A 72,089-nucleotide genomic window follows, 5' to 3' on the forward strand; every position below is an offset into this window, starting at 1 on the left:
GCCAAATTCAAGAGCTTTTAAGCTAAAGAGAAAATTCTACCAGAAGCCAAAAAGAGACAATTCAGATACCAAGGAGCACCAAACAGGATCACACAAGACCTGGCAGCTTCCACAATAAAGGACCATAAGGATTGGAACATAACATTCAGAAAGGCAAGAGAATTGGGTCTTCAACCAAGGATCACCTATCCTAGTTTTGATAACTGACTAAATACTTCCAGGGGGTATTATGGGCATTAAACAAAATAGAAGATTTCCAAGTAATTGTAAAGAAAAGACCTGAACTAAGTGGAAAGTTTGATAGACAAACACAAAAACCAAGAGAAACATGAAAAGGTAAATAATAAAGAAAGGGGAAAGGGGAAAAATGTTTTTTTATTCAAACTTTCTTCTTTAAGGGCTACAATTAGATCAAATTATATCTATTAATATATGGGGAAAACATTATTTTTAACTCTCAAAAATTATATTCACTATTATAGTAATTAGAAGAATCATCCACAGGAAGAAATTAGGGAAATAAGTGCTATAAGATGATATACAAAAAAAGAAAAAGGGAGGGAGGAATCGAAGATGGCACCAAAAAATACTTGAAGAAATAAAATAAATAGGACAATCTTTATCACACAAAGATACACATCGGAAGGGGAGGGGAAGAATACTCTCATAAGAAGGAGAGGAAGAAAGTGCTAAGAGGTAATACTTAAACCTTACTCTCAGTGAAATCAATTCTCAGAGGGAAGAGCATCTAGACCAATTGGGGTCCTGAATTCTCTCTTATCATACAGGGAAAGTGAGAAGGGAAAACTAAGGAAGTTAGGGGGGAGGGAGTAAAAACAGGGATGGAAAGGGAACTTAATAGATTAAAAAAAAACAAGAAGGGAACAAAAAGGGAGGGGCCAGAAAGAGAAGCATATCAAGGGAGGGGATTGGGGGATTGATTAGAAGTACACCACTGGTTTAAAAGGATATAGCAAAAGAAGAAAGGACAGAACTAAGAGAGGATATCAAAATGCTGAGGAATACACAAGTGACAATAATAACTTTGAATGTGAATGTGATGAACTCACCCATTAAATGAAAACAAATAGGAGAGTGGATTAGAATCTAGAATCCTATCATATGTTGCCTACAAGAAACACACCTGAGGCGGGTAGATACTCTCAAGGTTAGAATTAAAGGTTGGAGCAAAACCTATTGGACCTCAACTGATAGAAAGAAGGCAGGAGTTGCAATCATGATATCTGACAAAGCAAAAGTAAAAATCGACCTGATTAAAAGTGATAGAGAATGTTACTACATCCTGATAAAAGGGAGTATATACAATGAGGAAATATTAGTAATCAACATGTATGCACCAAAGGGTATAGCATCCAAATTTCTAAAGGAGAAACTAGTAGAATTGAAGAAGGAAATACATAGTAAAACTATACTAGCAGGAAACCTGAAATTACCGCTATCAAATTTAGATGAATCAAATCAAATAAGAAAGAGGTAAAAGAAGTGTATGAAATCTTAGAAAAATAAGAATTAATAGATATATGGAGAAAAATAAATAGGGACAAAAAGGAATAAACCTTCTTTTCAGAAGCACATGGTAAATTCACAAAGACTGACCATGTACTAGGTCATAAAAACATGGCAAATAAATACAGAAAAGAAATAATAACAAAAAAAAAACCTTTTCAACTCATAACAGAGTAAAAATAATGATCAGTAACAGGACATGGAGAGGAAAATCAACAATTAATTGGAAATTAAATAATATGATGCCCCAAAATCGGTTAGTTAAAGAACAAATCATAGAAACAATTAATAATTTCATTGAAGAAAATGACAATAATGAGACATCCTTTCAAAATCTATGGGATGCAGCCAAAGTAGTACTCAGAGGAAAATTTATATCCTTAAGTTCATATATTAACAAATTAGGGAGGGCAATGGTCAATGAATTGAATATGAAAATCAAAAATCTTGAAAGCAAACAAATTAAAAATTCCCAGAAGAAAACTAAGTTAGAGATCCTAAAAATTAAGGGAGAAATTAATAAAATCAAAAGTGAAAGAACTATTAAACTAATAAATAAGACCAGAAGGTGGTACTTTGAATAAACAAACAAAAATACAAAGTTCTGGTCAATCTAATTTAAAAAAGGAAAGAAGAAAACCAAATTGACAGTATCCAAGGTGAAAAAGGAAACCTCACCTCTAATGAAGAGGAAATTAAGGTAATCATTAAAAATATTATGCCCAATTATATGGCAACAAATATGGCAATCTAGGTGATATGGATGAATATTTACAAAAATATAAATTGCCTAGACTAACAAAAGAAGAAATAGAATTCTTAAATAACCCCATATTAGAAAAATAAATTGAGCAAGCCATCAAAGAAATCCCTAAGAAAAAATGCCCAGGACCTGACAGATTCACAAGTGAATTCTATCAAACATTCATAGAACAGCTAATCCCAAAACTATTTGACATAATAAGCAAAGAGGGAGTTCTATCAAATTCCTTTCATGACACAAATATGATACTGATTCCAAAACCAGGCAAGTCAAAAAAAGAGAAAGAAAACTATAGACCAATCTATTTAATGAACATAGATGCAAAAATCTTAAATAGGATACTAGCAAAAAGACTCCAGCAAGTCATCACAAGGGTTACTCGCTATAATCAGGTGGGATTTATACCAGGGATGCAGGGCTGGTTCAATATTAGGAAAACCATCCACATAATTGTCCATAACAACAAGCAAATCAACAAAAATCACATGATTATCTCAATAGATGCAGACAAAGTGTTTGAAAAAATACAACACTCATTCCTATTCAAAACACCAGAAAGTATAAGAACAGAAGGGTCTTTTCTATAAATAATAAACAGTATTTATCTAACACCATCAGCCCACATCATCTGCAATTGGGATGAACTAGATACATTTCCAGTAACATCAGGAGTGAAACAAAGATACCCGTTATCACCGCTATTATATAACATTGTACTAGAAACACTAGCAGTAGCGATTAGAGAAGAAAAAGAAATTGAAGGTATCAAAATTGGCAATGAGGAGACCAAGCTATCACTCTTTGCAGATGATGTGATGGTCTACTTAAAGAATCCTAGAGAATCAACCAAAAGGCTAGTCGAAAAAATCAACAATTTTAGCAAAGTTGTAGGATACAAAATAAACTCACATAAGTCAACAGCATTTCTATATATCTTGTGAATTTTAAAAGTCTCCATCTTGGTCTAGCACCAAAAAAAAATTGTGCACACCCACACTGCACGGGCATGTGCTAGTCAATGACAAATCAGAAATAACTAACTGCCCACCTGGGCTGTCCTAAGCCAAGCTAGAGCCAACCATTGGATTTTGTGAGACACAGGAAGTGAGGTAGGGAACAGCCTCTGGAATTCACGCACTTCCTGTGTAGAGAGCTAGACGAGGGAGTTGGTGTTAGGAGCTTGGAGGGAGAGGACGCCCGCAGACAGCTTTCCTTCAGATTGGTCACGTGAGTTAAGGACTGATTCTTTCCACCTGGGCCCTTTGGGCCTAAAACTCTCTCTGCCTTGGTCAGAGGTTGAGTAGCCCTTTCCCTTTTCTCTTCTCTCCTTCTCTCCCTCTCCTTTCCCTACTCCCAGTGTGATTAAACCTCCATAAACTCCATTCTGACTTGAGTGTTTCATTTTTAGGAATTTCATAAGTAAATTCCTTGGCGGCCATTGTTCAATATTACCTAAATCTTGTAGCCACATTCTTAACCATTACAATATTATAACCTCTCCCAGAAACCCACAATTTCTACCATTACAATCTCCAACACATCTCAGCAGCATAAATTAAAAAGAGAAATTCCATTTAAAATCACCCTAGACAATATAAAATATTTAGGAATCTATCTGCCAAGACAAACACAGGAACCATATGAACACAACTACAAAACACACTCCACACAATTAAAACTAGATCTAAACAATTGGAAAATCATTGATTGCTCATTGGTGGGATGAGCTAACATAATAAAAATGACCATCCTATCCAAACTTACTTATTTATTTAGTGCCATACCAATCAAACTACCAAAAAATTTTTTTACTGAATTAGAAAAAAACCATAACAAAGTTCATTTGGAAGAACAAAAGATCAAGTATATCCAGGGAAATAATTAAAAAATTGTGTAGGATGGTGGCTTTGCAGTACCAGATCTCAAACTACACTATAAAGCAGTGGTCATCAAAGTAATATGGTTCTGGCTAAGTGACAGAAAGGAGGATCAGTGGAATAGACTTGGGGTAAGTGACCTCAGCAAGACAGTCTATGACAAGGCCAAAGACCCCAGCTTTTCAGACAAAAATACACTATTTGAAAAAAAATACTGCTGGGAAAATTGGAAGACAGTGTGGGAGAGATTAGGTTTGGATGAACATCCCACACCCTACACCAAGATAAACTCGGAATGGGTGAATGACTTGAACATAAAGAAGGTAACTATTAGCAAATTTGGTGAACACAGAATTGTATACAGTCACACCTATGGGAAAGGAAAGATTTTAAAAACAAGCAAGACTTAGAAAAATTCACATAATATAAACAATTTTGATTACATCAAATTAAAAAGGTTTTATACAAACAAAAACAATGTAACCAAAATTAGAAGGGAAGCAACAAATTGGAGGAAAGTCATAACAAAAACCTCTGACAAAGGTCTAATTACTCAAATTTATAAAGAGCTAAATTAATTGTACAAAAAAATCAAGCAATTCCCCAATTGATAAATGGACAAGGGACAAGAGTAGGCAATTTTAAGATAAAGAAATCAAAACTATCAATAAACACATGAAAAAATGTTCTAAATCTCTTATAATCAGAGAAAAGCAAATCAAAACAACTCTGAGGTATCAAAACTGTCAGTCTTGTTTCCTTTCCACACTTGGCAGATTGACTAATGTGATATCAAAGGAAAGTAATAAATGTTGGAGGCGATGTGGTAAAATTGAGACATTAATGAATTGCTGGTGGAATTGTGCACTGATCCAACCATTCTAAATGGCAATTTGGAACTCTGCCCAAAGGGCATTAAAAGACTATCTGCCCCTTGATCCAACCATAGCACTGCTGGGTTTGTCCCCCAAAGAGATAATAAGGAAAAAGACATGTACAGAAATATTCATAGCTGCGCTCTTTGTGGTGGCAAAAAATTGGAAAATGCGGAGATGCCCTTCAATTGGGGAATGGCTGAACAAATTGTGTTATGTTGGTGATGGAATACTATTTTGCTCAAAGGAATGATAAAGTGGAGGAATTCCATGGGGACTGGAACAACCTCCAGGAATTGATGCAGAGTGAGAGGAGCAGAACCAGGAAAACATTACACACAGAGTCTGATACACTGTGGTACAATCAAATGTAATGTACTTCTCCATTAGTGGCAATGCAATGTCCCTGAACAATCTGCAGGGATCTATGAGAAAGAACACTATCCACATTCAGAGGAAAACTGGGAGTAAAAACACAGAAGGAAAACAACTGCTTGATTACATGGGTCGAGGGGATATGACTGGGGATATAGACCCTAAATGAACATCCTAGTGCAAACATCAACAACATGGAAATAGGTTCTATTCCCAGTGGAATTGCACGTAGGCTACCAGATTGGAGGGGTGAGGGGAGGGAAGAATAGAATATGACTTTTGTAACCAAGGAATAATGTTTGAAATTGCCCAAATAATTTTTTTTTAATTTGCTATTTTATTGTCACTGTTTTAAAATATATTAAAATAAATTTGTTGATATTTGTTTTATTTCTTCTTTAGAATCACCTATTCATGTTCCTTTGTGTATTTCTTAGGGAATGTCATATGTGTTGTTTTTTTTTAAGAATTTGAGTTTGAATTCTGTCCTTCCCTTACCTCTTCCACATCAGCTGAGAATTTAGGCAATATTATATCCATATACATCTGAAGTCACACACAAAATTTTTTTCTTTATTGTCCATGTTTCAATAGAAAGTGAAAAATCACACTTTGATGTGAAATTAGAGTTTATTAATTCTCTTTCTGGAGGTGGAGAGAGTTTTCATTCTAATCTTTTGGCATTGTCCTCGATCATAGTAATGATTACAGTAATTGTCCTTTATATTTATTATTATGCTATTGTTGCTAATGTGTACAATGTTCTCTTATTCTTGCTCACCTCACTTTGAATCAAGTTGTAAATATTCATGCTATTTTTATATTTTATCATTTATTTGCATTTATTTTATATTTATCATTGAATATCTTGCATATCAGAAAATAAAAACTCACTACAAATATTTTACACATTTTATTGTTTCCCTTCTATTTTTAATTATTTTGTTCAAAAATTATGTCAATTGTACATCATGCAAGTTTCCCATTATATCCCCATGTGATCATTTCTCATCCACCCCAACTCCTACTATTTTTGGGAAAGAATGCTTTCCAGTAAGGATAGGTACAAAGTTATAAACCTCTTTGTTATAAACAAAAAAAAAATGTTTATATGCTATTTTATACTTAGGACCTAAATTGTTTGAAGATTATTTTGTCACGTGATGTGAGAAGTCCATCTAAACCTACATCTTTCAGGCTTTTTTCTGATGTTTTTAGAAAACTGCTACAATACTGAAAATTTATATCAACCTTTGGAGTATTTGAATTTGTCAGTTCATGCTTTTACCATTAATTTGCTTCTACATATTTTATTAACTAATCAGTTCTACTTACCAACTTCTCTAGTTTTTACTCAAAAACAATCATTTTCATGATAATTGCTATGACATATAATTGGATATTGTTAATTCTAGGCTCTTTGAACTTTTTTCCCCACTATTTCCTGGAGATTTTTAATTGTTTATCACTTGAAATGAATTTCATAATTACATTTTATAGATTTGAGAAGTAGGTTTTTGGCATTTTTATTGTTATGTTATCGAGTAAGTAAATTAATTTATATAAGATTGTCATTTATTATGTTTTTATATCCAAACAATGAGGAATTAATCTCTCCATTTATTTAAGAATACATTTATTCTGTTTAATAATGTTTTGAAATTACATATACATAATTCTTGGATGTATTGGTAGGTTACCAAATATTTCATGTCTTATGTAATCAACTGAAATTATATATAATGTATATTATATAGATAAACACATATATGTATAATTTACATATAAATATTCAAAATAATTAAAAATGCATGAATATGTTATTGCTAAATTAATATTACATTATGTCATTGAATTATTTACACATAAATAAGTATATATTTGCATCTCATGTTTGTTTTTATATGTGTATGCATGTATATATATAGTTAATATGCAGAAAATTTGATGATTTATAAAGGTTTCTTTACATCCTGTTAATTTGGTAACTTAAATGTATTCATTGAGTTAAAATTCTAGGCTTAATTAAAGCAAACAATTCAGTCACACATAAATGTTACAATTTTATTTCTTCCTGAATTTTGTTTTTTTCTGATTTATTTCTTTAATTTCATTGCAATAGTTAGAATTTAAATAACTATAATAATAATAAAGGTCATGATGGCTCTCCTTGCTTTAACTGGGCTTCTATTGGAAAGACATCTAATGCTAATCTGACATATATAAGGCTATCTCAGTTTTAGAGCAGTAGTGTTAATTATATTATGTATTGTTACATATATTCTTATACTTTTCAATATTTTTAACAAAAAGGGGTTTTGCATTTTGTCAAAAGTATTTTCCACATTAATTTACATAATGTTCATTATTTAATTGTTACTAGAACCTATTATTATATAAATAATGTTGAACCAATATAACACTCCCAGCATCATTCTGCTTTATTCATAGTTTATTATCTTTTTAATGTGTTACTTTTTGTTTAAATTTTATTAAATATTATTTCATACATATTCATGAAGGGAATTTGTCTATTATTTCACATTTTAATTTTGTCTCCTCATGGTCTATCTATGAATATTTTGATAGATTTTATACCCAAATTAGTGTTTCTGTTATTCCCTCTTAGAGCCAATTCTGATTAGAGTAAGGTTCAAAAACTGCACCTCATTTCCCCATCTTCTCCTTCACAATAAGTGCCCTTTTGTACATCTTTTGTTTGAGATCATTTATCTCATTCTATACCTCTTTCCTCTTCTCCCAATGTCCTCCTATTTCACCGGCCTTAATTTCTTTTATATCATCCCATAATATTCATTTCACATGCTTCCCCTCTGTTTATGCATATTACTTCCAACTGTCCTAATAATGATGCTCTTAGGAGTTGCAAATAATATCTTTCATGTAGGAACATAAAAAAGTTTAACCTTATTGAATCCCTTATAATTTACCTTTCCTTTTAACAATATTTACATTTTGTTTGAGTCCTGTGTTTGATAGTCAAATTTGCTATTCAGGTATGGTCCTTTTATTAGAAATGCTTGAAAGTTCTTTGTTTCATGGAATGACTATTTTTCCTCAGAAAGGTTGACTCAGTTTTGTTGGGTAGATGATTATTTTTGTTTTAGTTATAGTTCTTTTGCCTTCTGGAATATCATATTCCAAGTCCTCTGACTAATGTAGAAGATGCCAAGTCTTATGTTATTCTAAATGTGGTTGGTTTTTGTTTGTTTGTTTTGTTTTGTTTTTCCTTTCTGTCTACTTGCAATATTTTCTTTTTGACCTCTGAGCTCAGGAATTTGGCTATAACATTCCTGAGAATTTTCATTTGGAGATCTCTCTCAGGAAGTGATCATAGGATTATTCCAATTCCTATTTACTTTCAAATTCTAAAACAAAATAAAATATATATCTTTAATAATTTCTTGAAAAAATAGATATGTAGGCCCTTTTTTGATCATGGTTTTCATATAATCTAATAAATATTTAATTACCTCTCTTGGATCTATTGTTGGGGTCCATTATTTTCCAATGAGACATTTCATATTTTCTTCTATATTTTTCATTCTATGTATTTTGTTTTATTGTTTCTTGAAGTTTCCACTTTGCCTATCTCTAATTTTTCAAAAATTTTTTCTTCATTAATCTTTTGTACTTGCTTTGTTCATTTGTCAATTATGCTTTTTAAGATCTTTTTTTCAGTGAAATTTTATTCATTTTTTTCTATATGGACAATTCTATCTTTTTAAGAAGTTCTTCTCTTTGGTTAATTTTTTGTATAATTTTCCCATTTTTCCAATTCTACCTTTTAAAGAGTTATCTTCAATGGATATTTGTGCCTTTTCCATTATATGATCTATTCTGTTTCTAAGGTGTTATCTTCTTCTGCATTTTTATTCCTCAATTCCTTTGTTGTTGATTTTTTTAATGATTTCTTGCATCATTCTCAGGCCCTTTTTTTCCCCAATTTTCTTCTACCTCTATTTAAAAAAATATTTAAATTATTTTTAACTCATGTAGGTGTACTTTTTAAGTCTTAAACCGATTCATATTTTTCTATGGAGGCTTAGATATAACAGTTTGACTTTGCTGTTTGCTTTCTAAGTTTGTTTTGAAGTTAACTGTAAACATAATAACCATAATAACTTTTTTTATGGTCAGACACTATTTGTTGTTCTTTTTCTCAGTTTCCTACCTCTTTTTTTTTCTTTTAACTTATGTAGCTATTTTTCAAGTCACTTGGGTACTCCCTGAGACATGTCTGGTCTGAACTCTGATAATCTACCACTTTATATGCCTTTGCTGATGCTATTTTGGGACTGACTAATGTTCATCATGGGATCCTTTCCCCTTTGCCTTTATTTTTCTGGCTTTATTGTTGTGTAATCCTATGCAGGATGGAGACACTATATTTTTCATATCATCATTATTCATTCTGTGGCATTTTGTTGATTTTAACTGAAGTATATGTGGTAGAGAAAGGAACATCTATGACCTTTCTTGTCACCATGTTACCTCAAAAACTTGGGTGTCAAGCCCAGAGTTAAAATGCATTGTCTAAGTCTTTAGAATTAATTCATAAAGGCAAAAGTTTAACTTATCATTTAATTCCAAATCTAGTGCTTTGCCCACTATGAAGATTATAATTGTAATGCTTCTTCTCTAAACCATTAAGGCTTTTTATAGTATTTTTCTCTCTGCTCTTCATACTTTAACCTGAATCATAAAAGATTAGAAAGAAATATGAGAAGAAATAAACCTGCAAAGAGAAAAAGGGAAAAAGAAAAATGAGAGGGATTGTGAGAAATATCACCAAGAAAAAATTGTGACCAACTCAGACTCATCTACCTGAATAGAAGTTTAAAATATTTATTTAAAAATTATTTCTACAGTATTTTATGAAAGTATAATTATTAATAATGATGTAATAAGTAATTTTCTTTTATATGATATCAGATTCATTTATCCTTTGTTCAGTATGCTACATTTTCCTTCCCTTAAATATATAATATACTACTCACTAGAAATAGCCTTTATAGCAGTAAGAAGATGGAAGACAGCCAATTCTATTGGACAGCCAAGAGTTGTCAATATAACAATTCTTGCCGAAAGAGGCGTTTTGCTTTAAAGCTAAAATTGAAAAGTAGATCTGACATTTGTGATAAAGTCACCTTTGACATGGTCCTCATTTTCCCATTATGTACTATAATATTGAACCTTAGACCTATAGCTAAACTGATGATTGCAATGTGAATACACAAACTTTTCTTGGTAACACTTTTTTTTTAAAACAAGGATGCCGAGAAAATGAAGCCAAGGGGCAACTGGCTCAGTGGCAAAATCCCAGTGGTACTGCTGGCTAGGAGACTTGAACTAAGATAAAATATTCTGGCTGAGCAGTGGGACCAAATTAGATAGAATTCAGCTGAGGGACAAAGGATTCATTTATGAGAGGCTCAGGCATTAACTACTTTTCCCCTCCTCTCCTGGCAATTTCTTAAATGGGAAAAGACTAGAGGAAGTTATGTAAAAGAAGGTACACAGCTCCATTTCAAAAATGAATATTTATAAAGGACATTCTGTGTGAAAACAACTGTTGCAAACTTAGGCGACACTCTGTGTGTGTTTATGTACATGCATGCTCATGCAAGTGAATATGTCTTTATTATCATAATTCCTGATTTTTAATGTATAAGAAAGGGATGATAGCAGAGAAGGGAAGTGGGTGAATAAAGGTGATTTTGAGCTGCCATATCTGCATACATTAAAAAAGTCTTATTTGCTAAAGACTTAGTCCTGCAGCCCCCCTTACCCCAAACTTAAAGCTATATTGCAATGGTGCCATCCATCCTACTCAACAATGGCTATACTGAAGCTCAAACATAGAAAGATATTCAGGGCTTGTTTTTGAGGCTGTACACTTCCAGTTCTGCTGAGACTTTATTGGCAAAGCTGGGCCTCAGAGTGAAGTCATGCTCTAGAAACCCATGTTTTCATGTAATCAGTTCCATGTGGTATATGGTCCTTTTCCCTCTGTATTGTGGAACTCTGTCTCCTTGGTCCATACATTAAATAGGCAATTGGCTTGCAAAATTGAGTCTTCTTTTTTTTTTCTTAGCCAAGGTAAATCGCCTTATTTCTCCATATATTTGCTTATAGATATATACATATATATGTTTTTGTTTATGTTTGTATAAATATATGGAAAGAGGGAGGAAGACAAAGAGAAATAGAGAGAAGAGAGAGAGAGAAAGAGAAAAGAAAGAGAGAAGAGAGAGGGGGGACAGGGTGAGAGAAAGAAAAGGAGAGAAAAGGGGGGAAGGCCAATTGGTCTTTAAAAAATTTGACCTTAACTATGCTGGTAAACTTTTGTCTGAGAATCTAAGTTTTCAGCCCTAAGAGTAAATAACAGTGTCTTCCTTTTTAGAGGCCATGTAATTTCTCTTCAGATTGATAATTAGCTATAATTCTACCTAGGGCAAATTGAGTTGAGGTAGGATAGAGATAGCAAGAGCCATTCAAGCCATTCAAGAAATCCCTATCCTAAACTGATATAATAACTATAAATTATAGAGTAAATAACTGTAGATACATTTTCTCATTTGATTCTCATAACAATCTTGTGAAATAGGGAGTGGGCGGGTAAATAATTGGCCCACTGTACATTATTTGGCATCATACAACAACACTTTATATCATGATTTTCCAAAGGAATCATTAGTATCCTATGAATATGGAAGTTTCTGTGAGAAGGAACCATAGCTCATCAGCATGAAATGCACCAATATGGGGAAGAAAGACCTCCTCTAGCTGGTGGCACCCTAGGCAAAGCCCTGCTCATCCTGTGGTAGCTATAGATCAAGCTCTCTGTCATGTTAGATAAAATTCTAGTTTCTAAAACATATTTACAAGCCACCACAGAAGAAATTTTAGACTGGTATATATTACATAGAATCTTTATATTATTTGTCCAACATTAATAGTATAAAAAGTCATGTTGTTTTGTAAGGTTGGATACAGCTACAAAAGCAACATAATCCACAAAACATACCAGAGAACTAAGCAGAATTGTCTGTTACAGGATTTTCAGAACTCAATTTCCTAAAAATGCAATTTTGTTTCTGAAACCAATTTTTTAAAGAAAGGGACAACGAATAATCATAGCAATTATCAGATTTTTTTGGTCATGGCTTCCCTTTCCTCCCAAGCATTTTTGGATGATTTCCTTAGAAGAAGTAAATCAAAGATCCTACAATCTGTGGCAGACAGTGTTTTTTTTTTTAAAGAAAATTAATAACATCTGTAATTGGAAACTCTGGGGAAACAGAATCTCACATGGTGGGCACTACCAATATCATTATCAGCTGGAAGAAATATTGTCTAAATGAAAATGGAAATTCATGGTTTATACCCTCTTTACTCCTTTGCCTCAAGTTAATTTCCTCTACACTCACTTTCCCACCAACTATAGCCACTGGTGCTCTTGCAACCACAAATACTTTAGTATTTCAGATGCCACTAATGGGTCAGACACATGTCAATATGTAATACCAAAGACATTGTGTCTCCCTTAAGGAACTATATTTCATGATGATAATAATAAGTTAGGATTTTTTATCCCCAAATGGCAATCTAGGGTCTTAAAATAGCATTTTTCAGGACAACCATCAAATAAATATTCATTCTATATCATATCAGTCATATCTACATGGGCAAGGACATCTTAAGGGAGAAATAAGTCAATGTTATTTGTATTCACAAATTTCTTAAGATAGAAGATACTTCTTCCTCTCAGAAAATAGTTTCTATTCAGAATCTTTGGTTTTCTGTAAATGTCCATAACTATCTAGTGATCTCATCAATTGAATACTGGTCCAGAGTTAGGAAAAATTTAGATTCAAATATAAACTTTGATGCTTTCTGTGTCACCATAGACAGTTCATTTCATCAAAATGAGTCTTTTCCCTCATCTATTAAATGAGGATAATGATTGTGTGTATATGTGTATACACATATATATTATCTACAAAGAGACAAAGAGAGAGAGATGGAGAGTAGGACAGGGTAGCTAGGTTGTACAGTGAATTGAGTATATGTCTGGGGTCAGGAACTCATCTTCTTGAATTTAAATCTAACTTCTGACACTTATTAGTTATGAGATCATGGACAAATCACTTAACCCTCTTTGCCCAAATTTCTTCATCTGTTAAAATGAGTTAAATCATTATAATATTCTTGCCAAGAAAACTCAAAAATGAATTCACAACAAATCAGATGTGACTGAACAATATATATATATATATATATATATATATATATATATATATATATAACCTAACTTAGACGATTTCAATAAAGTTTAAAAGAGATCATGGATGTTACATACTTTGAAAACTAGAAGTATGAATGTCAGTTATTATTTCCATGTAAATTTTATTATCAGTGGGGCATATAGAGTGGAGCTCCTACCTTGCTTTATATATGGGATATTTTTTAGTTCTTTCATGCCTACTAGGAACAGGGATGCATTGGGGCAAAATCAGTCTGTGTTTTAAACGAAATAACCTAATACTATTGAAAACTGTACAAGTATATACAAAACATGTATTTTCTATATTTAACTTCAGCTACTAACAAATTATCTAAATTTATTTAATTAAATTTAAATAATGTATGCTATTGATATAATCAGTAGTCCTAAGTATTCTTTTAGGCAATATATTACACTATAATGAAATTATTTTTGTGAATACAAAATTTACATTTGGAATTCCAAAACACCATAGTATGATTACATTAATAGTACAAATACAAATTTGCTTTAAAAATCCTCTTAAATGTATTGTCAATTCCACAAAATTGAACAAAAATTTATATGTATGGCAAAATGGAATACACACTCTGAAAGCAAAAATAGGCATTAAACAGCACTTTCCCTCAAATAATTTACTATCAACTAGGGGAAAATACACATTTCCTGCCCTCCAAGAATTTGAATCCTGATTAGGTAGAATAGGCATGTCATTAAGTAATAAAAAGCAAAAACAGAGTCATTTTAGGAGTAACAAATAATACTACAGCAGAGCTAGTCAATTCTTAGAGCAAGACATGGTACTTCAGAGTTGTTTTGAAGGAAGCAAGATCTTATTCTACACAGGAATAAATAACAGGTCCTTTCTAAGTATAGGTAACTAATTATGGGTGGACTAAATGACATAATATTTGTATAGCACTTAACACAGTTCCTAGCACATAGTAGATACTATATAAATGTTCATTCCCTTAACTCTGTCTGTCTGTCTATCTATATTTATCTAGATAAAATGTAAAGGCATAGAATTGAGAAATGAAAATAAAAATTGCTAGCAGCTTAATTTAACCAGAATAGAAAGTGCAAGAAGAGAATAATATGAACCAAAACAAAAAAAAAAGGTAGATAAAATTCCTGTTTTAAAGATCTTGAAAAACTGAGAGAGATTCAAGTGATGTTATACTCATTACTTCTCTTTCTTTTGGTCAAGATGACAGAGTAAGGAACACTGAGCTTGCCAAAACCCACCCCTGTAAAATGGAGATTTTAACCCTAGAGTTCAATCCCCAGAAGTCCTTGGTATTTCCCAGAATTCCCTATAATCTCACCTGAGTCTCCACCTGGGTGAGATCACAAGGAGTATTTAACTGGCAGCAATGCCTACTTCGCTCTCATCCATTTGCAAGAAGGTAGTGAGTAAGCTAAGCATGGGGGTTTTGAATGGGCTAATCAGCCCTAGGCAAGTGGTTTTCTTGTTTGTATTTTCTTTATTCCTTGATTTCTAATAATCCTTAATAAACCTCATAAAATATAATATTTCTATTACTAGAGACTAATTTAATTTTTACACCCCCAAATACCCAAAAACCAAAATAAAAAAATCTCAAAACAAATTTCAAGACAGCAAAACTAACAAAAGTCAGAGTGAAGTTAGAGTTCTCAGTAGACTGAGTGATGGGTCTGGAATCAGGAAGACCTGAGTTCAAATATGGCCTCATATACTTATTAGCCATGTGATTTTGGAGAAATCAATTATTCTCTGGCTTGGAGGCAGTTGAATACAATTAGAATGCATTTCATTTGAACATAAAAATCATGTGTTTTCACTGCTCCTAAGCTATATTATGCTCATTGACTCAAATTATATTTACCCAAGATTCTTCATGGCTATAAATCATGTGAAAGCTCAATCTCAGAACAAAAAAAAAATCCATTCTGCATGTGACTCACATGGCAATGGAAAGATATACAATAAGAGTAATTATTAGGCCAAAAAGGATTATTTAATATGTGAAATTTTTAAATTTAAATTTAAAATATTTAATATGTGAAATATCCACACATTTTAATAATACTCTATTGAGACACATGTAAAACCCAGTGGAATTTCTCGTTGGCTACGGGGGGGGCTGGGAGGAGTGGAGGGAAAGAACATGAATCATATTCACATGGAAAAATAGTCTAAATGAATTAATTATTTAAAATTTTTCAAATCAGAAAAAAATAATACTGTATTGATCAGTTTAAAACACAAAGTGATATTTTTCCCAATCCTCTATAGTTCTGGGAATTCCTAGAGGATTAACTAAAGAGATTATCAAAAATTAATGCATCTACAAAATATATACAATAATAGGACCTACTTCCACTCTGCAATTATATTAGAGATGATGAGACTTGATCTTTCAGGGTACCTCATATATGGGATAATGAGCCAGAGAGAACCTGTGTTCAAGAACTGCCTCATATGAGAGCTATATGAACTTTTCCAATAACTTAACTATATACCTAAAATTAATTCACCTACTATATATATATATATATATATATATGTGTGTGTGTAATATGATACATGCACTTTAAATACTATTGTAAGAATCACATGCGATGGTAGGTAAAGAGAAAGGACTTTTAAAACTTTAAAATATTTTATAAATATGAACTTTCCTAATTGAAAGGCAATTTTTCAAGGTATGTAGAAGGTTGGCCAAGGAATCAGGAAGAGATGGGTTCAAATTCTTCCCCTTTGCATAGACTAACATGTGATTTTGGATAAATAACAATCTCTCGTTATCCCCAGTAACTCTTTAACAATTGTTCTTTTTCTGGAAACAATCATTGATCTTCTTTGGCAGAGAAAACTGTCTTAAAATTCAACTATATTATTAAAATAGCATATCTGTACCAATTATTAAAAAATGAGAATGCTCTATATCATTCTGGCCCTCAGTGCAACAAACAGAATACTATTTAGAAACATCTTTAGAACTTTGCAGTCAATTAAGTAATTATACTTCTGTATGAATTAGGACATTCTTCATGCCAAGGATGAACGATTCAGCTAAGCAAGCTGCTCGACTTTATGTCTTCCTCAATGTTGATTCTCAGAGGCTCGCTGAGCAAAGTAATCTCCAAGGTTGTATCTGTTGGGGAATCTTGTATGATTTTAAGATATTCATGGCACAAAGCTTGTTGGAGTAAAGATTTTCAGTCTACTAAGTTAAATGCTACTTTGAATTCAACTAACAATAAACACAGTAGCATGCTATACTTCTTACACCTCTGAATCAACTGTGTAACTGCAAAGGTTTAGTCTGCTATAGAAAATAATTTGTAAAAGTCTGTTTTCTCTTTTTTTTCAAGCTTCAATCAAGGATAACTTCTAAGCAGGTGTAAGCTACTCATAAATATTTTACAGAAATCTAAGCAGATTTGGTTCTGTATTTACAGATGTTTTCTCAATCCTCACCTTTTTTAACATTTAAAATAATTAGTGATTATATAGTTAAATTTTTGTGCAGTATTCCTCTTAAAAGAGTAGTCATTCAATGCAGTCCAATTAAACACAGAAGGCCCAGATTTCCAGAACGAATGATTCAATTAATCAAAAGTGTAAATTGGGCAGAGGCAGGGTATAAAGTCAGGAAGCCATCTTCCTAAGTTCAAATCTGGCCTCATACACTTACTAGCTGTGTGATCCTGAGCAATCACTTAACCATGTTTGCCTCAGTTTTTCCACCTGTAAAATGAACTAGAGAAGGAAATGGCAAATCACTTCAGTATCTTTCCTCAGAAAACTCTAAAGGGAGTCAAGAAAAGTTAGACATAACTGAAAAATGGCTGAACAATGAATGGGCAATTAATTATGTATGAAAAATCATTAATATGGGAGAGGAAGAGAATATGCATTTATTAAGTTTCGACTTTGTAGCAAGAAATGTGCTGAGCAGTTCACAAATATCATCTACTCTGATCTTCATAAGAACTCTGTAAGAGAGATGCTATTATAAGCACCTTCTATAAGTGATGAAACTGAAAGAGAGAGAAGTGAAGGGACTTACTGGGATTCACATAGCTAGCAAGGGTCCTGAACTCAGGGGTGAAGTACTTGGATTGTTTGGTAATATTATCTGATGCCACATGGAAAAATATATTAATATTGGTCGAAAAAAACTAGACATAACTCTGGGGCTCTGTATATTACAGGGAGCAAGTCGAGAATCTAATGTTCCAAAAGGGCATTCCAGTAATCAATAGGTAAAGGAGGGCCAAGAGAACAATCTTAGTGGAGAAGATGATGGAAAAATAGGTTTCTGTTCCCCATCTGTTAGCTGTGGGTGACACTGTGGACTTTTCAAAGAGGGCTGAAATAGGAATTCCACTGTGTTGATATCAGTGTTCTCTTATCGGTGGTGGCTGATGGAAGTTTCTATAATCGGGAACAAAGAGCCATATTGAGGAAAAGTAGACACACCAAGGAGCTTCATGACTCTCCAAGGCCACTGAACCTCAAAAATGAGAAAAGAACTATATCTAAGGTCAACATGTGAGTTTTAAAGATTGAAAGTTCTGAGGGACATAGATAGCCTTATATACTAATCTGCCATAATGCAATGAAGTCTATAAAAGTCTGTTTTTAATTCTTGACTCCATTGAAGAAAGATGTAAAACAAATCAATTTTGGTAAACTTCCCCCTGACTATACTACTCTATGGTACTCTGCATTTTATTAAGTGTCGTACTTGAAATAAAATGAGTCCCAAGGGAACCCTAAAATGTACTGGTTCCTCTTAGAGGCTGCTAGGACAAAACAATTCTTCTTTATTCACTTCCAGGAGGTCACCTGCCGCTAAGCATGACCCTAGGGATATATCTCTGGTTATGTGCTTTATCTGAAAGGAAAAAAAAGAAAGGGAAGAAAGCAATGTGTATTACAAATTAGGTCAGGAAACAATATAATAAGCAGCCTTTTTCTCTGTTTTCAAAAAAGTGAAAGCCTTAATTTTAAAATGTCCATTTTTTTATAGCTTAACTTCTAGATTTATTCAATGTTTAAAAAAATACATTTTTAAAGGTAAAGTTTTGCTCTAAGTTCCAAGCTAACAGAATAACAAAAGTACAATCTATGAGAACAAAAGTCCTGTCCCACCTTACCAAAAGGAGTCAGCAAGACTTTGAAAAAGGCTTTTAACAAGGGGGAGTAAATCACTCCTCAAAATAGCTTATTCCATTTTGATATAGTTCTAATAATTAGAAAGATTTTCTTTGTGTTTTCTTGACATCAAGCTTATAACCTGTGATCCTACGTGTTCCACCCATTTTTCTTATTTTGGCCTGAGGGAGACAAGAAGAAAGTATAATCCTTCTTCCACATGACAGCCACCAGGAGGACCTCAAAAGCATCTTCAGAGTAGCCAGGATTTCCAGCTGAATGGAAAGAGCAGTACAAAGACTGCTCTGCTTCCAGTACATGGGCTTTTCACCCAAAGAAATCTTTAAAGCACCAGTAATTATTGTTTAAACTGGTCCTTCAAACTTTCCTCCATTGTTAGTCAAAACTAATGTTTCTCTATGGGAGCCAGTTGGGTGAATGCCTTTCTTTCCAGATGCTTTTTCTCAAAGTTTCCCAAGATCATTTTCCAAATATTCCGTCATGTTTCAGTGGTTGTCATGAACTTGCCCAAGCCATTGATTTTAGCTGACACACATTCAATTGTACACTCCAGAAGGTCCATAGCATTTGGTTGCTTTCTGATCCAGAGGGTTTTTCTGAACACTTGGCGGCATCAAAGTAGCAGCTGCTTTGGTTTCTGTTAATAGGAACACTCATCAGGAACCTTTGCATCACGCTTTACTTAGGTCGTGATGAAAGTCCTAGAGTGGGAACAGGCTGTGGTTTTGCATTTTTGTTTTTGGTGCTGCTGCTCAGCCAGGAATTTTATGCAAAGTATTCCCCCTGTGATCTAGGCCTAAAGATTGGTCAGAGTACACAGGAATGGAGCTATTCTCCAACTTCTCAAGTTTCTTTGGATCCAAAGGATCCAAATAATATATATTTCATATGTGGCATATATAGAAAATTTGCTCTCAGATAATTATAGCAAATACAAAGGATAGTTCTGGATTGCATAATATTGATAACTGGGATGAAGAATTGAATTAATTTAAGAAATCAACTAAATTAATTTAAAATAGTTTCATTAAAAATTAAGTTAAATAATTAATAACTCCCTCTCTTGGAGGTAGAGGAGTAAAGGAAGTTAACATGTGCTCCATTTAATCTTATCTTTTTTTGAAGTTGGGGAGGACAGGAGGGAAATCCCTACATAATTTTCAAGAAAATATTCCCTTGTTGGACTTAACAAATCTAATTTTAATATATATATATATAAATGTTTGATTTTTAGTTCTGGTTATACTCAACACAAAAATTAAACACATTTACCAAAAGGTTTTTGAATTATTTTGACTAGTATATTAAAGCCCTATGGGCAATGGAAGGTAACAATAAACATATCTTCAAAAGTGCAACAATAAGTGATTTATTCATTTATTAAGTTTCAGATTAATTACTTTGAATAATATTCATAAAGAAGCTTACAATGAAGGGAAAATTCATGAATAAAAATAGTTAAAAATTAAACTAAAAATAACCAAAATTAAAAATGAATAAAGTAGTCTCTTTCATTTTGTAGAACTAGATGATATATTTCTAAGATGAAATAACTGTTTCCTCACAATATAAGAGCAAATGTTCTATTCTATCATTATAGAGTCATTTTAAAATTGTCTAAATTAATGGGATAACACAATTATAGTTATAAATCTGGAGACTATCAAATCCAAATATCTCATTTTCAAGATATGGAAAATAAAATTCAATTCTGCAAGTGATTTTTTTTAAGTTTTTAAACATTATTTTATTTGGTAATTTTCATACATTGTTCATTGGAAACAGAGATCATTTTCTTTTCCTGCACCTTCTCCCGCCACCCCTCTCCTAGGCGAGGCATGATTCATCTGGGTATCACATGTGTCCTTACTCTGAAACCATTTCCTTGTTGTTGGTATTTGCATTAGGGTGCTCATTTAGCATCTCTCCTTAATCATATCCTCTGAACACCTGTAGTCAAGCAGTTGCCTTTCCTCTGTGTTTTTACTCCCACAGTTTGTCATCTATTTGTGGATAGTGTTTTTTCTCCTTAATCCCTGCAGATTGTTCAGGATCACTGCATTGCCATTAATGGAGAAATTCATGTGCCACAGTGTATCCATCTCTGTGTACAATGTTCTCCTGGCTCTGCTCCTCTCATTCTGCATCACTTCCCGGAGGTCATTGCAGTCCCCATGGAATTCCTCCACTTTATTATTCCTTTTAGCACAATAGTATTCCATCACCAACATATCCCATAGTTTGTTCAGCCATTCTCCAATTGAAGGGTATGTCCTCATTTTCCAATTTTTGGCTACCACAAAGAGCGCAGCTATGAATATTCTTGTACAAGTCTTTTTCCTTATTATCTCTTTGGGGTACAAACCCAGTAGTGCTTTGGCTAGATAAAAGGACAGATGGTCTTTTATTGCCCTTTGGGCATACTTCCAAAATGGTTGGATCAATTCACAACTCCACCAACAATGAATTAATGTCCCTACTTTGCCACATCCTCTCCAGCATTCATTACTTTCCTTTGCTATCATGTTGGCCAATCTGCTAGGTGTGAAGTGATACCTCAGAGTTGTTTTGATTTGCATCTCTCTGTTTATAAGAGATTTAGAAAACTTTTTCATGTGCTTATTAATAGTTTTGATTTCTTTAACTGAAAATTGCCTATTCATGTCCCTTGCCCATTTTTCAATTGGAGAATGGCTTGATTTTTTGTACAACTAGTTTAGCTCTTTATAAATTTGAGTAATTAGACCTTTGTCAGAGGTTTTTGTTATAAAGACTTTCCCCCAATTTTTGATTTATCTCTCCATGTACCCTTACTAATTATTATTTTCACTGCATTGTGGTCTGAGAAGGTTGCATTTATTATTTCTGCCCTTTTGCACTTGTTTGCAATGTTTTTTATGCCCTAATACATGGTCAATTTTTGTGAATGTACCATGTGCTGCTGAAAAGAAGGTGTAGTCCTTTTTGTCCCTATTTATTTTTCTCCACATGTCTACTAACTCTAATTTTTCTAAGATTTCATTTGCTTCTCTCACCTCTTTCTTATTTATTTTTTGGTTTGATTTATCTAGTTTGGATAGAGGAAGGTTCAGATCTCCCATTAGTATAGTTTTTCTATCTATTTCATCCTTGAGCTCCTCTAGTTTCTACTTTAGAAATTTGGATGCTCTGCCATTTGGTGCATACATATTGAGTACAGATATTTCCTCACTGTGTATATTGCCATTTATCAGGATGTAATTGCCTTCCCTATCTCTTTTAACTAGATTTATTTTTACTTTGGCTTTGTCAGATATCATAATTCGACTCCTGCCTTCTTTTTATTAGTTGATGCCCAATAGATTTGGCTCCATCCTCTTACTTTCACCCTATGCTTATCTACCTTCCTCATGTGTGTTTCTTGCAGACAGCATATGGTAGGTTTTTGGATTCTAATCCACTCTGCTAGCACTCGCTTGCATTTTATGGGTGAATTCATTCCATTTATATTCAGAGTTATGATTACTAGCTGTGTATTTCCCAGAATTTTGATTTCTACTCCTGGTCCTGACTTTTCTTCTTTCACTATTTCCTTCTACACCAATTTTTGTTTATAATCAGTCTCCCTAATTCCCACCCTTATTTTACTTCCCTTTCTACCCCCCTCCCTTCCTATTCTCCCCCTTATTTTCCCCTGCAGTCTTTTTAAAATTGCCCCCCACCCTCTCCCTCCCTTGTACACAGCTTCCCTCCCCACCAGTTTGTTTTTTACCCTTCTACTCTCCTATAGGGCTCAAATCTATTCTCTGCCCCAAAGGATTGGATTGTTCTTCCCTCTTTGGGTCGGTTTCAATGTACGTAAGAGTTGAGTATTTCCTGTCTACAACCTCTTTACCCTTCCAGTGTATTGATGTTCTCCCCCCTCCTGCCATGAGCTTCTTTGTGACATATAAATTTATCCCCATTTGTTTCTTTTCCTATTCCTTTTAGTATTAATCTCTTTTTTTAGCTCTGGCTGTATATATATATATATATATATATATATATATATATATATATATATATATATATATGTATATATATGTATATACATATATATATATATGTATATACACACACACGTATATGTATTTATGCATGAATATATCTATATACCTATTTATGTCTTGTCCCTTTCATCCTATACAGTTTGTCACTGTTCCCTCTAAGTGTAATTCTTCTAGCTGCCCAGGGGTGATAGCAACATTTTTAAGAGTTACCAATGACCTCTTTTCTTATAGGGATACATATCATTTTAACTTATTGAGTCTCTTAAAAAAATTTTGTTGTTGTTTTTCCCCCTCTTTTTTAATTACCTTTTGATGATTGTCTTGAGTTCTGTGCTTGGACATCAAATTTTCTGTTCAGGTCTGGTCTTTTCTTTATGAATGCTTGGAATTCTTCTATTGTGTTGAATGAACATACTTTTCCCTGTAAGAATATAGTTAGTTTTGATGGGTATTTGATTCTTGGTTGTAGACCTAGTTCCCTTGCTTTCTGGAATATCATATTTCATGCCTTTCAGTCCTTCAGTGTGGATGCAGCCAAATCCTGTGTTATCCTCACTGTGTTTCTGTGGTAACTGAATGGCTTCTTCTTGGCAGCTTTTAATATCTTTTCTTTGGTCTGAGAGTTTTTAAATTTGGCTATAACATTCCTGGGTTTTGTCAGTTGGGGATTAAATACAGGACGTGATCTGTGGATTCTTTCAATCTCCACTTTTCCCTCTTATTCTAGGACAGTTTTCCTGAATAATTTCCTGTAGTATTATGTCCAGGCTTTTTTTTGCCATGGTCTTCTGGTAAAACAATGATTCTTAAATAGTATCTTCTTGAACGATTTTCTAAATCATCTGTTTTGTGAATGAGATGCTTCATATTTTCCTCAATTTTTTCATTCTTTTCATTTTGTTTTATAGTGTCCTGCTGCCTTGTGAGGTCACTTAATTCCAGTTGTTGTATTCTGGTTCTTAAAGACTGGATTTCATCCCTGGCTTTTTGGTCATCCTTTTCCTTCTGGTCTGAATTTCTTCGAAGGTCATCTTTCATCCTCTTTACCTCGTCTTTCATCTCCTTTGCCTCATTTTCCAGCTGGTTGATTTTGGCTTTCAAGACACTATTTTCTCGTTTTAGTTCAAGTGTCTCTATTTCCAGATGACTTATCTTAATTTTTAAGTTCTTTTCTCAATTGTCTTCAGCCTCTCTTAGTTGTGTTTGAGTTCTTCCACAGCCTGTATCCAATTCGCTGGGGTTTCTGGTTTATTGTTTGCTGATCTCTCCCCCTCTGTTCCATTTGCTGAGTAGTAGCTCTCTATTGTAGTTTCTTTCTTCTTTTTCTGTTGTTTGCTCAAATTCTCCCCTTCTTTACTCCCCGTATTTGTCTGTGCTCTTGTTCCTCTCATTTTTTTGGTTTTGGGGGGATTTTGTCAGTCTCCCCTCTTGGAACTTTAACAGGAGATCTCTTGGTGTAGTCTCTCATGGAGATGTGTTGGGGTTTGAGTTTCCCTGTCCTCAGGAGGCTTTTGATTGGATTAAAGTCCAGCAGTCAATGAGGATGGGTGTGGAGCCTGGGCTTCCCTGAGTTCTGGAGACTTTTGATGGGATTAAGTCCAGCTTAGTTGGGCTGCATGTGCTCTGAGTCCAAAACTTCCTGGATGGCTGGAGCAAATATGGAGGATATCCACAGCTCTGGCCAGGCTGCCAGGTCTGTGCTCCCTCTCTAGCTCCTTCCCCACCATATGTGCTGGACGCTCTGAACTTGGCACAGCCCTGCTCACAAGGTACGCCCTCCAGACCAGCACCTTTGCCTGCCCAGAAGTCCCTACTGCCCATAGAATCTCAGCACTCTGGGTGGGAGGGGGGAATGGGTCCTGGGACCTTCCTTCTATCTTCCCCTTAAACCTGAGTGTTTTCGGATTCCGGCTTTTCAGGGGCCATATCTTTTGAATTAAGTACAGCAGGAGGGCTCCTTCGCTCTGTCTTGTTGTTTAGTTTGATTTTCTGTCCCCTAGGAGCATTCAGTTTATGATCGATTAGGAAGGGTATTCAGAGGTCTGAACTTCTGCTCCTTCTAGGCCACCATCTTGACTCTTTCCCCTCCTCCTTTTGCAAGTGATTTTTTCAAGATCACACAATTAGTAAATATATCTGAAACAGAACTGTGAACTTGGGTCTTCTTGACTTCATTTCTATCCAATGCTCCATGTACTTTGACAGAAGCCTGTTGTTAGAACCCCCAATGAGTTTTTAATCTATAAATAGTCATATATAGATGAAGAAGAAATTCTTTAGGGAAAAGTGGAAATTTTTATGTATATTTTAAAATAATAAGTTTTATAAAGTTGTTGGGTTTATCAGATTGCAAGTTCAATATGGAAAGGAAAAATGTAGTGAGTAAATTCTTAATTAATGAAGTAATTAGAGATTTTTTAAAAGTAGGAATAAGTAATAGGGTTGGATAAGATGTTTGTGAGTGCTACAGGGAAATCCAGACAGTTAAATCCTCAAGAGATGATGGGGAAAAATTCCCAAGCCCCACTAGCAGGGGGAAGTTAGCAATTCTAGACACTCTTCGAGTTTGTTGCTAAAAGGGTGGATGGTTGAAGTTTCCTCTGGAAATCTGGGAAGAGTTTGTGACAGTTGGTCTGGAAAATATCTTGAGAGCTGAGGAGAATTGGAGAAAGATTAATCTGCTAGAGTGAGAAAGAAGCTAAGGCTATTCCCTGATTTTAACAGAGGGGGCAGAAGAGACCTTGACTTCTGTGAACCTGCAGAGTCTGTGATGCTGTCACAGTTGTAAGTGAAGACTAGAGTGAGAGACAGAGAAGGCTGAATTGATTATTTGAAGATATAATATAAGAATATTTATAAGATAGAGTAGATTATATGGTTAGAAATATACTTTAGATAGATTAAGGAGTTTTAGCATAGGCCTGGTTTACAGGCAGAAGACACTTTTTGTGGAGTTTTAGTTGCTGTTTTTGGGGGTTCAGTACGAATTCTTTATCTTAGAGAAATATATGCAAAAAATCAATATATTTCATATATTCCTTCCCTTTCCCTTTCCCTGCATTTTTATAGTTACAATAAATAGGGTTTTTCTATAACCAGTCTCAAATTTATTTCCTCAACTGCCAAGTCCAGTCATTTCTCCAACTGTCATCAACTGGATAATACTTAAACCTAATAGCCTACCAACAACCATTGTCAACTATTGATACCAATACCAATCAATATAAATCAATATAAGGGTCAATATTCCCCACAGCACATGGTAAAGGGACAGAGAGCTGAGCTCAATGACAGGATCACCAGGACCCAAGCTCTACTTCTAATATAATTGTGTGACCATCAGGCCAACAGCTTGACTTCTCAGTGTAATGATGGAGAGTAGGACAAAAGAATCATTGGGGGAAATTGGAATGTAGGAATGACAACTGGAAACTGAACAAGTACTTCTGGGAAATTCTCCTAAAGAGCAGGGTCTTGGGGCCTGAGACACAGAAGGGAGTGGAAGGAGGAGCTGTTTCTCTGGGCTATTTCAAGACACCTGTGGAAATTTCTGTTACTGACAGAAACCCTAACATCAGTGATTCCTGTTTAAAACATTGCTGGTTCCTGTCAAGAAACCTAATTTTCTTTCCAAGACTTTCATTCCATGAACTATTGAGATACTGGACTCAAATCGGTGAGCAGTGCTCTCCCCTTTTCCTACCTCTTCCCTAGCTACAAGAAAACCTTGTACTTCAGTAATTAGTTTTATTTAGAAAGAGATTTAGGGTGACCCAGAACCCAGCTAACCTTTACCCTTTGCCCCAATCAACAATTAAATCAAATAAGCAGTCATATAATGAATTCAATCTCATTTATTTACATATAGAGAGTAAACCTATTGGCAGACTCCATCTTGTTGCCAGTTTCCAAGGAGACACGAGGGAGAGGCTTGTAAGCTCCCCAAACCAGAGCATATCCAGATTGAGTCCCTCATACCTCTCCTTGTAGAGAAGACTTCCTGGCTGCCCTTGAGGGCCACCACAGCCACCAATCGGAGCAGCCTTCACTGAGGGGAAATCTCCATTTTTGTCTCCCTCAAGTAATTCTGGGACTCTGGGAGGGAGTAGTGAGGGAAGCCATATTCATCAACCCTTTCCTCACTGCCTTTAACCCTCATTTCTCCATCTATGGAGCATGAGTCCCCCCAAAATTACATCAGTATTCCAAACAGCTAACACTATCAATGAGAGAAAAAAATCTGGTTGGAATTAGTAGAGGAAGTTTCTTCATTTGGAGAGCTTTATGTCATTGAAATAAAAACTCTTATCTAGGCAAAAAAAGAGAAGCAAAGTAACCTTCCTCATAAGATGTGTAACTAGGGGCAGTTAGGTGGTTCAGTGGATTGAGATACAGGACTAGAGATGGTAGGACCTGGGTTCGAATATGTTCTCAGACATTTCCTAGCTGTGTGACCCTGGAAAAATCATTAAACTGCTATTTCCTATCCTGTTCATTCTAAGACAGAAGAGAAGTGGTTTTTTGTGAGGGAGGGAAGGGATGTGTGATTTCTTGGAAAAAGGTCATTGTCTCACAGTATTCTTTCCAGTTGTTTCCATATCTACATTATTGTGTTCAGTTATCATGATTTAAAAGCAACATTGATAAGCCAGCTGGTATCTAGAGAAGGGAAAGAAGTATTCTCAAGGACCTCAATCACATGACACATGAAGTTATCTTGAAAAACTAGAGAGATTGTACACAGTAATAGCAATAAAATATGATGATCAACTGTGAATGACAACTATATCAGCAATTTAAGGATTCAGGCTAATTCCAAAGCACTCCTGAGGAAAAAAGGCTATCCACCATAAAAGAAGGAACTAATATAATATGAATATAGATGGAAACATACTATTCATTGCTTTATTTTCTTCATGAATTTTTCTCTAGTGTAAACTATGTCATCTTTTACAGCATGATGAATGTAGAAATATGTAGCCCATGATAACACATGTACAAATCATATTACATGCTATCTTGGGGATGAGAAAGGAATGGTAGGGAGGGATAAAATATAATTGTAAACTGTAAGAAAATGATTATTAAATATATATTAACATGTAATCTGGGGTAAAATTTTTAAAAAAGAAAACCTGAGGAGATTTAAAACTTTAACAAAAGAAGATAAGGAAAATAGGAAGAAATAATGTCACAAGAAATAGCGATGTGATTTTTTTCTGCTTAAGCCTGGAGGAATGGTTGTTGTGAGGCCCAAATAAGGTAATAGATATAAAACATTTCACCAATTTTAAATAAGTATAAAATGATATTTAGTATCACCACCACTATTATCATCAATATCCTCATTTATTACTGTAATGTTTATTATTAAAAATATTGTTAATTTAGAGTCATCTGGACTCTAGTCTACTGATGACTTTATTCCCTGAGCCATCTATAGTACTTTTGCTGAGTTTAAGCAAAAATATAAAGAAAGAGAAAATCTTTTTTTTTCATTCTCCTCTTTGGTAGTAAAATAGAGGGATATTAATTACAGTTGGGGGAGGAAGCCAATGGATTTATTTTATGCAGATAGTAAAGAAGGCATTTTGAATCTTTCTTGTGGAGAAAAGTGAATGAGTAGTACAATGATAAACCAGATATACTCTTCTGGAGTATAACTTCTGGAATTGGAAGACTCCGAGATTCAACTATAGCTAACATAAGATCCATCTGTAGTACCCTCAACAAGAGATCAGCCAATGTCTACTTGAATGTCATTATCTCTAGGAATTCATTACCTGTGGAAGTAAACCATTCTACTCAGGCATTAGAGTAATTCTGTAAATTCTCCAGTAACTGCTCCCTCAGCCTAAGTTTGATTACATTAAGTGATGGAATTTACAACTTGAAGTAATCCATTGAATTTGGGGATGGAACTCATTATTACCCAATTAAATTACAGCAAAATATTATATAAATGCCTTGCCAAACAGGATCAATGTCTTCTTTAGTCAAACTATGCATGTATGTAGCTGTGCTATGAAAAAAAATTATATATCCTCTCTGATCTGCCAACCTGCAATCTCTCTCCTTTACCATTTGTCCTTTACATAAGCTTAAATAACAACTTCTAATGGTGTCATTATATAGATCAAAAAAATCTGAACAACTTTAGCGGCTCATCAATTTTAAGGATCCGAGTTTTCAACCTGGATTTTATGGACTTGTTTTAAATATTCTGACAATTGCATTTCCATGTACTTGCTTTCCTTTGTACCCCACCTGGGTATTTTATTTTATACATTTAAAATATGAATACAAAGTTTTCACCAGATTGACAAAATGTCAATGATAGAAAGAAAATATAATAATCCCTCTCCTAAGAGACAAAAAGCAAAACCATTGCCCTAGATTTAGAACCCTCCAGCATTTAGCTCTAACCAACTTTTCCAGTTTATTCTCACACAATTAATCTTCAAAATTTTATATTGTACATTAGTTCTACTACATATATATTTCAATTTCATCTTGAACTAACCTGAGGGGATATTATCAAAGGTTTTGTTCTCCTTCCTTTAGTCATAGTGAATTTTAAGTCAGAGGACATGAATTCAAAATTTACTTTTGCTGTTTATTAACTATAGAACTTCGATGAAGGCACTTAACCCCTCCAGGACTCAGTTCAGTTATCTATAAAATGCGAGGATTGAACAAATTGTCCCAAAGGTTGCTTCTGACCTTTAAAAAATCATCCTATAATCATACAAATCAATTGAATTGAAAGTTTATATAATTATGACCTAGGATCAATGGACAGAAATTATTGTTGGACAGATTTGAATCCAAAATAAAGACAAAAATGCAAAAAAAGTAAATTTAGTTTTCATAAAATTAAAAGAGGTTTCTTGTAAGGTAGTGAGTTTCTTGTCATTGAAAATGTTTGAGAAGATGATGGATGATCTTTTTTCCATCAACAAAATAGATCCCTTTCCCTTAGGTAGACATTGTGGATGAAATCTGACTTTCCCATTCTAGGACTTACTGAATGTACAAACTAATATAGATATTATCAGGAAAGAGTTGATTATTTAGAAGGGGATACAAAAATGAAGTCTTGAAAAATTATGAGAAATAAGCTATAGGATAAAGTCATATTGTGTCAAAAACAGGCCAGTTTCTGCTTGTGATTAATATGTCTGAGGTAGAATTTGAAAAAGGACTCTCCTGATTTGAAGTCCATCACTGAAGAGAATAGCAGAGTATTTTCCCCAAATATTTATGGTATGAATAGTAAACTCAGTTGCTGGAAAGTCTAGTCTTTAGGAGGCTTCAAAACTTGCAAAATCATCCTTTCTTGAGGAAGGATAGGAGAAGTCCCTACCCCAAGCAATTACTTCTAAGAGTTTAAATAGAATTATTCTCTCCACTAGACTGGTCAGCCACCCAAACTTCAGTTTTTGAAATGAGTTGCTATTTTATACAAGTCACACAGGTCATGACTGAGAAACTTTAATCAAACTCAATATACTTCCTTAGTAGCACCATTTTATTCTTTCCAATGTCTTAGAGGACTGTACTCCAAAGTCACTGCATTTAGTCAACTTGATGGACTGAGTCCATAGAGATGTGTCCATTTAAGGAAGGTTTGTATTTTAAAGTGGAAAGGGTGAGGAATTAATTCATTCAATTTGACCTCCCATTTTACATACACATCAACTTCATATTTACAAATCTCTCTCTTTGCAATACTTAAGTAGCTAGAGTATTCCAGTCCCCATTTTACAGACTTAGAGACAGAGTTAGAGTCATTAAGTGACTTTGGCAGATTCACATTGCTTGTAAGTATGAGAAGCATGATTTGAAACCAATTGAAATTGTCAAGAATGATTGTGATTGTTAGTACAAAGTCCATCATTCTATCCATTGAACTATGCAATTTTAAAATACATTTGAAAGTAAGGAAAATGTCTTTTAACTATACTTTGACTTAAAATTATAATGGTTACATATGAATCATCACAGGAATGAGTAATTATGGGTTAGTTGCTGTTGGCTACAAATGCTTCAAGATCAAACTGATGATTCTCTCAAATATTCACAAATTACATATTTCCAATGTGGTCCTTGTGTTGGGTTTTAGATTTCATTTACATGTTTACAATTCTATCAAATAAGATTGGTGCTAAAACAACCTTAAATTAACTAAGAAAGTCTAGAAACCTTCTTAAGACACCCTTTATTGCTTACCATCTGTATGGTACAATGAAAGACAGATTTTAACCTTGGAAATGGGGTTAGAACCATCTGAAATGCCACAGTAATACATTTCAACCAGTTGGAAGCTAAAACCCTGATGCTAAATGGATAGTCACTGATGGCTTGAAACATTTTAATGCATGAGTAGCTTTATTTTAATAGATATGACAGTTTTTTCTCTCTTTGACAAAATATATCCCCTTATTCTGACTAGACTATTGCAATAGTCTGACATAAGGTGATAAAGGCTTGCACCAGGGTAGTGGCAATGTCAGAAGTTCCTAATAAATGGATGATGATGGCCTGGCTGATATATGTTTGTTTATTACCAGTTTTAGGGTCTTTTAATGGTGATCCTTTATTTTTAAAAGAAGGAGTTAACCCACCACATAATATGATCATAGAGCTATGACATTTCAATAGAAAGTGTAGTGTTACAGGAAAGTTAACATAGCAACAAAGTTAATTAAGTACATTTAAAGATATGTGGATCTTTTTATATTATCAGTTCTCAACACAGTCAATTTAGCAAGCATTAATCATTAATATGTGCCAGACACAGTGTCATTTGATATTATGAATAAAAGGTTTTTTTTAAGAAATCCCTTCCTTAGAATCAAATTAACATTATCTAAAATGAAAAGAGTGATCTCACCTCTAATGAAGAGGAAATTAAGGCAATTATTAAGAGCTATGTTGCCCAATTATTTGGCAATAGATATTAAAATGTTGGTGAAATGGTTGAATGTTTAAAAAAATGTAAATTGCCTAGATTAACAAAAGAGGAAATAGAATATTTAAATAATCCCATCTCAGAAAAAGTAATTGGACAAACCATTGAGGAACTCCCTAGGAAAACAATCCCCAGGGCCAAATGGATTCACAAGTGAATTCTATCAAATGTTTAAAGCACAACTAATCTCAATACTAAAAAAAAAAATGTATTTGACAAAATAGTCTTACCAAATTCGTTTTATGACACAAATATGGTATTGATTCCCAAGTCAGAAAGACTAAAAACAGAAAAAGAAAACTACCAACCAATCTCCTTAATGACCACAGATGCAAAAATCTTAAATAAAATGCTAGCAAAGAGACTCCAGCAAGTTATCACAAGGATTATCCACTATGACCAGGAGGGATTCATATCAAGAATGCAAGGATGGTTTCACATTAGGAAAAACATCCATATAATTGACAATATCAACAACCAAACTAATAGAAATCACATGATTATCTCAATAGATGCAGAAAAAGCCTTTGATAAAATACAACACCCATTCCTATTGAAAACACTAAAAATCATGGTAATAGAAGGGCCTTTCCTAAAAATAATTAACAGTATTTATTTAAAAACAATTAGCAGGTATCACCTGCCATGGGAATAAATTAGAAGCTTTCCCAATAAGATCAGGAATGAAGCAAGGATACCTGTTTTCACTTCTATTATTTAACATTGTACTAGAAATGCTAGCAATAGCAATTAGAGAAGAAAAATTGATTGAAGGGATTGAAGTAGGCAATGAGGAAACTAAACTATCACTCTATGCATATGACAAGATGGTATACCTAGAGAATCCAAGAAGCAAATAAAATTAGATTGAAACAATTGGAAAAACATCAATTGCTCATGGGTAGGATAAGCTAATATAATAATAAAAAATAATAATCTTCCCTAACTCATTTTACTTATTCAGTACTATATGTATCAAACTACCAAAACACCTTTTTATAGAATTAGAAAAAAATATTGCAAAGTTCATCTGGAAAACAAATATCGATAATATCAAGGTAAATAATGGGGAAAAAAGTGAAGAATGGTGGCCTAACTTTATCAGATTGCAAACTATATTTAACCCAGCTGCCCCCTTGTTTTGTTTTTTTATATTTTTGGTCATTTAAAAAATAGCTATGTCAAGTTGGATCGACTGAATTGGATTGTCAAATTGAATTGGAAAATAGACTAGGGTGGGGAGAGAATTGGGAAAAAAAAAAAGAAAAGGAGATGAACTAGAAAGCTATTCCATTAGTCCAGGTTGAAGTGGTGAGGACTCAATATCACTGTGGTAGTAGTGTACCAATATATAATAAATTATTGATGACTAATATATCTCTGTTTTTAAATGTGTGCATTTGATTCTTATTTTAGATGACCCTCATATAGAAGGAGTAATTTATCGATATTTTTAACCACTAGAATTTTAAAATGTTTTTCTTTTTTCTCATACTGTGATTTCTCTTAGTGTCTACTTACCTACCTAATTAACAGTTCTTTCTGAAGTCAGTTATCATTTATTTCTACTCATGCATGAATTCTAACACATACTGACTTTCACATGTTTTCAAAAGGTCCAAACTGCTGGAGTTTCATGCACTCCTGGGACCTCATCAAATAGAGCTTTAGTCTTCTCTACTTCCTTTGATTCCATTTTATTAAGCTAATCATCTTCCAGGTTCCCCTCCACAGAGTCCATTAACAGCACATTTAATTGTTCCTTGCTCTCTCTGCATGAGAGTGCCAGCTGATATTGTCCTTGAATGTGAAAATCTGAAGAATAATGATCAATGGAACTTAAGGTCAGGTAAAATCACACACCTTAATGTTGGCATAAAGAAGAAAAGATTCAAGTCAGGGATAGGAAATGATCTCTAGTCTAGTCTGCAATGTTTAGAATCTTGGGCCAAAAAGAAGACAGATTTAGGGATGAAGAAAGGGACTAAATGAACAGAATGCTCATACAAGAAAGAGTGAGACACAGGAATCAAGAGAAACAGCAGGTCATCCCTGGAGCCATAGGAAACAAATTTAAGACAGGAAGGAACCTTGGAGGTCATCACACACATACTTTTCTCCCTGACTCCTGCCATTTTGCAAAAGTGTAAATTAAGACTCAGGGAATTTAAATGATTTCAGCAAAGGGAAGAATCAGAGCAGAAATTTGAGTTCATTTCCTCTTATTTGAAAATTGTTGCTCATTCTAACTTATCATATTGGTACCATGACTGCAAATGGAAGAAGCTGAAGTTTATCCACCCTGACACCTTTCAGTATTTGGCCTGTTTCTAAGTTATATGAAGTGTCTACAGACATAGAAGTCTTCCATCTTATTCTTTTGGGGTCAGAAAGAGACCAAATGATTTGATAAATGCCTGCATGGCTATAGAATATCTCTGATGATAATAAGATATCCAAAATTTAGGAATGCACTAAATTCCTTCTCTATGTCTCCAGAACATGAGACAAGAGAATAATTGAAAAAAATCTGAAAAAGGGAATGTGTTTTTGCTAATGTCTGTCTTGAAGACCCAGAGTATTCACAAATATATCGACCCAGGCACCCAGGTCTAGAGATTTATCTCAGCACCCGAAGCAGGACACATCTGCCTCTTTTCATCTTATTTGTATAGATAGGTTGCAAAATCATGAAGAGAAAGCTTATAGATAAGTGGGTAAAGTCATTTTTAAGGGAGAAACTGAAAACACAAGATTATTACTGTAGCACAAAATTTAAGATAAATAGAGAGCCAAACTGAGATGGAAGATTGCAAAAAGATGGATTGAATATGGGAGGAGAAGAGAGGAAAAGGATTGGTGATAATATGAGACGTTTTGAGGGAGAGTTAATAATAAACTTTTCTCCAATTCTCAGTCTTTCAGTGAAATAAGAGGTTTAATTAGGTGCATTAAGAATAAGGTTTAAAAATACAATTGAAGGCTTGATGAGGACAAAAGTGTGGAGTATGCCACTCTGAGGATTGAGGTAGTCAACAAAAGAAAACATTTGAAAACTACAAAGTAGACAGGCAGAAGTTATGCCTCATAAATTCATAGTAGGTAATGTCAACCCACTACTTTCCCAAGTGTCCAATCCCTGAGACCAGAGTCTCTTTGAGTGAAAGACACTAGAAATGGAGGAAGAAGCAAAGGGGATTTGAATGTATTGTTCTTAGCAGAATAAGCACGAATGCAGAAACCCCTTTCCTAAATAGAGAAGCCCATTAGATACAGAAATTTTCCAGATTTTATTATTTGAAAGATGAGGAAGAAAAAAAAAAGAAAAACAATATCATTGCTTGAGGGGCAGGTATAAGGGGAAATTCTTGACAGAAACTCCTTACAGTAACTTTTAGGTTCCTGAGGTTATAGGTTGATAATAGTTATCTAAACTGGAAATCCCAGGAGCTCTTCCTAGTGAGATAAAGATCATCTTATCAGGAAAGGTTCCAAGGATTATTCTCAGTCCAGTAGGATTCAGCTGATGGGTTCCCATTTCTCAAGCTAACTTTGGTCCTAAGGGTCATTGTGATGTATCAGAAATCCATGGAAAATGAAGGCTTGAAAAAAATCCAACCAATCATTATAGTCAGCATTCCTTTCACTTTCTCAGTAAAATCAGTTTAATTTCCGGATTTCCAAATCTTATTTTATTATTTATTTTGCATGAAATCACAATGATATAGATTTTAGGGAAAAGGAAGAGAATTAGGAAAGAAAAAGCATTTCTATAGTGTTTACTGTGTACTAGACACTATGCTAAGAGATTTTTTACCAATTTTTAACAATCTTGTCCCACAGTTGTAAGTGTTTCTGACTCCAATGATGATGTGCATACAAAGTGAACTCAATAAAAAATAAGTGAAAAAATAATATTATGGTATTAGGTAGCAAAATGGATTGACTACTATCTCTGGACTCAGAGGGGCTGAGTTCAAACCCCAATTCTGATGCTTATGACATACACATATGTGATATAGCACAAGTAATTTAATCTCTTTTGGCAATATTTTCTTCATCTGTATCATGAGTGGATTGAATTAGTGTTTCCTTAATTCACTTATAGTCCTAGATATCTGATCCTATGATCTGATTAAAAATAGCAAATATAAGTTACTATTAATGAAATTAAATTTAATCTTCACTGTTGAATTTCAGATGGAACTTCTAACTTCTATCTTTAGTATATATGAACAACTTCTAAATTTTAATATTTAATATTAAAATGTATCATATCTAAGAATCCAGGTTCCACAGAATAATTTGCTGGCTTGTAGCACTCCACATGCTTTTTGCATTTGACATGTGGCCCTTTCCTTCACAAAATGGCTGTTCCCTATTATTGGCACTCTGCTCTGTGGGTGTTCACTTCATTAGACAAAACTTGTATTTTACTTCAGCAATTGATTGACTTTCAGGTCTCTTGTGGTCAGAGCAAAGCTGTGGGCTTCTCTGGAATGTTCTAAGTTAACTAAACCAGAAGCACAAACATAACTGGAAGTATCATTATCATTTTCAGCATATGTCCAGAATGACAATGGGCAAAAGTCATTTCTGCACCTTGCTAAGATATTCCAGGGTTAGATTTATTATTCAAATATATAATATTCCTTCTACCTCATTTATTCAAAGATATAATTTGGCTTTATTAAATATTCCATTTGAAGATATATCTTTAAACTTTAAAAATAAATTTATGGAGCAACTATCCACCATGGGAGTCTCTGCAAAATGTATATTCTGAAGTTGACATTCTTCAGAGTTACTCATGCATGCAAGTCTTTATATAGCTCAGAAATGACAGTGGATTTAATTTTAATTTTCTTTAGAATTTGTATATAATTTTCCCCAAATGGAAAAGAGGCAGGGAACAACACAAGAAAGTCAATATGAAAATAGAAACATCTTCATGCGAATGTCCAAAGACATAAAACATGAGTGTTATAAATGCAATTCTCTTTCCCCCAATTTCTTCCTCTCCTCCCTATTTCGATTTGGATAGTACCACATTTCTAATCATTTCATAATCTTAAAATCACATGAAATTTTTCCTTGTCCCCCATTCAGAGATCCCAATATGGACTTTTCCATGAATCTCTTGTTTTTACCTTATTGCCCTTTGCTTATCCATTGCCCTTCACCTGGGCTACTATAATTTTTAATTTATAATTTATAATTTACCTACTCAACCTACCCCAATCTATCCACTAAGAACTGCAAAACTTGTATTCCTAAAACATGAGTCGAGTCAGGCCATGACACTCCCATGAACAAGAAGTTTTATCAATTTCTTATTGTCTCCAGGAAATGGGAAGAAAAAGAACATGCATTTATATAATGTCTGCACATATCATGAACAGTGTTAAACGTTTTACAAATATCAACTCTTCTGCTTGATATTTAAAATCATTCATAATCTGGGGCCAATGTGTCTTTTCAGATATAATTGACATTATTGACCCTCAAACTTATTGGGATGTAATAAAAGATATATGCATTTATTGACTATGGCCCTGTCTAATAAATGTAGAATATCAGAGTGCCCACTCTAGGTTTCAGCCCAGTGACTGACTTGATACACACTGCACTTGACTTTTCATCGCTTTTCTTTATATTTTTGCATAGTCTGTCCCTCATTTCTGGAATGCTCCCCTGTAACACCTCAGTCTCATGAAATTTTCAGTTTCTTTAAGGCTCAGCTCTAGTGTTTTCTTTTTCATGCATTCGGATAAAACCAGCTCTTGATGGCCCCATCTACCTCGATGGCCATAGGGTTTTCTTAGCAAAGATATTAGAGTGGTTTGTCATTTCCTTCTCCAGTGGATTAAAGCAAAGAAAGATTAAGTGACTTGTCCAGGATCACAGTTAGTGTCTGAAGCTGGATTTGAGCTCAGAACTTTCTTATTCCAGTCAAAACTGCCCCTCAGTTCAAGTACCATCACTATGAGACCTTCGCTGATGCTACAAATTGCCTTGATTTTCCTCCTTAAATTTCTTTTATCCACTTTGAATATATATGCATGCACACACGCACACACACACACACACACACACACACACACACACACACACACACATTTATTGACTTTTCCATGTACCTGTTATTTCTCCCCAGAAGAACGTATGATCCTTGAAGGTAAAAACTGTTTTCATGTTTGTATCCCCAAAGCTTAGAAAAGTGCTTTGCAAAGAGTAGGTGGTCAGTATGTACTTATTAAATTGAATTGAATAAACATGTTATTAAATGACAACTATGCAGAAAACAAATGATGACTAATAATGTATCTTTTTCTGTGAAATAAGTTTCCATATTGGAATTTTCATGCATTGATAAAACCACAAGCCTTGGAGACTCCCAACTACTATAACAAAATGGGGAACCTACTGTGCTGAAGTTTGAGAATTCAGAGATGACAGAGGAAGATAAAACATTTAAGAAGGGGAATATATGAGAGCATGTAGTCTGCCTGGGGCCCAAAAGCCCCTTCATATCTCATGAGCTTTGTAGTTCACCATCATTAACACATCCTTCAAAGTCCATTTGTAATCAAGTCCCACAGGGTTAGTCCAGTACCTTAACTGCGGTAGGAATTTAGTTAAGGATCACCTGGTTCATTGAGGCTAAAACAAATACCAAATGTTAAATGTCACACATCTGGGAGGGAATATAGTACCAGGGGAAGAATTCTGGTTAGCAAGGCAAAGGAATTGGGTTCAAATCCTACTTCTGACAATTATCACATTTAGGACCTTAGGTAAGTCACTTTACATCTATGGGAATCAATTCTCTCAATAAAATGAGGAGGTTGGACTGGATAACCTATTGAAGTCAATAGATAGATAGACAGACAGATAGATAGATAGAAATACATATATTATATTATTAGCTAGCATTTAACACTATCAAGATTGCAAAGTTCTTTTCTCTTATAATTATCTCACTGGATTCTCACAGCAACCATATCACGTAGATGTTTTTATTATTCCCATTTTACATAAGAAACTCAAACTGAGAGAGAGTGTAATCTTTAAGATATAGCTTGTATGTTTCTGAGACAAGATTTTGTAAACATATTAAATTGCCTCCAAGACTGATTCTTTATCCATTGGTCCGAATGGTCAGCATGCAGGAGATGCAAAGAAGGATGAGAAATTGAAGCAGGGGCAGCTCTCCTATAGCGGAGGGAATTGTGGAAACTCTACATGAAACTTACCAAACACAATTTTCTTACTCAACAAATGTGGTTGGTCATAATATTGGGTCATGTAAAACTATCTAAAGCAAAAAGAATGAGAAGAATCAATAGTCAGAAATGAAGTTGATAATATGCATTTCTCTTAATCCAGGGAAGTAACAAATAAAATATCTGTATGTTCTCCCTCTTCTTTTGACATTTACTTTCTTTGTCATCCATCAACTTGGATCATGTTTTTTTTTTCTTGATTCTTATTTTTTATTTGTTTTTTTATTTTTCATTTTCTGTTACTGGTTTTTTTTAATTTGTTTTATGCTTGCCTCTTTGTTTCTGTGTTTGCCACAGTACTGTGTTGTGTTGTTCTAGAACTGGAATATGTATCCTATCATTGGCCTCAGTTGTCTTGATAGTTATTCTAATAAAGGAATCATTTTTCCTAAAGATTTATCTTGCATTGCTGGACCTCAGGGAGGGAAAGTGGTATAGTGGTTTATGGATATTGGGCTTGGAGTTGGAATGACATAGGTTCAAATATTGCCTCTGGCATTTATTAGACACTGACCAATCTTTTAACTTCTCTGACTCTGCTCTTTAACTAACTTCCAGGATAGGAAGAGAAGAAAGAAGGAAGAAAAGAAAGAAAGAAGGAAGGAAGGAAGGAAGGAAGGAAGGAACGAACGAACGAACGAACGAACGAACGAACGAACGAACGAACAAACAAATATTTAACTATATTTAAGTCACTGTGCTAAACAACTATGATAGCTAAAATTCCTTCAAGCTCTAAATCTATGATCTTTCAGGAAGTGAGATAAAAGGAAGTGCTATAGTAAGATATGTATGAGAAATAAAAATGAGCCTGATAAATTTTTGCAGCAAAATTTGAGCTGAGCAGAATGAGGAAGGTTTAGAGTTGTTGGGTATCAATGATAATGATCAGAATAGAATGATTTCATCAGTCTTTTTATTTGAATATTGAGACTTTGAATATTGAGGCAGCTTTGAAGATAATTTTAATTTCCTCATTTCTTGGACCTGTAACACAAGGAGCACATGGAAGAGCCCTAGTTGGAAATAAAGTCTCTGACTCCAAATCCTGAGCTTAATCCCAAAGACAATCCTGTAGCTCCATTGAATGCAATTAAAGATTCAAAATTTGGATCCTGCTTCATATGAGTTCATGGGTTCATAGATTCAGAGCTGGGAGATACCTCAAAGATAATCATCAATCAACAAACACTTATTAGAATGTGAACTCTTTAAGGACAAAGGACTGTGGTTTTGTTTTTCATTGTATCCCCAGGACAGCACTTAATTCTTGTTGACTGTAAATTGAAAGATTGAACAATTACTACCTTCAAATACTGTGCTAGGCACTTAGGAGGCAGATAGATAGATAGATAGATAGATAGATAGATAGATAGATAGATAGATAGATGGATGGATGGATGGATGGATGGATGGATGGATGGATGGATGGATGGATGGATGGACAGATGGGCAGATGAGTAGATAAATAGATAGATGGATGGGTAGATAGATAGATAGATAGATAGATAGATAGATAGATAGATAGATAGATGGATAGATGGATGGATGGATGGATGGATGGATGGATAGATAGATAGATAGATAGATAGATAGATAGATAGATAGATAGATAGATAGAATTAAATTATTTGATTTTACAGATGAGAAAATTAAGGACAAGAGAAGGAAAGCAAATTGCTGGGGGTCAAATAGACAATAAGTGACTGAGCTGGAATTTAAAGGGAGGTGTTCTGTCTCTACTGACTCGAAGATTCTCACCCATTCCATTATACCAGACTACAATAAGTTTTACTTCAATTACCTCAGAAAAGTTCACATTGAATGCAGACATATTTCCTGTATTTTACTTAGGCCATAAAGCATGGTAATGCAGAGTCTAGCAGCTGTGATTGATTGCATTTGAGGGAACAGTACTAATATTTCTCATTATTTTACTCCAGTTTTGCAATGTATAAGTTCTGTCAGTTTCCCTGTCATGGAAACATTGATTCCCTATTGTAATCATTGCTAGTGTAAAACCCAGCTGCTGAGCAAATGTATACTGGAACAGTTTTCCTTTAACATCTGTTAATTCTCAGGGCAGTGTCTAACCCCTCCTTTTAGAACACATCAATCACAGAGGAGTGAGATGGAATTAAAAAGTTTAGCCTTGCTTGGCTTCCTTTGTAACCAATTGAGGCATGCATGACCCATCACCATCACTGTTGTGTTTATATGGCTGTTTCTGATTATTAAGGAAAGCAGCTTTGCGTGCAGAACATAAAACAATAAACTCTGGCCATGTGAATACAGTACTTTTACTTCTGAGGGATATAAATATACACTTAATAAAAAGAAAGGTAACCCTGATTTTATATTTTGCATAGAACCACTGGGAGCTTGTCAAACAATGGAACTAAAAACCAGTTGACTTAAAAAAGGGAGGGGATCCTTAAACTGTTGATTGACTTATCATCCCAAAGCTTGAATTATAATGTTAACTTAAAAGAACTCCATTTATCATAGTTTTTATAAGAATATATGTGATTCAGAGAAAGATTGGATAGCATAAGGAAGAGAATACTAGGCTCAGAATCAAGAATATTTGAAATTAAATATGATTTCTGATGCTAGTTGTTTGATCTTAAGCAAGTCTTTTTACCCCTTCTACCTCAAGCAAGATGATACAGTGCCAGGTCTGGAGTTAGGAATTCCTAAGTTCATATGCCCAAAGGGCTTTAAAAGAATGCATACCCTTTGATCCAGCAATAATACTATTAGGTTTGTATCCCAAAGAGATAATAATGAAAAATGCTTGTGTAAAACCCAGTGGAATTGCACATTGGCTATGGGAAGGGGTGGAGGAGGGGAGGGAAAGAATATGATTCTTTTAACCAAGGAAAAATGTTCTTAATTGACTAATTAAATAAAATTTAAAAAAAATAATGCTTTCCTGGGGGGAAATAATGAAAAATGTTTGTGCAAAAATATTCATAGCTATGCTCTTTGCAGTGACAAAAAATTGGAAAATGAGGGGATGTCCCTTGATTGGGGAATGGCTGAACAAATTGCAGTATATGATGGTGATGGAATAGTACTTTGATGAAAGGAATGATGATTTTGAGGATTTCTATATGACCTGAAAGAACCTCCAGAAACTGATGCAGAGTGAACTGAGCAGAACCAAGAGAATATTATACACAGAAAGTGAAACATCTTGGAACAATCCAATGAATGGACTCTGCTACAACAAGACAACCCCACGAGACTTATGAGAAAGAATGCCATCCACCTCAAGAGAAAGAACTGTGGGAGTAGAAACAGAGAAGAAAAACAAATGACTTATTTGTTTATATGGATATATGATTGGGTGTTTTGGTTTAAAAGATTGCTCTATTACAAAAAATGAATAATATGGAAAGAGGTGTATGTGATAACATTTATATAACCCAGAGGAAATGCTTATTGGATCCAGTAGGGGAAAGGGAAGAGGGGAGGGAAAGAAAATGAAATATGTAAACATGGAAAAATAAAAAGAATTCCAGAGTTCAGCTCTAGTTTCAGACACTTACAAGCTAATTGTGATCCTGGGTAAGTCACTTAACTCTGTTGAACTCAGTTTCCTCATCTATAAAATGAGCTGGAGAAGGAAATGACAAATCATACCAATATCTTTGTCAAAAAAAATTCCAAATAGGGTCACAGAGGGTCAAACATGATTGAAAAAATTGAATAGCAACAATAAAACCTGAAGAATATTTACCAATTAAATCAAAAAGTTCCTTTCAATGGAGTAAAGGGAACTGACAAAGTGAAAGTTCCCTACAGAGCAGAAATCATAGCTATATGGTATAATAGATGTAGGGCTGGAAATGATTTCACAGTGTAATATAGCTGCAATATGAGGGCAGGGAGAGAATGGAGTCTTCCCTCCCTGCTGGGTCAGGACCAGAGTGAGGTAAAGATGGAGTAAGTCAAGTAGAGAGAAAGAAGGGATGGATTGTCTTCCCTCTCAGCTCTCCCTGACAACCCCACTGATTGCCTTTCCAAACCTTGACTTCTATTCCCTAAGAGACCTTGGCTAAACAAGCCTGATATAGTTAGCTTCTCTCTCCCTGGAGAGGTGTCACTTCTCTCCGCCCAACTTCAAGTCCCTCACTAAATGTGATGTAGTCAGTCACTTGTTCTTATTAAATTGTTTTATTCTAAGGGAACAAGAGAAAGGACAGGACAGATGGGTCTAGGAATGGGGCATAAGGGAAGAGGGAGCAGGGGGTTCCTAGAATAACTGAAACTCCTTCACCCAAAAGTCTGGCAGATCAGGCTTTGTTGATCTGACCCGCTAGGGTCAATTAGTGAGGAAGTCCTGGCTCTAGCTGCCTTGGCAGCTGTAACCAGTCCAAGACTTTAGGGGATCTGGAGAAAAGTTTTCTTCTAGTGAACAGCTTCCATTTGAAGTCCTATTCACTTTTGTCTTCTTGGGGTATTGGGTCAACCTTTCACAGGAGGAGATAAGTGTTGGTTCAGATATCTGCCCAGTCTACCATCCTGGTAGCTTCTCAGAGAGGAGAAGAATCTTTTTCAAATGTCCAGTTCAGCTTACTTCCTCTCCTTTTCCCAGAATTCTCTCTCCTTCCTGCCCTTCCCATGTTCTTGCAGAATTCTCCAGCTTGCCAAATCTGCTTCTCTCTATTCTGCTGGCAGATTAAGACTAGTTCCTCTCTTACAAGAAGTAAGCTATTACAACTAACTAATTTAGAAAAAGAAGGAAATAAACACATTTGCTTATGCATATTTATCAGCTGATTAAAATTGCTAAGAAATACACCCCACATGACCAAAAAATTGGAAAATATGGGGATGTTCTTCGATTGGGGAATGGCTGAACAAATTGTGGTATCTGTTGGTGATGGAATACTATTGTGCTGAAGGGAATAATGAACTGGAGGAATTCCATGTGAACTGGAACAACCTCCAGGAATTGATTCAGAGTGAAAGGAGCAGAACCAGGAGAACATTGTACACAGAGACTGATGCACTATGGCACAATTGAATGTAATGGACTTTGCTACTAGTAGCAATGCAGTGAATCAGGATAATTCTGAGGGACTTAAGAGAAAGAACTCTATTCACATCCAGAGGAACAACTGTGGGTGTAGGAATACAGAAGAAAAACAACTGCTCGATCCCAAGGGTTGATGGGAATATGACTGGGGATGTAGACTCTAAATGATCACCCCAGTGCAAACATCAATAATATGGAAATATGTCTTGATCGATGGCTAAGAGAGGGGGTTGGGGGAGGGGAGGAAAAGAACATAAATCTTGTAATCATGGAAAAATATTCTAAATTAATTAATTAAATAAAATTTTCCAAATTAAAGAAAAAAAAGAAATACACCACACAACATAGAATTGGTAATTGAATGTCCATCAACTGGGGAATGTCTGAAAAAATGTAGTTGCATGATTGTGAGGGAATATTATTTGTTATAAGAAATGATATACATGATGTTTTCACTTGGGCAGACTTGTATGAACTCATATGAAATGAAGGGAGCAGAACCAAGAGAACATTTTATGCAGTAATATTATAAAGATGATAAGGATGATCAACTGTGAAACACAGCTATTCTGATCCAAGGCAATTCCAAAAGACTCTTGATGAAAAATTCTTTCAAACTCTATAGAGAGAACTGATTGATTGCAAAGGAAAATTGAAGAATTTCTTTTTTCTTTTTTTGTCTATGTTTACAACCTAGCTAATATGGAAATATGTTTCACATTGACTTCATGCAGATAATCATCAAATTTCATTCCTCTTCAGTAAGAGGGAGGATTGAGAAGATGGAAGAAAATCAGAAACTCAATTTAAGAAAAATTAATATTAAATTTTACATCTAATTTTAAAAAATTCAATGAAATAATATTATATTTGAGGATAAAAAGTAATATGCTGTATAAATATCCAAGAAATGGGAACAAGTCATTGTACAACAAATTGGAAATATGTCATATATATAATGCAATTTTACCATGCCATTAGTAACTATGAAAATGAAGAACTGGAAAGACTAATGTTGAGATGAAAAATTAAGTAGGAAGAGCCAAACAAATAGCGCACATGATTGTAACAAAGCAAATGAGTAAAACGATGAAAAAAGCCTGAAATGCTTTCTTTTTAGTTCTGGAGAAACAATGCCTCAGACATATTTCATATACTTTAAGATAGTTGATATAGTTGTTCTCTCTCTCATATCTTTGATATTAATGATGATACACTGAATATGGAATTTGGAAGGAATATGCTTAGAAATTGAAGGAATGTTAAAGGAAGAGGAAGAGCATTTATTTAGAACCTACTATGTACCAGCCACTGTGCTAAGTACTTTATAAATATTATCTCCCTTTATCTTCACAATAAGTATATAAGGTAGGTATCATTTTTATCCTCTTTATACAGATGAGGAACCCAAGGTAGACAAATGTTAGGTTGATATGGGGGTATAGGCTTCCACTAGACACCATAATACCCCAGATTGTGGGCCAAGTTGAGAGTACATAAAAGACTCATTTTTCCTTGCATTTCTGCATTCTTTGCAGGAAGGATACTCCCTTTATTCTTTTTGAGCACAGATAAGCACTTCCCAGCTTGCTCCTGATAAGCATCTATTTTATATCTGATTATCCACTAAATTGTACTATTCACCCTATTTTTGACTTTGAGGCCTAGGACCCATCTCACATTTCAAAAACCCAGTAATGTGCCATCATCTTCCTTTCTCTAGTCACACAAACCCTGTTGTCAAAGGGGTATAAAATGCCCAAACCCCATCTCCTCAAGGAGGCAGTGTTCCACCTGCACACTGTCTCCCAGTCTTTCAACATAACTTCCAAATGAATAAATTTCTCTCTTTATTTTTAAGCTAAAATTTAGAGTCTTGCATTCTTGAAAAGGGTAACCTGTACCAAACCTGGGATTTCAACTCAAAGTGAAGTGCCGGGTTAATGGATCCCAAGGATGAAACAATGACCAACAATGTACCACATAGGAGGGAGTTTCTTAAACAAACTGCAGTTTGGGCTCAGCACTCTAAAAATGGCTGGAGCCTTGAGTCTGGGGCTTGAAGGTCCTTTTATACACTGGAGTGACCAGGAACTTTTGTGGTGGTGGGGGGGCACAGAAATTCCTGAGGTGGGGGGAGTGAACAGGAACTTGACAGGAACTTCTGAGGCTGGAGTCATTTATCATGATGTTCCTGGTATATGTCAAGAGGGGGAGTGACAGGAACTTCTGGGGTTGGGGGGCAGGGAGGGGAAAGAATAGGTTTGGGAGCTGGTTCTTCAAAAGCTCTCCCACAACAAAGTGAATTGGCTCAAGTTGAAAAAGAAGTGTCTAAGACTAGATTCAGAATCATTTCTTACTAACTTTAGGCTCAATTAATTATTTATCATTCCACTTTTTTCTAGAAAATAATAAAAACAAGTATGACACAAACTACTGCTTTTAATAGAATATGATTTGGCAAATAAAAAAGTATCATTGTCATTTGGAGATGACAAAAAATAAATCTGTGACTCCAGACCCATGGGTAATATGATATAATAGCAAAAACAGTGAATTTGCATTTGGAGTATAAGTATCCATTCCACATGATGGGAAGGTCAGGGTGCCCCATAATCTGGAAAATCTGGGTAAAGTATTTTGGGTCTCCCTTTGTAGAGAAGACTGATTTTTTTTTTCTATTTTATGGAGTGTTTGCAGTACCTTATTGAAAAACTTGAGTTGAGTTTTGGTCATAAGCTATATGTAAGTCAATATAACATTTCTAGCTTTTTTGCATCATCTGCTGGCTTTCATTTTGTTTTTATAAACTTTGACTTTTTACTTATTTCAGCTTAAAGAAATTGGACATATCTGTGGTATGAAAAAATAAAATATATTGATATTATATAATACTATACAAATAATTTACACATTTATGAATTTCTAAGCTTTATCTTTTCTTTTTTTTAAACCCTTACCTTCCATCTTGGAATCAATACTGTGTATTGGCTCCAAGGCAGAAGAGTGGTAAGGGATAGGCAATGAGAGTTAAATGGCTTACCCAGGGTCACACAGCTGGGAAGTGTCTGAGGCCAGATTTGAACCTAGGTCCTCCTCTCTCTGGGCCTGGCTCTCAATCCACTGAGCTACCCAGTTGTCCCCTCTAAGTTTTTCTCTCTCATCTCCTGGTCTTCACATATCAGCTTTGTCCTTGGACACCCCAAACTCTAAAACTTTTTCAGGTTAAACAGAAAACTTGAAATTCCTTTCCTTCTTTGCATTCTTGTTGAGGAAAATGTGACCCTGGGTATCAAAGACTCATGATAACGAAAGACCCCTGAGAAAAAGACTCTCCTTGGGTTCTCCCCAACATCCCCGACCCCTGCCCAACCTCATTACAGTACTTCATCCTTAGTCTCACAGACTCCTGGTATTGTAAGGTATTATAAGGCTATAAAAAGCATAGAACACATCTTCAATAGGAGGCAGTATTCCATCTTTGCTGTCTTCCCAGCCACTTCAACATGAATTCAAATTAATAAATTTCTCTTTTTTATTGATTTCTGAGCTAAGTAATGGAGTCTTGCATTCTTGAAAAGGGTACCTGGCCTGAACCCCAGGAGTTTGCATCTAGCACCTCACAATTATCTGAGCCTTCTGTAAAACTCACACAAAAAAATCCCATTTCATTTCTTTTACTGATTTGTAATATATCAAAACCACAATAGGGAAAGTTAAAATATAAAAGGAAATAGGTACATAGATTTCCCCCCCCCCCCAGATTTGCTAAAGACTAGTCAAAAAGATGGTGGATTTGAAATGAGAAAGTTCAGATTCTAGCTTAGTCACTTAGTGTGACACTAGGCAAGTTATTTCACCTTTGCGGCCTGCCGTTTTGGTTTTTTTAAACCTATAAAATGAGTTACTTAGACTAGATGATCCCATGTTTCCTTCTAGCAATAAAAACTGTTGCCCATAGATAGCTTTGATCAAGCCCCTAAAGGTTCATAATGTCCTGTAATGAGTCCCCTCACCTCTCTCAGTTCCCTTAACTGTAATATGAAGATGGACAAAAGGCTCTTTAAGCACCCATCTGACACTAAATCTATGGGGATTTTTTTTTTAATTAAGATCCATACAACAGAGGCAGACTTGATAGCAGGCCCAAAAGGTTGTGGGTTTTTTTTTTTAGCTAAGGGGAAAAATTCAAAATGAGAATTTCAAATAGGTTGTGTTTTCAATTCAAGGCTACTTCCTTTAATATCCTCTCCTTTTTTTAAAATCCCTTTTCAATTTAAAGGAAGACCATTCCCAAGAATGCTACCACTCATCTCATTTGTTGAAGTTCAGGGATAATCACTAAGGCACTAGCTCTTTTCTCTAGTGAAGAAAATTTTGGCAGCTGCCTAAATTGCTAGAGGCCAACAGCATTTCTATTTTCCCAGTCAAACTAATTTGCAACAATCTTATCTTTTCAGGATTCTGTCTTATCAGTCTCTGGAGTGCCAAAGCTACTCCAATTTCTTTTCTAGATTCCTTCTGATCTCTCTCTCTCTCTCTCTCTCTCTCTCTCTCTCTCTCTCTCTTTCACCTCATGAACATAAGTGGACAACATTTCTTTTATGCCTCCTCAAAAAAATTTCCCAAAGCAATTCAACAAAATCAACTAACCTATCAGTGGGATCAAAGAATCATAAATAAAATGGTATACATAAGGAAAAAATCCAACTTAATAAGTATATGGTCACATTTATTTAACTTTTCTTAAAAAAACTTGTTTATAGGCCAGTGACTAAAAATATACTAGTAGTACACTAAAAATCATCTAGTGTAGAGCTACCTTAGGATTCCTAGTAATGATTGGGTCTCTGAAGTCAGCAGCCAACAAGATAGTCTGGGATAGTCTGGGATTAAGATAGGCTGGGACTCTTGGAAGGTCAAAGTCTTGTGAAAAATGTCATCTGTCTAGACTTCCGGGTAAACATGTTTGCAATCTAGATGCGAGTCGCTTCCTCTCCCTGGCACTGAATGAAATAGACTCCTCAAAAGAGCATAAAAATCATCTTTGGAAGAATGGAGGGACTCTCCAGTACCCCACATAAATGAAGGTACGTGGGGTTTGAACATTGCCACACTATAAGAAGGAGGAAAAGCTTGCACAAAAATGTGAACTGAGCCCCCCTTCCCAGCCCCTCCTACCCCACAGCACCAGAGTAGGGAATCAGAGAGCTCACCGGGACAGTGAGTGAGTGAGGAACTTCTCTGTCTGATGGGGGCACACCAGGGTCCTTGGGATCTAAAGACTGCTAGGAAACGACCTCTCAAGGTGGTTTCACGGGAGTACCCTGCACACTGCAGAGTGGGAGTGGGAACGCAAGCGCTCAGATGGCGGGGCCCCTGTAAACTGCGAACAGTGAGGATTTGTGAGAGTCTATAAAAACTGCCTAAGGGCAAATCATTGCCCCTCGTTATAGTGGGGGGGGTGCCAAGCTCCCTGGAAAATGACTGGGAATACCAGAGATCCACCCCTCAGAGTGGTTTTACAGGAGATTCCTGTACACCAGTGAGAAGAGGTCACAGAGCACCGGGGTGGACAGAATGAGCACAGGGGCAGGCCCGCAAACAAACCACAGAGGCTGTGAAGAACTAGTCTGAGGCAACCTAAATCCACAGAAAACCCGCCCATATCACCCAGACCTCAGACCAAAAAGGAAAGGAGGAAAATAACCACTAAAGTGATGTCACTCACGGCCCAAAAACAAGCCTCCAAGAAAAAAGGGGAAAAAGTGACCATTGAAAACTTTTATGGCAACAATACCCAAAGAAAAGAAAAAAAAGAGGATGAAATTCAAACAAAATCAAAACATGCCCCCCAAAATGGAAATTATCCACAAGCGCTGGAAGAACTCAAATTGGAGCTAATCCAAAAGATGGAAACCTTCAGGAAAGAAAAATGGGGAAAAAACCCAGAAAGAGGTCAGCAGCCTGATACACAAGACCTCACAATTGGAGAAAGAGCTGGAAGAATCTAAAAGAAGGGCAGAACAAACGGAAAAACAAATCCAGTCCCTAAAGACCAGAAATAAGCAACTAGAAGGCAATGAGCTTGCAAAACAACAAGAATTAATAAAGCAAAGCCAAAAAATTAATGAATTAGAAGAAAACATAAAATATCTCACTGACAAGGTGATAGACCAGGAAAGTGGAGGAAGAAGAAACAACTTGAGAATTATTGGTCTGCCCAAAAAACCAGAGATAAACAAAAACCTCCATGCTATACAAAGGAGATTATAGAAGAAAATAGCCCACATATTCTGGAGCAAGGGGGCAAAATAGAAATAGAAAGGGTTCATAGAACACCCTCTATACTAAATTCCCAAAAGACAACCCCCAGGAATTTAATCACCAAATTCAAGAGCTTCCAAGCTAAGGAGAAAATCTTACAAGAAGCCAAGAAGAGGAGCTTCCGATATAGAGGGGCCCCCATAAGGATCATATATAACTTAGCTGCTAACACTCTAAGAGACCGCAAAGCATGGAACAAGATATTTAGAAAGACAAGAGAGCTGGGTCTACAACCAAGAATCAACTACACAGCAAAACTGACTATATATTTCCAGGGGAAAGTATGAGCATTCAACAAAATAGAAGATTTCCAAGTATTTGCTAAGAAAAGACAAGAACTTAGTGGAAAATTCAACATCCAATCACAGAAAGCAAGAGAAACTTGAAAAGGGAAATATGAAAGGAAGGGAAAAGGAGAAAAATCTTATTTTTTTTCTTTAAGTCAAACTCTCTTCTATAAGGACTACATTTATATAAAATTATATATATTAATATGTGGGGAAAATGTATTGTGTAACTCAAAAATTGTATGCATCATAAGAGTAGATAGAAGAATCATGCATAGGGAAAGATTGTGGCATCAAGAACATTTGGTGAAAGGAGGGGAAAAGGAAGAAAAAGGGAGGGGGGAATCGATGATATTAAGATTTACATCAAGAAATAGAGGGGGGGGAGAAAAAAATCTAAATAGAATAATCTTTCCCACACAAAGATAACAAGGGAAGGGAGGGGAAGAATTCTCATATGAGAAGGAGAGGAAGAGAGTGCGAAGTGGTATTACTTAAACCTTACTCTCAGTGAAATCAACTCTGAGAGGGAAGAACATCTAGATCCATTGGGATCCTGAATTCTATCTTATCAAACAGGGTAAGAGAAAAAGGAAATTTAAGGAGGGGAAGGGGGGAGAGAGTATCAAAAGGGAGGGAAGGAGAGGGGGGAGGGGCCAGAAAGGGAAGCATATCAAGGGAGGGGACTAGGGGAATGACCTAAAGTAAATCACTGCTATAAAAGGCTATAGCGAAAGAAGAAAGGTCAGAATTAGGGGAGGATATCAAAATGCCAGGGAATCCACAAGTGATCATAACTCTAAATCATAACTCTAAACGTGAATGGGATGAACTCACCCATAAAACATAGACAAATAGCAGATTGGATTAGAACCCCAAACCCTACAATATATTGTCTTCAAGAAACGCATATGAGGAGGGTTGATACTCACAAGGTTAGAATTAAAGGATGGAGTAAGATCTTTTGGGCCTCAACTGATAGAAATAAAGCAGGAGTTGCAATCATGATATCTGACAAAGCCAAAACAAAAATAGACCTGATCAAAAGGGATAGGGAAGGTAAATATATTCTGTTAAAAGGGAGTATAGACAATGAGGAAATATCACTAATCAACATGTATGCACCAAATGGTATAGCATCCAAATTTCTAGTGGAGAAACAGGAATATTTGAAGGAGGAAATAGACAGTAAAATCATATTAGTGGGAGACTTGAACCAACAACTATCAAATTTAGATAAATCAAACCAAAAAACAAATAAGAAAGAGGTAAAAGATGTGAATGAAATCTTAGAAAAATTGGAGTTAATAGACATATGGAGAAAAATAAATAGGGACAAAAAGGAGTACACCTTCTCAGCACCACATGGCACATTCACAAAGATAGGATCATAACTAGGTCACAGAAACATGGCACTGAAATGAAGAAAAGCAGAAATAATAAATGCAACCTTTTCAGATCATAAGGCAATAAAAATATTGATCAGTAAGGGTACATGGAGAGCCAAATCAAAAATTAATTGGAAATTAAATAATATGATACTCCAAAATCGGATAGTTAGAGAAGAAATCATAGAAACAATTAATAATTTCATTGAGTAAAATGACAATGGTGAAAAATACTTTCAAACCTTATGGGATGCAGCCAAAGCAGTAATCAGAGGAAAATTCATATCCTTGAGAGCATATATTTACAAACTAGGGAAGGCAGAGATCAATGAATTGGAAATGCAAATCAAAAAATTGAAAGCTAACAAATTAAAAATCCCCAGAAGAAAACCAAACTAGAGATCCTAAAAATTAAGGGAGAAATTAATAAAATCAAAAGTGATTGAACTATTAAACTAATAAACAAGACTAGAAGCTGACACTTTGAAAAAACAGACAAAATAGACAAAGTACTGGTCAATCTAATTTAAAAAAGGAAAGAAGAAAGGCAAATTAACAGCATCAAAGATGAAAAGGGGGACCTCACCTCCAATGAAGAGGAAATTAAGGCAATCATTAAAAACTACTTTGCCCAACTATATGGCAATAAATATACCAACCTAGATGATATGGATGAATATTTACAAAAATATAAATTGCCTAGACTAACAAAAGAAGAAATAGAATTCTTAAATAATCCCATATCAGAAAATGAAATCCAACAGGCCATCAAAGAACTCCCTAAGAAAAAATGCCCAGGACCTGACAGATTCACAAGTGAATTCTATCAAACATCCAAGGAACAGCTAATCCCAATACTATACAAACTATTTGACATAATAAGCCAAGAGGGAGTTCTACCAAATTCCTTTTATGATATAAACATGGTATTGATTCCAAAGCCAGGCAGGCCAAAAACAGAGAAAGAAAATTATAGACCAATCTCCCTAATGAATACAGACGCAAAAATGGTAAATAGGAGACTAGCAAAAAGTCTCCAGCAAGTGATCAGAAGAGTCATTCACCATGATCAAGTAGGATTTATACCAGGGATGCAGGCCTGTTTCAATATTAGGAAAAACATCCACATAATCAACCATATCAACAAGCAAACTAACAAAAATCACAAGATTATTTCAATAGATGCAGAAAAAGCCTTTGATAAAATACAATGCCCATTCCTATTAAAAACACTGGAAAGCATAGGAATACAAGGGTCATTCCTAAAAATAATAAACAGTCTATATCTAAAACAATCAGCTAATATCATCTGCAATGGGGATAAACTAGATGCATTCCCAATAAGATCAGGAGTGAAACAAGGATGCCCATTATCACCTCTTTTATTTGACATTGTATTAGAAACACTAGAAGTAGCTATTAGAGAAGAAAAGGAAATTAAAGGTATTAAAATAGGCAAGGAGGTTTGACCCAGCCATAGCACTGCTGGGTCTGTACCCCAAAGAGATAATGGACACAAAGACTTGTACAAAAATATTCATAGCTGCGCTCTTTGTGGTGGCCAAAAACTGGAAAACGAGGGGATGCCTATCAATTGGGGAATGGCTGAACAAACTGTGGTATATGTTGGTGATGGAATACTATTGTGCTAAAAGGAATAATAAAGTGGAGGAGTTCCATGGAGACTGGAACAACCTCCAGGAAGTGATGCAGAGCGAGAGGAGCAGAACCAGGAGAACATTGTACACAGAGACTAATACACTGTGGTATAATCGAATGTAATGGACTTCTCCATTAGTGGCGGTGTAATGTCCCTGAACAATTTGCAGGGATCCAGGAGAAAAAAACACCATTCATAAGCAAAGGATAAACTATGGGAGTGGAAACACCAAGAAAAAGCAACTGCCTGAATACAGAGGTTGAGGGGACATGACAGAGGATAGACTCTAAATGAACACTCTAATGCAAATACTATCAACAAAGCAATGGGTTCAAATCAAGAAAACATCTAATGCCCAGTGGACTTTCGCGTCGGCTATGGGGGGTGGGGGGATGAAAAGAAAATGATTTATGTCTATAACGAATAATGCTTGGAAATGATCAAATAAAATATATTTAAAAAAATAATAAAATAGGCAAGGAGGACACCAAGTTATTTCTCTTTGTGGATGATATGATGGTCTACTTAAAGAATCCTAGAGATTCAACCAAAAAGCTAATTGAAATAATCAACAACTTTAGCAAAGTTGCAAAATACAAAATAAACCCGCATAAGTCATCAGCATTTCTATATATTTCCAACACAGCTCAGTAGCAAGAACTAGGAAGAGAAATCCCATTCAAAATCACCTTAGACAAAATAAAATACTTAGGAGTCTATCTCCTGAGACAAACACAGGAACTATATGAACACAAATACAAAACACTCTCCACACAATTAAAACTAGACTTGAACAACTGGAAAAACATTAACTGCTCATGGGTAGGATGAGCCAATATAATAAAAATGACTATCCTACCCAAACTTATTTATCTATTTAGTGCCATACCCATTGAGCTTCCAAATTATTTTTTTTTTACTGATTTAGAAAAAACGTAACAAAGATCATTGGGAAGAACAAAGGATCAAGAGTATCCAGGGAAATAATGAAAAAACAAAGTATAAAGGAAGGGGGCCTTGCAGTCCCAGATTTCAGACTATATTATAAAGCAATGGTCATCAAAACAATTTGGTACTGGCTAAGAGACAGAAAGGAAGATCAGTGCAATAGACTTGGGGTAAGTGACCTCAGTAGGACATTATATGACAAACACAGAGAACCCAGCTTTTGGGACAAAAATTCACTATTTCATAAAAACTGCTGGGAAAATTGGAAGACAGTGTGAGAAAAATTAGGTTTAGATCAACACCTCACACCCTACAAAAAGATAAATTTAAAGTGGATGAATGACTTGAACATAGAGAAGGAAACTATAAGAAAATTAGGTGAACACAGAATAGTATACATGTCAGACCTTTGGGAAGGGAAAGATTTTAAAACCAAGCAAAACTTAGAAAGAGTCACAAAATGCAAATTAAATAATTTTGATTACATCAAAGTAAAAAGTTTTTGTACAAACAAAACCAATGTAACCAAAATCAGAAAGGAAGCAACAAATTGGAAAACAATCCTCATAAAAACCTTAGACAAAGGTTTAATTACTCAAATTTACGAAGAGCTAAATCAAGTGTACAAAAAATCAAGCCATTCTCCAATTGATAAATGGGCAAGGGACATGAATAGGCAGTTTTCAGATAAAGAAATCAAAACTATTAATAGGCACATGCGAAAGTGTTCTAAATCTCTCATAATCAGAGAGATGCAAATCAAAACAACTCTGAGGTATCACCTCACACCTAGCAGATTGGCTAACATGACAGCAAAGGAAAGTAATGTCAATCTTGAAATTTCTCAGACTTATGAATGTTAAAATATTCCCCATTGGGGAATTCTCCATTGGGACAATTCCCTATTGGGAAAATTCCCCATTTAAAAAATGTGAGAACTCTACTTAGATCAGAAATGTGAAGACCTCTAATCCACCCATACTTAAGACTGCTTAAGGGGAGAAAACTCCTTGCTGAACAATGAAAAGTACTTAAACCCATACTTAAGCCATGCCTATTTTTAGAATTAATACAAAAGTTTGATAAGTATCTATAAAGGTCTGGCAACTTGTGAATTTACAAGGAACAAAGAACTGGGAAACTTACTCAGAGCTTTCCTGGTGTTAATTACTCCAAAATCCACACCTTCTTAAGTGTGGACTAATAATGGTCTGTCCTTTGAAAAACGTCTACTGTGATTGGTAGATGTAAGGACTTAGGGGAGGTGACATAGGAGAAATTGCTCTTTAAATAGGAGCTCAGATAGGAGCTCAAGGAACTCATTCTGAAACATTCAGATGGAGGATTGAACTGGTGAAAGCAGCTGAGATGATGCTGGCCTGGTGTCACTAGAATCCTTGCTTGGACAGATCTTGTGGTGAGTGATTAAGATATAAGGACTGACTTATCTTTCTTTTAGGGTTTAGGCCTGGGTTGGCCAGGGCTGCCTGGATCGGCCTATTCTTTTCTCATTTATTTCCTTTTTCTCTCTCTCTCTATTTCTTTGATTCCTCATTGTATTATAAAACATATTTTCTGAGGTCACAATTTACTCACCCACTCTTATATCTACTACAATTTATATCTACCACTATTTCACTTACTACAGTTTACAACCTCAACCATTTTAACTCTTACAGTTTATGGCATCCACTCTTTTAAATGCCACAGTAATGAATTCTGGAGGGGATGTGGCAAAGTAGGGACAGTAATTCACTGCTGGTGGGGTTGTGAACTGATCCAACCATTCTGGAGGGCAATTTGGAACTATGCCCAAAGGGCGATAAAAGACTGTCTGCCCTTTGATCCAGCCATAGCACTGCTGGGTTTGTACCCCAAAGAGATAATAAGGAAAACGACTTGTACAAGAATATTCATAGCTGAGCTCTTTGTGGTGGCCAAAAATTGGAAAATGAGGGGATGCCCTTCAATTGGGGAATGGATGAACAAATTGTGGTATATGTTGGTGATGGAATACTATTGTGCTCAAAGGAATAATAAAGTGGAGGAATTCAATGGAGACTGGAACAACCTCCAGGAAGTGATGCAGAGTGAAAGGACCAGAACCAGGAAAATATTGTACACAGAGACTGACACACTGTGGTACAATCAAACGTAATGGACTTCTGTATTATTGGCAATGCAATGTCTCTGAACAATCTGCAGGGATCTAGGAGAAAGACAACATTATCCACAAGCAGAGGACAAACTGTGGGAGTACAAACACCTATGAAAAGCAACTGCTTGACTACAGGGGTTGAGGGGATATGACTGAGAAGAGACTTTAAATGAACACTAATGCAAATACCAACAACATGGAAATGGGTTGGAATCAAGATTGCATATGATACCCAGTGGAATTGCGCGTCAGCTATGGGATGGGAGGGGGTGAGAAAATGATCTTTGTATCCAATGAATAATGCTCAGAAATGACCAAATAAAATAATGTCAATTAAAAAAATGCCATCTGTCTTGTGGCATGTTGGGAAGGTTATTTAACAACTAACAACAACAAAAAAAAATTAAAGCAATCATTAAACTATTCTTTAAGAAAGTAAAAGAAAATAGTGGTACCACTTACAAAAATGGGAAAATAGAAGAGGTAAGTTTTAAAGAGAGGATGAGTACTGTCAACCTGGAAAAATACAGAACCACTAAAGTAGTTAGCAAAACCAAATCTTTAATCAAGAGACAGGTTCTTAAATATCGACCACCACACAAAGCCCAATGCTAAATATCACACAGAGTCCAACTGTGGGGGATGTGAGTACAGTGTCTCTGAGAGCATCACCCTACTAGATGATTCTCCAAAGGACCAAAGAACTTGGAGACATATATAACTTTTGAGGTACTAAGGACAAAGCAGTATGATTGATTGATTGGCTTTACAATGTCTATAAAAAATGAGATGTCCAAAATCAGAATATCAGGGAGAGGCTGATGTTTTAAGATGGATACTAAAGAAAGAGTCCAGCCAAAGGATAGACTACCAGTGAGAGGACTTTGATACAATGGAAGAAATTTCTAAGACAAAAAGATTACTTAACATTTGATTATATCTACTAGTCCCACCTAAATTGGGATCATTAATTACTTTAAGATCTATTGTTCAGCCTGAAACAAGGACAGTCTGGGATCTCCCTTAAGGTATTTTCCCAAGGGATAGGGGTAAACTTGGGGTTCCCAAATTTCATTGACAATACTGTGTCATCATAGTCAAATAAGCTAATGTGATCATATATTGTTATCCTCTAATTAGACAATATATTTAAAGCCCTTTGAGAACTTGAAAGGGCTATATAAATATTTGCTGTTACCTTCATTATAATTATTTTATAATTAAGACTAATATCTCCCTAAAAAGCTAATACAATTCCCCTATCTTTTCAAAGATCTCAATATTAAGTATACTAATTAAATTAAAAATATGTGTATATATACAGACACAAATGCACAATATTACTTTCAACCCACTGTCTTCCAGAATTTATGACTTCACTGAACCAGAGTTGTTAACTGGAAAAAACACAGAACTAATAAATATTCAAAATAACTTTTTTATCAAGTGCAAAAGGGGTTCAGCACTAGTAGGCCCCAGACAATAGAGCTGCTGCACAGAGTCCTAGGATTGAACTCTGGCCACCCTGGTCACTGATCCCTGGGAAAATGCCAAATGTCAAAGAATAACAATTCTGAGGAGCCATTAAAGTTGGGGAGCTTAAATACCTTTCTAGATGACCTGGGGACTTAGGATGAGAGGGACAGTTGATTGACTTTACAATGGTCAGAAAGGAAAATGAGGAGTTCCAGACAGGAATAACTGTGAGGGGCTGATGCTTTACAAAGGACACAAAAAGGGAAAGACTCAGCCCAGGGCTGGGCCACCTTGGTAATGGACTTTAGCCTTGGAGGAGAAAACATTGGGACAAAAGAGATACTTAACATCTGATGGGATTAGCTATTCCCACCCAAACTACCAGGATGTCTATTGTTGCGTGAAGTAGGACCTTCACTCAGGAGGAAAACTATTCTGTGACAAGGCCAAAACCTGGGGTTTCTACCTTCAAACTAAATAAACTGGGGACTTCTAGATTTCCAAGTTGACAGCATATATACAGACACAAATGCACAATATTGATGTCAACCCACTGTCTTCCAGAATTTATGACTACACTGAATCAAAGTTGAACTGAATGAGAGAAACAATTAGAAACTGAGGAAGAAGCAAATGATATTTTAATATATTCTTCTTAGCAGAATGAGTATGCATTCAGGAATGCTTTCCTAGGGAGAGGAGCCTATTTCGTACAGAAATTAGTCAGCTTTATTGATAGAAAGATGGGAAAAGAAAAAGAAAAAACTAAGATTGTTGCTTGAAGGACAGGATTCAATAGCAGAATTTTGTCAGTAACTCCTTGGAATGACTGTTGGGGTTTCTAGGAGATAGGCTGAAAACAATTATGTTATTGGAAAATCTCTGGAAATTTTCTTGGTGAGATAATGGTCATTTTATCTGGAAAGGTTCCTAGGATTGTTTTAAGTATAGTCCTTGTTGATGCAGTTAGAGCATAATTCAGTTTGTAAGCAACCATTTTTCAAATTAAGCTTATAGTTTCAAGGGACAATTGTTATGTATCAGAAACCTCTGGAAAATGGAGGCTTGAACAATTACAATGGATTATTATAGACAATATTCCTTTCACTTTCTCACGTTGTACATACATATATGTTTGTGTGTACACACAAACATATTTTCCAATGAAATAAAAAACAAAAAGTTTCCATTAGCACAAAAATAATAATAGGACTTTTGTGATTAAAAAAAGAAGACACAGAGAACCCCAGCTGCCTGCCACCCAAATACCTGGAATCAAACAGAATCAAAATTAACATAAATTTCCAAATAATTAAATAGTGAAAAAATAAACAACAATAAAAAAATAGGCCTGACTATAAAAATCTAAATTTTGTAAAAAGGGAGATGAAGTCACAAACTCAGAAAAAGACAATGAAATCAAATAGCTATGTGCAAAGAATAAAAAAAAAAAAAACTGAATTTGATATAAGCCAAACAAGAAAGTATGAAATACCTATTTTTAACTTAAATAATAGTGGTGGGATAAAATTAGGGAAATAAATGAAAGCATATAAAGAAACTTATAAAAAGGAATCAATAGCTTGGTAAAATAAAACCTCCCCCAAAAAAACCTGAAGAAAATAATACCTTAAGAATTTAACAAATGAAAAAAAGATGGACACAAATTAAATGATAAATACAACTCTTAAAAAAGCAATATTGGCCAAATGAGAAATGTGTTCTAAAAGCTCCTTGAAGAAAATAATTCCTACAATATTAGAATTGAGTGATTGAAAGTTAATAATTCCATGGTATATAAAGAAATAATAAAAACAAAGTTAAAAACAATTAAATAATAGAAGATAATGCAAGATATCTTATGGAAAAAACAACTGACTATTGAAAATAGAACAAGTTGAGATAATTTAATAAAAATTACATTACCTTAAAGATGTAACCAAATTAAAAACAAAACAAAACAGCTATCTTATTTCAAGAACCTGTCAAGAAAAACTGCAGTGATAACAAAACCATAAAGTAAAAGAGAAATTTAAAAAATTCCACTGATCACATTCTGAAAGAGTTCTTAGATGAAAACATTTAGGAATATTATTGCCAAATTCCAAAGTTTATATTTCAAAGAGAAAAATATTTGGAGGTTCAAAAGAGGAAACATTGAAATATCACAAATTGACACTTAGGATTGTACAATTTTTGGAAGCTACCACATTAAAAGGGCAAGTTGCTTAGAATACATTTTAGGAAGCAAAAAATATGAGATTACTACAAAGAATAACCTACTCAGCAAAATTGAGTGTAATCTTTCAAGTGGGGAATTAAAAAGAGGACTTGTGTTTTGGGGATTCCGGGGGGGGGGGGGGGGGGGACCAAGGTGAAGAAGTAATGCTCAGCAGGTTTGTGCCACCATGAGAATCCTCCCCAACAAAGATTAAAAAACTGTCACAAAATGAAACATGAGGGAAAGAACCAACAAGGAGACAGAATAATACAACATTCAAGAAAAGAAAAACCCAAAAAGTTGGCAAGGAACATTTGGGATACTGGGGTGAAAGGAGAGCAGAATCAATAAGAAGTTGTAGCAAGGAGAGAAGAGCAAACCAATGGAGAGCCCCAAACCCCCACTCCACATCTGCTGGCAAAGGTTCAGGAACTTATGCCTAAGCCAACATACAGATCCTAAGACATTGCCTGAGCAAAGAGAGGTACAAGCTAACCCATACCCCTTGAAATTTCAAATCTGTGGAGAATTCCAGAGCCCCCAGCCCAGAGAATTCTACTGTGGGCTTGGCACAAGAACTAAATTCACACTTTGGAGTGGATGATAGTACTAAGTACAAAGTACTAAGTACTATTCTTTTTTGCCTATAGCTCAGGGCAGAGCTCCAAGACAGAACAATCAAGGTTTTGCCTGATTGGATCAAGTACACAGTGAGAACAAAAACATAGATTAAGCTTGAGGCTAGAATTTGACTAGCCTCTGAAAGGATCAAGATCAAAGTAAGATCAAAAGTTTACACATAAGCTTCAGGCAAGTCTTTAAACTATCAGCATTTCAAGGCAAATTGAATCAGCATGGGAATAGGGCTCTCAGAGCTCTCAGCCTTCAGACTATCACATCATCCTCCCAATCCTTTCTATAATTAGATAAAAAATTGAGGAAACAACAAATAAAGAACCTAAATCTAAAGAAATTTTATGGAGACAAAGAGAAAGGTACAGACACAGAGGGGGACAGGAAAATTAAAGAAAACACAGACAGAGTCCAAAAGAAAAATACAAATTTGACCCAGATTCTGGAAGAACTAAAAAAAGAACTTCAAAAACCAATCAAGAGAGGCAGAGGAAAAGTGGGAAAGAAAAATTAAAGTGATATAAGAAGAAATAAAAGTGATGCAAGGAGGAAGTAAAGTAATAAAAGAACAAAACTGACATATATTCTATCAGGGGGAATTGGACATTCAATTAAGATAGATTTCCAAGCATTCCTGAGGATTAAAGCAGACTTAAACAAACAAACAAAAAATTGAAGTCCAAACACATGACATAAGAGAAGCCCAAAAAAGGTAAAGAAAGAGAAAATTTAAGGGATTTGTTAAGGTCAAAATGTTTTTCTGTGTACATGAAATTCTCAAAAATTACTCTTAGTGGTAGAGAAAATAAAAGGAATTTACTCAGAAAGAGGGTGGAAAACTAAGCTGATTATGCTGATGTGATATATATGTAAATGTGAAGATATGAAATCATATGTATGTATGATATGATTTGCATGCATATGAATGATATGTAAAAATCAAAGGCTGAGAGGGTTGTACTGAGAGAAAGGGGAATGAAGAGATAGAATGGGACAAATTATATAACATAAAAAGTTGTCAAAAAGCATTATAGAGAAAGGAAGAGGAAAAGGGTAGTGACAGGAAATGCTTAAACTTTACTCTCATCTTAACTAGTTCAGAGAGGGAAAAACAAGTATACCCCAGGAAGTATGGAATTCTATCTTATCCCAAAGATAAGTAGAAGGGGAATAAGAAAAGGGAAGAAGGAGTTAACTGGAAGGAGGTAAAGTAGGGAGTGACAGAAAGCAAAACACTGGTGAGGAGGAACAGAGAGAAAGGGATTAGAACAAGATTTAAAACAGATAATATGATGGAAGGCAATAAACAGCAATCATAACACTGAATGGGAATGGGACAAACTCACCTATTAAACTGTGGATTAGGAAATTGGAAAGAAAGGTAAGGAAAGAAAGGTAAGGAAAAGGAAATTAGTGTGGTCACCTCAGCCCCAGGGGGAAAATTGAAGAAGTTTTCTTCTTTCATATAACTAGGCTAGGGAATTAAATAAATCAAGTCAGACTCTAGGGTTAGTTAGATAGGTTCATTTCAGGTAGGAAAAGGTTTGGGAAAGCTAGAGAAAATTAGATCTCTGGCAGCTATTCAGGGAGACTAAAGGCTCTTTCTTGGGAAAAGGTGCCAAAACCTGTACTTCTCTCTTCTTTTATACTTTCTCAGACACCTCCCACAAAGGAAGTGGGATGTGTCTGAGGAAGTAATAAAATACACAAAATGAAAGCATATAGCAGAATGGATTAAAAATCAGAATCCTACTATATGTTGTTTACAAGAAACACATTTGAGGCAAGGTGATACATACAGATTCAAGATAAAAGGCTGGAGCAGAATCTATTATGTGTCATCTAAAAGAAAAAACACAGGAGTAGCAATAATGATACAGACAAAGCCAAAGTAGAAATTGATCTGATTAAAAGACATAAGGAAGGAAATTACAGTCTGTTAAAGGGTGCTATAAACAATGAAATAATATAATTGCTAAACATTTATGCAACAAATGGTATAGTATCTAGATTTCTAAAGGAAAAATTAAAGGAGTTCAAGGAGGAAATATATAGTAAGACCACATTAGTGAGGGATCTCAACCTTCCCCTATCAGAACTAGATAAATCAAACCAAAAAATAAATAAGAAAGAAGGGAAATGAATGAAATGCTAGGAAAATTAGAATTAATAGATACCTGGTAAATAGGAATAAAAAGGAATATATCTTCTTCTCAGCTATCAACGATATATATGTGTGTGTGTGTGTGTGTGTGTGTGTGTGTGTAAAGATTGATCACATACTAGAGCATAGAAATATTGTAACAAATTCAGAAAAGCAGAAATAATAAATACAACTTTTTCAGATCATAATGCGATAAAAATTATACTCAACAAGAGGAATGCAAATTTAAAATTAACCAGAAACTAAATAATCTAATTCTTTAAAACTGGTGGGTCAAAAAAGAAATCATAGAAAAAATTACAGTTTTCATTAAAGAGAATGACAATATGAAGACATCATATCAAAACCTATGGGATACAGCCAAAGCAGTAATCAGGGGAAATTTTGTATCTGTGAGTGCATATAGCAACAAAATGGAGAAGGGGGAGTTCAATGAATTGGGCTTGCAACTTAAAAAAATTGAAAAAGAAGAAATTAAAAATACCCAGATAAAAACCAAATTAGAAATCTTAAAAAATCAAAGGAAAAATTAATCAAATGGAAAGTAAAAGAATTATTGAAAATAAATAAGACTAGGAGCTAGTTCTTTGAGAAAACAAATAAAAGAGATAAAGTACTGATTTATCTAATAAAAATGGAAAACAATCAAATTAACAGTATTCGGGATGAAAAGGGTGTTCTCACATCTAATGAAGAGAAAATTAAGGTAATTATTAAGAACTATTTTTCCCAATTATATGGCAATAAAATGATAATCTTGGTGAAATGGGTGATATTTACAAAAATATAAATTACCTATGTTAACAAAGGAGGTAGTAGAATACTTAAATAACCTCACCACAGAAAAAGAAATTGAACAAGGCATAAAGTAACTTTCTAAGAAACTATCCCTAGGGCCAGATGGATTCACAAGTGAATTCTATCAAACAATATAAAAATAACTACTCCCAATACTATACAAATTATTTTTTTTAAATGAGCAAAGAAGGAGTGTTACCAAATTCATTTTATGACACAGATATGGTATTGATTCCAAAGCCAGGCAGACGAAAAACAGAGAAAGAAAACTACAGACCAATCTCCTTCCAGCCCAGCTTTCAAATAGTTTGGGGAGAGTCTTCTTATTTACAGTTAAATGAAGAACAGTTATCCATTCTGATTTGTCTCCCTTTCTCCTCTAAAAAAGACAAAAGGGTCTTAAATTCGTTGAAGCCTGGGAGTAAATTATATTAGCTTGGAAGCAGGCTGATCTTCAAAGTTTGAGGTATAACAAAGGTTTCATATAGAAATATTAATAACAAATAATACAATTCAAAATTAATTTTTCTCCATAGGAAGGAGCTTGAAACAGGAATTAGGACACCTGGATCCTAATTCAATCCCTATACCTGACAACTTCAGGAAGACATTTATTCCTCTGAGCCAGTTTTTTTTTTATATTTGAAAACTTGACTTAGTATTAACTCTAATAATAATCCATACTTTAGTACTTTAGTAAGTACATAGTAAGTACTTTAAAAAGTACTTTATATACTTTACCTGATTTGACTACTTCATATCAAAGTTAGCTAGCATTTATTTATTACAGCACTCTAAAGATTGTAAAGTACTTTATGGTTTCACTTTTTCTCATGATGACCCTGAGAGGTAGGCACTATTATCTTCCTATATTAAATGTGAATAAACTAAGCAAATAGAAGTTAAGTCACTTGCCCTTAGTCACACAGGTAATATCTGAGATTAGTTAGCTCCTCTTGATTATAGATTCAGCTTTCTATCTACTGTGTCAGCTAGTTAACATTAAGATTTTGTAATTCTGAAAATTCTTTTCAAAAGCTGTCATTTATCTATTCCTTTATCTATTATTATTTATATCTTATCTATTCAGACTGAACAATAGACTTTAAAGTACTTAATGATATCAGTTTAGGTGGGAATAATAGAATAATTAAATGTTAAGTACCCAACACCTGTGCAGGAACCATCCTTTTTGCATCCATTGTAGTAGACCACTCCCTGATACCTTAGCCTCTGGCTGCAGCCTCTTTCCCAAACCTGCTTGCAACTTTTAAGTATATGTGGGAACATGTTCTATTATTCTTTAGCGAATCATCTAGCACTGTGATCCTCTGAGATACTATCCCCAGAGTCCCCAGGCTTCAACTCTGTGTGGTATTTAAAGCATGGCTCTGTGTGGCAGCTGGATATTAAGGACCTATCTCTTTCCTGATTAAAAACTTGGCTTTGCTAACTACTTTAGTGGTTCTGTGTTTTTCCAGGTTGACACTTGTGACATTCACTTCTGATACTTTGATTTCCTTATTACAACTATGGTGGTGATGTAAAAAAAAAATCTTCTTTTTCTAGAGTCGGACTGCTCAGGAAATCCCCTTTCCCCTCTAGAATCCTATATTTCCTGGCTCTTGAATTTGAGATTGCTCTTGAAATAATATCCAAGGGCAACAGGGTCCAAGAAATTGCTCTTCTCTTGATAAGGGGTATATGATCATTCTTCCCATGAAATTTTTCTTCTTTAATTTCAGAGTAGGTGCTGAGTCTTAACTTTGTCTAGGAACTGCCCTTTCAAATGTTATAAGTGAGCACCTGTAGTTTCCATGTGTGTCTGCACCCAAGTAAGCCATCAGTGATTTATGAGATGGAGACTGTGGTTCTTGAGTAGACTTCTACTTTCTATCCCACTTCAAGGTCCTGGTCCATATTTAACTCTGCTGCTTATTATGTTTCTAAAAGGAAAGAAATTAAGAGAAGCCAAAACATTTGATCAAGTCTCTCAACTTGCTTTTACATGCTAGTAGAAGGATATAGGTATGCCCAATACTTTGAACAAATCAAATCACTTTGGGAGTAGCCTATGCCACTGAAACCCCGCCTCTTAGGAAGTGGCAATGAGAATCATTGAAACAACTAATCCATCCTAGTAATGACCCAGTCACTGAGATTGTCTCCATCCCCTCCTTAACAAATTGGACATTCATTCATATTAGTACACAAATGAGAGAGACAGAGACTATCAAAGTTCTGAACTAAAAGCCTCAATTCTTCAACAGTTCAAGATGATTGGTGCGTTGGGGATACTACATTGATCAGTCTCCTTTATACTTCTTCCCAGTTTTGCATCTAAGGCCCAGGAGGCTTACTTTATGCCTAGAATAGTCTTATAGCCCTTCATATTTTGTTTCCTTGACAAATTGACATCCAGGAAATAAAACCTTTCCTCATTTCCCTAGCTATTACTCTCCACCACCTTTGAAGATGAGATTAATTCTACCCTGCCTATTTTTAGATTTAATCACCTAAAGTGTATACACTCCACTTATCCTTACGTATGGAGAGGTCTTTCACCCACATGTGCTATAGTGGGTGACAAATCAAAATTGACTGACTGCCTCTAGGGCACTCCTAAGCAAAGCTATAGCTATAAGTGGTCCATATAAAGTCAAAGGAAGGCACAGGAAGTGAGGAAAGGAATGGTCTTTAAAAGTGAGAGAAACTTCCTTTGACCAGCTCTTTCACCTTCATACTTCACCTTGAAGGAGCTCCAGCTTGGGACCATGGACTGTTCTTGGATTTTCCCTTAGGACTACCATGTGGATAAATGAAAAGGCTGACTCCTTTCCTGGCTCCTGAAAGGACTATTGTCTGCAGAGACCCCCTTCCCCATCTTGGAGGAAGAGGTCACTTGGCTGGAACCTTTGCTTAATTTAACCATAGTCCAGAGTAAAGCCAGGGCCTGAGCAATAGTCTAGCTTGTTAAGTTAGATTTCTCATTCTACGCTTTCTCTTTCCTCTACCTAATTCTTTCCCTCTATTTTGTAAATAAACTGCAAAAAAATTTATTTTGACTTGAGTAATAATTTTGGCGACCGCATTTTTATATATTCCAACCTTTTCTTAAAAACTTTTACAGCCCCCCACTCCAAGCTGTGGGACGAGGAGGTTGAGAACAAAGTTATTTTTAATTAACACATGCCTATTTATATTTGTATATAGGTTGTTTACTTTGATAAACGCAAGTTCTTTGTGGACAAGAACAATGAAATGCTTTTTGATTGAGTGATTAAAAAGAATCTCTCAAACAATGATATAAAGACAAAAGATATGTAGAGAGAAAGCAAAGATGAATTAAACTGATGGGGATGAGATTAAAGCTATGGTAGAATTAAAAAGGAACTAGAGTTCCTTTACCTTTTCCTTTTTACACTTTTAATGTGCTTCTAAAATGGCCATCCAGCCTCCTCTTGAGGACTTCTATTGATATGACCCAATCAGAATCCCTTTATAAATTACATCTCCAAAATATTTCATCTCTTGAGGCCACTTAAAGGTTTCGAGAAGTTCATTTGTCATGGTATAATGCAGAAAAATGCTGTACATCATTCATTATATTTTGTATTTAACTTCAAATATACATAATATCAGTAGAGTATTTCCATAAAGAAATATTTACCCAAAGAAAATAGTAATAACTATGTTGTTTTATGAAACCACAAACTGACCATAGTCTCATGATAATATACCTACAAGAAACTTCCAGGATGATCCTTATCTCAGACTGAACAATAAGTCATCATGTACCCATTGAGCACCCTGGATGTAATAAAATCTTAAGCATGCTTTTTATCTACTTAGTTTCTCTGATTGTATCTAGACCATTTTCAGGTTCCATAATTATTGGTTATTGCCTCCTGTACTCTCCAAGTCATTTCAGATTGTGGCTAGTTCAGGTCCCCAGTGAGTGACAGGGCATAAGGAAAGAAGACAATGAAGATGAAAAAGAAGAAGAAGAAGAAGAAGAAGAAGAAGAAGAAGAAGAAGAAGAAGAAGAAGAAGAAGAAGAAGAAGAAGAAGAAGAAGAAGAAGAAGAAGAAGAAGAAGAAGAAGAAGAAGAAGAAGAAGAAGAAGAAGAAGAAGAAGGAAGGAAGGAAGGAAGGAAGGAAGGAAGGAAGGAAGGAAGGAAGGAAGGAAGGAAGGAAGGAAGGAAGGAAGGAAGGAAGGAAGGAAGGAAGGAAGGAAGGAAGGAAGGAAGGAAGGAAGGAAGGAAGGAAGGAAGGAAGGAAGGAAGGAAGGAAGGAAGGAAGGAAGGAAGGAAGGAAGGAAGGAAGGAAGGAAGGAAGGAAGGAAGGAAGGAAGGAAGGAAGGAAGGAAGGAAGGAAGGAAGAAGAAGCACTCTGAGTTTTATAGTTCAGTGGAAGACCCAGGTCAGATTAATCTCTCTACCCTGACCAAAGAACATTATCATAACTACTTTGGGAGTGTGGTAGAGGCATGGAGAGAGAGAGAGGACTTGTAAATCAAGATGCAGGAACCAAGGTTGGGGACCTGTCTGTCAATCAAGAAGAAGATTCCAAACGGAATGTTCCCAGGAGTTGGCAGTGGAAGCTGGCAGAGGACCCTGGTGGGGCTGGCTTGGTTTTGGGGGCTCTCTGACCAAGGGAAAAACCTCTGCTCTCTCTCTGATATTTGACTGACCAAGAGTTGGAAGAAAGCCAAGCTGAAGGAGAGACTTTTCTTGGTGGCTTTGTGAAGAAAGAAGATTTTAACTGTTGTCCTCCATCTCTGACTGTCTCTCTGTCACAGTTTGTAACAAGATTGATTATTTCCATAACCCTCCTAAATTCTCTTTATAGTTTAGGGAAACCCTCATCCCTCTTACCTCAGTTTCCCATCCTGTTATCACAATAAACCCCTTACCTGAGAAAGGAAAAATAGTATCTTTATAGTCTACTCAGGGCGGAGGGAGGAAGCCAAAAGGCTTCCAGAAGAGGGTGGTTAAGGGAGGGAGTGAAGGGAGGAGGAAGTTAGGAAATATATTGCTCTACTAGTCATCAGTAAGGATCAGTAGGCCCAGAATATTCCCCAGTATCTATCTAGTGCAATCCCCTGTGGCAGCATCCCTGTAGCAGTATCTTTATCTCTATAGCAAGTGTGTTCCCATAATTAGTAGCAGTTCTCTCTAGTCTATCAGAGTTACTGCAGCAACAAGAAAGTTTCCACAGATTATTCTTTTCTATTTCAGTAGTTCTGTATTTTTTCAGATGGACAATAATCAGCTCCTCAAAAAAAATGGTTGATTTAAAAAAAAAAAACACTAATAAAACTAAAAGCAATCAATCAACAACTTAGTTAAGTGCCTAATGTGTGTCTCCAGAACTATGCTAGGTGCTAAGAACATATAGACAAAGTTGAAACTGTGAATAGACTATGAATATAAACTGGCTGCAGGTATTTCAAAGATTAATGCTGTGTAAAGAACTGGTAGTGTGATGACTATATTTGTATACCTCTTACACATGAAAGCAGCATATTCTTTGAAGTTTGGGGTCATTTCTCTACCTTTCCATAAGCAAAGAAATGTCATATGCAATATTTAGAAGCAGTTTATAAATATTGTATTCTATGTGTATAGCTTTCTTTGTGTGTTTATGTTACAAAAAGATCATTGTAAACCTTAATACAAATGGTGTGGACCCTGTGGGAATATAAAAGTCATATAAATATTTACAGCCCTGCTGCCATGAAAAACAGGGTTTGACTAGTTTATAGCACAGAGCACTTGTAAATAATGTAATTCTTCTATGTATAAAACAAGTAGAAGTACTTGCCTTTCATAAACAGTGTAAAGAAAAAAAAAGACATATCTTTGTAACATTGCAATATTCATAATCTATGATGTACCATGTAGAATGTATTCAGATTAAAATTTCAGGTTTCTACCTTACTTTATTCCTTCTTTCAAAATTAGAATATTTTGTATGCCTTTAAAGATATAGTTAGTTAATATTTGGAGAATAAATATGCATTTGATTCTCTAAGGTATTTTATCTGGAAAGAAGTGGAAGAATCTTTTAAAATTAAAAATCTCCCCATTGAAATAAATATCCTCTCTTTTTTAGCTTAGTGTATTATGCTTTGAACTCAATTCTGGCAGATCCTTTATTTCTAAGATGGTAATTTTTATGATTATGAAGCATTTTTAAATCCAGAGCCTTAAACAACATAATATCGCATCATGTGTGCCCTTTTTACTTCTTATATCCCAACATCTAGATTTAGGCCTAATAGGCCATATTCTGAACCAAAGCCATTTCTATGGCCATATAATAATGTTGAATGTCAACTGGGAATCTTTTATTCTTTATTGAGATTGCTAGCTATGGGTCCAATTGTTGACTGAACTAGATATATTTCATTTACAAAGGAAAATATGTTGTAATATCCATTACATTATGCATTGTTCTATTCCTTGTGCAGAAAAGCTGTCATTACTCCTTTTCTGTTCTTGCAGCAATGACCTGTAAATGGAGATGCTTCATATTTTATTTTCTAGTCCCTTGACTACCCAACCTTTCTTGTAATTAATTCTTACTGTCTTTGTGTTTCTAACTGTATTATTTTTCTTAGTGGGATTCCTAATTAGGCTTTAGAGGATAGTTACTTGTGACTCTTTCCTTTGAACCTCATTTTTTAAATTACTTAACTAAATGAACAAATACAGGTTTTCCTCTGCTCTCTGAACATCCCCTTTTAAGTAACCAATTCTAAACCTAAATCAATTCATTTGGAATATTCCATTCTATGCCAAGTATTATATTTATTTTGAATTTAAAACTATGTTGTTTCTTATAAACTAGTACTAAGGCCAGGAAATGAGTATACACAATTTGACTTGAGACATGTAAAAAGATTGAAATTTATACTCTGTAAGACAGTGACTTAGAGCAAATCACAAGTCACTGGACTTCATTTCATTATTTGTTAAATGAGAAACTTATATTTAAGTATATGTAAGGTTTTTCTTTTTAATTAAAAATTAAAGGGTCCTATAAAAATGAAAAAAAATCATATCATTTATGGGAGAAAAACATTTTATAATCTCTTACCTGGTGCATTTGTTTTGTGAATAACTGAAGGATCTGTGATTTGCTAGCTTGGCCTGGAACTACCTCCAAATCTCAAAATCATGTAACCAGATTATGACTTAAGACAAGAAGCATTTCATAACTTGAATGATAACATTGAGGCATCTCTTCAAAGTGTTTATTTTAAAATCTTTACGCCTGTCTTTGTGTCCATTCTAAGGTAGAAGAGCAGTAAGGACTAGGCAACTGGGATTAAGCAACATTTCTCTCTCTGTGATATACATTTTGAAATCTTAACAGCCTATGGCATTCTAAATTTGTCCCCTCTACAATACACTGGACAGCTGACCACCAAGATTTTTTGTTTAGATTTGAGTAAAGAAGAACTCATGAACTCTCAAAATGGCCTATTCCACATTCACATGGAAATTGCTAGAAAGCTTGTCCTAACCTTAAGGTAGATTTCATTTTTCTACACTGTCCCTAGAAATTTTATTTTTATTACTTACTTGAAATAAATTTGTTAAAGTTGATTTCTCTTAATGGACTGTCTACATAAGACATATGCCATCAGAAATGTGAAGAAAGAGAATCGTAGTTCATTCGTGTATATATTTATTTTAAAATATTAAGCTCTTTAGAAGAGAAACTCAGTATTTAATAAAAACTGCTAGGAAAACTGGAAAACAGCAAAGCAGAAACTAGGCACAG

The sequence above is a fragment of the Monodelphis domestica genome, chromosome 5, assembly GCF_027887165.1.
Source record: "Monodelphis domestica isolate mMonDom1 chromosome 5, mMonDom1.pri, whole genome shotgun sequence".
In the NCBI taxonomy this organism is placed as follows: Eukaryota; Metazoa; Chordata; class Mammalia; order Didelphimorphia; family Didelphidae; genus Monodelphis; species Monodelphis domestica.